At 37.5% G+C, this 60,948-nt stretch overlaps 3 protein-coding genes across 3 annotated transcripts; 1 reads left to right on the forward strand and 2 right to left on the reverse strand.

The window, feature by feature from the left end:
• The first annotated feature begins 10,685 nt into the window (after window positions 1–10,685).
• Window positions 10,686–18,088, forward strand: LOC124409033. Its single transcript, XM_046886424.1, has 7 exons — window positions 10,686–10,731; window positions 12,748–12,889; window positions 14,377–14,572; window positions 14,645–14,994; window positions 15,280–15,448; window positions 17,531–17,695; window positions 17,959–18,088. Exons 1-7 carry the CDS (start codon window positions 10,686–10,688, stop codon window positions 18,058–18,060), a joined length of 1,170 nt encoding a protein of 389 aa, XP_046742380.1. The 3' UTR covers window positions 18,061–18,088.
• Window positions 18,089–19,838: 1,750 nt separating this feature from the next.
• Window positions 19,839–23,950, reverse strand: LOC124408731. Its single transcript, XM_046885876.1, has 3 exons — window positions 23,901–23,950; window positions 21,078–21,418; window positions 19,839–20,995 (listed from the first exon to the last, which is right to left on the reverse strand). Exons 1-3 carry the CDS (start codon window positions 23,903–23,905, stop codon window positions 19,950–19,952), a joined length of 1,392 nt encoding a protein of 463 aa, XP_046741832.1. The 5' UTR covers window positions 23,906–23,950; the 3' UTR covers window positions 19,839–19,949.
• Window positions 23,951–28,075: 4,125 nt separating this feature from the next.
• LOC124409416 (lachesin-like) lies at window positions 28,076–52,513 on the reverse strand. Its single transcript, XM_046887012.1, has 9 exons — window positions 52,123–52,513; window positions 43,155–43,273; window positions 37,737–38,004; window positions 34,469–34,639; window positions 33,811–33,960; window positions 31,759–31,897; window positions 29,603–29,751; window positions 29,090–29,149; window positions 28,076–28,770 (listed from the first exon to the last, which is right to left on the reverse strand). The coding sequence occupies exons 1-9, from the start codon at window positions 52,190–52,192 to the stop codon at window positions 28,649–28,651; spliced, it is 1,248 nt and encodes a 415-aa protein (XP_046742968.1). The 5' UTR covers window positions 52,193–52,513; the 3' UTR covers window positions 28,076–28,648.
• Between the last annotated feature and the right edge of the window lie 8,435 nt (window positions 52,514–60,948).

Consider the following 60,948-nt stretch of genomic DNA (forward strand, 5'->3'; position numbering starts at 1 on the left):
TTGGTTTAGAAATTTTAATAACGTGACCACCGATAGGCCGAAGATCTACGCATGTGCGGAGAAATGTCATCAGCATAGCGCGACACGCACTCTGGTGACACTCTCGCCCTCCTCTCGAACGGTAGGGTGGACTTGCCCTGTCGTCTGACGCATGCGTCCTGCGGAGAGAAACTGAGGAGACGACGTCCGAGGGTCAGTTTGCACTTGCAGATGTTGAGAAGAAGGCTTAAGACTGCTGAACTGCATTTCCATCAGGAAGCAGACACCGCTAAGAGAATACAAAATGCAGCCTTTTCATAGCTTGAATAAATCTTGCAGACAGGATTTAGAAGACAGCGAGAAAACTAAGAGAGGGACCCGCGGGTGACCCGGGAGCTCCTCTGTTCCCAGGATCGATACGAACGGCGCGCGCTGTGTTCTCTTCTGCCATTGGTCATTCCACAAAGCTAGACCTGCCCGGTTCCTATTTATGCTTCTGTTCACCTGGAAGTTGCTTGCTCTATACGTGCACACCTTGCACCTTGTGTCGAAAGTGAACTTAGAGACTTTCAGAGATCTTAAGATCTCGCTGTTGTCGAGATCAGACGCCCCAATCAACGCACGAGAGCTGACTTCGGGAACTGTCAAGAACTTTTGCTGATGGTAGTATGGATGGATGGATGTTTATAAAACGAGAGACTATGTCGCTTGATAGATGAGTTTTATGGCTTGGCTAATCGCGTTCTTAATCAGTGTTGTACGACCGTTGCATTGTCCTCAATCTCTCGAAAAGTCACGCGGTACAAAAGATCCCACGATGACTGTCAACGCACAGACGACGACGAGGCTCAGGTCTTGTAGTAACGTGGACGGAAATGACTACTGAATATGGATGAGTCGAGCATCGGACACACTCTCATGCTCACGTCGGGGACATAATTGCCTTAATTAACGCTAATATGTTAAATCGCGGATGGTTTCCTTCTTCCATCACCTCACTAACGCTCGCTCAAGGTATCCGGACCTCTTATTCTAATATAGAATGTAAGTGAACAAGAGCGGCAACTCCTGCCATGATTATTAATAATCGCAGGAATATTGGTGATAGAACTACTTTTGTCTTGAGCTTTTCGAATGTGGTATAAATTTTTTAATCATGATTAGGTATTGATTGAGTACTCTTTTCAACGATTGAGACTTCAGATATAAGGAGATTCATTTCTTGGTCTATAATGTGTCTTCGAAATGATTATTTAAAAAATTGGTGCATAAAAATTTCGAGGTCATTTTCTGGAATATGAGGTCTGAAAAAAACCATTACCTATCACATTATTTTGAGATAGAAGAAGATATTTTGAGTAAAAACTTCTAAACAGCGATATTTTGATAATGAAGAATAAAGGTCAGCGTTCGAGAGCGAGCACCCAAATGGTCTGGTAATAATATTGCATGTGCGCAGTATTTTAGAAATTAGTAATTTACATGTATGTCCAGCGATTACGAAATATTAAATAGCATTATTCACCTCAATATTTGACGAAGAAATCCTATAAACTTTTCTTCGTGCACCTTGCAAAATGGAGATACATAAATTCATGAGCAAGCAACAACCAGTGACGCCATGCTAGCTTCCGTGCAGTGGAGAACGGCAATCGTATTCATGAACCGACACGGTAATTAGGGACACTAGCTCACCTTACAACCGGAAGTCGCCTTCAGAATCCTCCCTCGGTAAGAATATTGCCGGAAATACTTATGAATTTCATTTGTTTGGTATAAAGGAATAATATCAAATGTTTCAGTCCAAAAGTCGTTTATGACGCTTCGTTACTTCGTATGCCTGTAACGGCAGATTTCTCCTAAGCCGGATCCAACGTAAATTAATTGGTCAGTGATTCCCCGGATTTAATTTTAGCCGTTCATTCGTCGTTCTTTGATGTTGATGACAAATAATCTATATACCAGAAGTCCAATCTATTGGAGCCGATTAAAAACTCAATTTGCTCTCAATATTGAGATTGATGATAAATTTTTGAACAGTGAATGAAACTTGGGTGACTATTTTAGGATACGAAATTGTGTTATTATGACTGGGGCGTTGATACGTTTTTGATCATTGGAACATTTATTGATCAAGCTTGATGTACCGAAACTCCAGGTACATGAAAAACAGATAAATGGAAGTGAATATAGGATTCATCTCTAACCCCTCCATCGGCAAACACTCAAGAGAAGGTATGCGATCAGAAGCGAGGTGAATAACAAGTCCTCACACAAAAGTACTTCTCAAGTTTAATGATCAGTTCGTAACTTTGCCGTGGTACGAAGATGTAACCGAATCAATTCTACCGAAACATCTTGAAATTCGCAGTGTCTGCTCGTTGCTCATCTTAACGGCCAGCCAGTTGGTCTCTTGGTGCCGTCGTTGATAAAAGACTGCTTGTGGCACAATGACGTTGGTCGCTCTTTGAAAATCCCGAGTCGACGCTGCCAACCATTTGGAAAGAGCCAGAAACTCAAACCAGTATCGATGCAAATCCATTAAATTTTATTATTTTTATATTTAACGGACACGTATTTACTTAATTTTATTGTATTCGTTTTCATCTCAATTCCGTGACTTCAATTCATTTGCTCTTTTAATTATTTGAATTTTAAATTTATCTTCAACTATTGAGTGATGACTTTTTCAGAGCTAATGAAGCCAATGAATCAAAATTGTGTTATGTTAGGTTCTTCCTTAACTAGTGAATGGATTTTCTAAATTTTGTTCAAGCTTCACACGACGTGGTTTTGTCACGTTAATTAATGATGTTGGTTCACATAATTGAAGTAGAAAGACTGTAGCAATCTTCTCCTAAGACTCGACGTTTGCTCAGATAAAAGAACGATACATGCGGAAATATTATGTGATCAAGCAAAGGTTTATATTGATAGTGAAACACCCATTCACTTTATATCGTGAACATTTTACTGTAATGAAGTATGAAATCCTAAGCAAGAAAAATATGTGTATTTAGTAATTCAGATGTGTCAATTATGCGTTAATCATAATAAATCGATTCACCTGCAAATAGTACGATATAAAAATAAAGCATAATTGAAAAAAAAAAAAACTTTCCAACAATCATGCAAATTGATTGTAATGGAATTTCTTGGTCTATATGGTCTCGTGGGTTGGTTGCCTCTGGAGATCGGCGCACATTTCTCACATGGCACGCTGGTTGCCGTATACTAGGCGTTTTATAATTGCCTGCTCTCGATTGGATTTCTCTATCGACAGTATAGTCTTTGCTTAATAGTACTTCCAATAATTGAATTAATTTTTGTATCGATCAAAAGTGCTGTGAAAAAATATTTTTTTTACAGCATGGGCATTGAAAAGTCCACTTTTTGTGGCAGTTTTCATTCTGTAGAGTGAAGCTTTATACGGCAGCGAACAAACTTGCGGAATAAAGACTTTATTCCGCAGTTTTGATGCGCAAGTTCGAAGTGCGCATCCCAAACTACCGAATAAAGTAGCTTCGTCGAACAAATCGCGACATAACCTCACTCTTCGTGTTGCTTTTCAATGCCCATACCATAAAAAATATTGCACGTGGCATGCCCGTAAACCGTTTTTTGGCTCGGATAATTTCAGTACTCGCTTCCGGCTCGCTTCCGGCTCGCCTTCAGCTCGTCCTGAAATCTTTATCTTTGCCAAAGAAACAGGCGGTTTACGGGCAAGCCACATAAATAGCTATTATACGGATTGTTTTGTTTGAAGTGCTGAAATACCTCTCGACTACGTTTGTGAATCCGTGACAACGGTGGAATGGTATACCTATAATATGTGAAAAGCCTCATTGATGCTTCCACGAATTTAGTATTGGTACAGACTGGGCCGTGCCGAAATCAGGTAAAGCCATGGGAATTAGTCGAGGGTGGAATCAGTGCATCGGCTGATATATCATCGGCGTTCATTCCAACTCGACGCTAATTGAACGGTGTTTAATATTGACCAGAAGAGTAATTGTGTTCACATGGTACGACTGGAGCTTACAGTAATTGCTATCACCGAAAAATATATGCAGACAAATCACCTGGCGTGCAACTCGCTACATAACTCAGTTGTTATCGTAGCGATCCGACTCGTTGACTGTGAAGTCAACGGAGTACATAACATAGTCGTGAAAGTTTTCTTTCACTCCAAGCAGATACTCAATCATTTTGACTCGAGGTGCTTTCCAGGCCAGGAGCACGATTTGGGGTGATCGTAAAGCTCTTACAGAGATGACAACTTCACACGGTGCAAGAAGTCTTTGACGCTTACCATTCCACAGCAAATTGGTTTCCAGGTAATGAATAACAGTTACAGGTGGAGCTTGTATACTCGTGAATATGAATGTTGATCGCAATTTTGAAGACCACGTGGTAATACTCCATGCCCGCTACTTCGCTACCCTCGATTACAATGCTGGTACATGTGGCATCGGGAGAAATTTGCAGATTTCCGCGGTGTTTAGTCTGTTTTGTGAAGCTTAGAATCACCGCAGAGTGAACTCGTCAGAAACAGCTTTACGAGAAAGACTTTCTACTCTGAATTCTCACTCAGTCTTGCTGTAACGATAGATCCAGCGGCACTGCTGTGATCAAAAGAGGCTAATTTGCCGTGATTTATCAGACTTTGAGAGGAGCGTTTTCATTTGAAACTGATTCACTGCTACATCTTTGCTTCACAGCAGAATAAAGAACGTTTTTTTATTTTTTTGTTTGCACTGATAGTGCCTTTATCTCTCAGGGTAGCTCACCACCGACTACAATGTAGTTGTACTTGCGATCTAGCGTCTTACGATCGATGGACTTAACTCACTTCCATGTTTGAGGTACTTTTAACTTCTTTATACGAAGGTGTCAAGGAGCAACATTGAAACTTAGTAGTACGCGGAGACTGCCAAGTTTGTGTCTGCAAAGTTCGGTCCGAGAAGGTCATGTTTCACATCAGGTTCAACTTTTTACTGGGTGAACTGTATTTTCAATGAATTATTATCCCGCGTGTTTATAAGAAGATGAAAAAAGTTGTCACGATAAATATTTACCACTTACATATAAAATGCCCGGTGATAGGGGATACTTTGCTAAAAGAACTGAAAATTTGATTGGCTTTTGCACCCAAAGTGAAATTACTCTTACAACGATGTATTTTCGGAGTGGCTTCGTTCGTTTTTTTTTTCACACTTGGTACCGCTACGGGCAAGTTTCCTAATAAGAATAGTTTTCAGTTTTCCAATCTTTTATGATGAAATCGGTGGCACACTCTCCAATCATGATACAAGGTGATACAGTAATCGCGGTGGTCACCTGTAAAAACATGTATATCATGCACTGTTACCCCTGCGTATATCAATGATCTTCTCACGACACGTGCGTTGTAAACTCGATTCCATACCATATAAAGCACCGCGCACCGCTACGCACGCGCACTTGGGTGCGTTATATTCAACGCCAACTGCCTTTCCATTTTCGATTATGAGTCTCGTGCGGGTGGAGTTCAAAGTGATGTGAAGATTACTACGATGTCTGATTGGCTGCAGCGCTGCTACGTCTGCCACCGTTGTGACATGACTTGTTGTTCAAACTACAGCGTAGCCCCAAGCTATAGGTGATTCTACCAAAAAAAAATTCTCTGGAATTTTTTGAAATTTTTCTCAGACAAACAGGATTTCTATATTTTCTCGTACACCTAAGGAGCATTGTGTTATGAGCATATAATGTATTAGCAAGTAATGTAAAAGATTCAAGCTAGTACTTGACTTGTTGTAATAATAATGACTGATTGGAAGAATTTATTTTAAAATACTAACATTTACAATTAGTTGTGATGTTAAGAATTTGAAAAGTATAGCACAGTGTTCCTAGGCGACAATGACTAACCATTATTTTGTAGAATTTTGTTTATCGATTGTTGCTGTCTCGATCTGTGCAGAGCTGATGTAAAATCAGGAATATGAAGTATGTCCGAACATATTTGCACTTCGAGTTTTACTTTTGAAAAGTGAATTCAAACCAGAGCGAACATAAAATGTGACGTAAGTGATTTGGATCAATATTTTTTTTTTATCACACTGTGTTTTTGGTGGTAATTTTTTATATCTGGATAGAAAATACAGTGCACGCTCTCAATAGGGCCGTTTCCCCGCTTCGATACTCTACACCGCATTCACAACAGTATACTGTATTCTGCGTGAATTCAAATCGTTTGAATATTGTGACGCTTCCCCCATCACTGTATTCCATTCAAGATGAACTAATGAATGTAAGACGATATATTAGCTATATTTTCAGGAATAATCTTGGCCTCATCTGCTGCCATTGAGTATACATCCCGAGGCTGCAAAGACGTAGTTCACAGGAGAGGCTCTTAGTTTTGATTAAGGCCGTACCATTGTAGCATCATAGCTGCTACAATAGGGTTGTAAATTACTAAGTGCGAATGTCGTTAGGTTAATACCCGCTTCGTAAGAATTAGCTTTTTTAATATCACAGTGGCTCACTAACAAGAAAGAGTCCATGCGAGTCGGCGAAAACGGCGACGAAAAAATCCGTAGCCAGGCACACCCCATTCAAGGCTAAAAGGATTTGGCAATAAACAACGGTGAGTCTCAAAATTACGCGCAGGCCGTCCCAATCTACATAAAAATCCCCTTGCCCTAGACGCTGGGTTAGGCTTGGGGGTCTCATTCCCCGAACTAGGAGGTGAGAAGGGTGGCAAATGGTTAACGATGTACCAGCAAAAAGCAAAAAGGAAATAAGATGAAAGAGTGGAAGGAAGGACAAAAATAAAAACAGTAAATTCTGACCACAATCTTTGCTTTTTTCTGTCCAGAATTGGAACGGCAATGGAATCGGGGTGGTTTTCCAGGGTGAAGAATCAAAACTAGGTCCAACTTCTTATTCTGGTAAGTGTATCTAGTTTCTGTACCGTTTGCATCAGCGTTAACATTGATTTACGGTAAGATCCTGGCAGCGACCTTCGACCAAGAAGGGCCCGTGAAGAGCAGGTAAACGGTTCGCGGTTAAAAACTCTAAAAGATTCGGTCATTTATCATCAGGGCGTCCTGCGGCGCCTCGGGGGAGAGTTACTATAATCCAACGAACAGACGGCTAGGCTAATCGTTGGTTAACTATCGTGTATTATCTACAATAATTTTACGTCACGAAGGATTCGGTTAGATTTTCCTTTTTTTCTTCCTTTTCTTCTCTATATTCTTTATTGTATATTGCATTTTTCGGGAGACAAGTGTATCATGTGCACTTTCACCGTCATTGTCCCAGAAACGGATTATTGATCAACGATGAATCATTATAAGAGTGAGAGAAACATATCGTAAGGCGATAAGTTTTCATATCACTAAACGTCAGTTGCTCCAACAATTATCGTTACACTATTTTTCATTGTCCGCTTGCCCGGAAAGCTTATTTCAATTTTATTACACTTGTGTAAAACTTGTAGTTCGTTTGTTAATTTGTCAATATTATTACGAAAATAGTATATTGTGCAACGAGTTGGAAAAAGTGACGATTCTGAGTGAGTGCGGATATCACAAGAGCTCGGAATCGTTATTGCCCACGAATTACACATTATATTTTTCTACATAAAAATGCAAAATTAGGCGAATGACCGCGTTTCTTAATTAATTAACGCTTATGGTAAAAAATGACAAGATGCACGACCAGTTCGTGGTGATAGAAAAAGGGGAGTCAAGGGGTGAAGGGGTGGAGTCCCCCGACGAAAACAAAAATTCAAATAGATTCAAAAAGAAACAAACTTGAGTATCATTTCAAAATTAAATTTTACATGGATTCTAACTCTTGTAGGTATAGAAGAATAACAGATTTGTCTTTTATATTCTTCTTCACTCTCTGTACTTGTATAATTCATTTTTACTTTCGATATTTTATTTATTTGTTTTTTTTTTTTCTTTGTATCGAATCGTTTTTAGCTGCAAGTTATACAGAACTTTTTTTCAATTTTACTTAATTTCTATACATTATTTATTTTAGTACATAACCAGAGATATTTTTGTTCCTTCCACGCCAAGGAATGATTGTACGCTGCCTCATATTTTCCTCAAGATTTTTCCGGAAGTAAATTGTTTTTGATCTTAACTGTCACTGTCACTTAGCACGTCATTTTCTTGAAAATTCAAAGAAAAAAACCTATTTCAACCTATTCAAAACGTAAGCAAGTTTCTTGCTAGTCTTTATAGACAATCGCAAAAAGTACCAATGGATGCGGGATTGTAACGGTGCACTTCAATCATATTACAATATCTTGCGATAAATTGAAGCCACGTCTTCTCGAGTTAATTCAAGTTTAATCTTTGAATCAGCGCGTCAAAACAAACGTGACGAATACCATTTTACACCAATCCCTGCTGCTGACAAGATGTTGGTTCGTGTCCAACCGAGTATTGATTCTCGCTTACTTCACTGCTTAGCGTACCAACAATATGACATCAGGAGCGACGTGAAGTTGAGCAACATTTATCTGAATCGTTAAAAATTTGTCCAACATCAACAGCAATTATTGGTCCAATCTTACTCAAGTTCACGAAATTGTTAATTAATGTAATAAAATTTCAGAAGATAAAGGTCGCATTCATGCGGTAAGCTACATAACTTTCAATTGTTGAGAATAACACGTGTGCATTGTTGAAACTAGAGTCGTAAATAACAAAAGCGTCTATCTAACTACTTAATCATCGTTTATTTCCATATATTCATTTCTGATAGCAGTATCGGAGCGACGAAATATTTCATTAAGAAATATGCCGAACACTTTGATTTACTTTTACCAGAATAACACTGGACAGTAATATCATTGATTAGATTCGATTTTATAAGTTACACCGTGTATGAGAAAACCTCATTTGTATTGATCATGACTGTTCTTGCAGATTTTCCCTACCTTATTATTTACGGAAAAAGGACTAATAATCATAGAAAAATTCCGAATTTTCCGGAAAAAATTACGTCATTGTTAAGAAATAAGGTCACGCCATTAAATGAAGGTTTTTACGCTTAAGAATTAAATTTCGTAGTTTTTTCGGCATGGAAATTGTTTTCAGTATTTTTATCAAACAACAATAAACGTGACGTGAAAGTGTCGATACCAAACAGACGAGAAGTAGTATACTTTTAATAAAATGACAAGTAACTCTTCCAATTGTAAGAGTAAACAACAAAAGGTCATATGACATGTAACTTTTCGCGGTCAAGTTAGGTGTCTCTGAGATTTGGATACGGACTTTTAACCAATAAGATTGGTTATCAGCAGATGGTCTGAACAATATTCAAAATGCGCACCAAGGCTTGAGGTGATCGAGCTGGATCCACTTGTGGACAAACAGGCTGGCTTATGCCAAAGGTTATAGTACCAAAGTACACTGCCCATGTCCGTGTTAGTGGTCCGCTTATAACGCTCCAAATTACAGAGTGGCGTCCAAGAGCGAGGTCCATCAATCACTGGGATCATAGGACCCGGACCTGGTAACGCCTCAACGTTTAAGTCGTTAGCAATTTCCTGCACGGGACCCATTTTCGAACCAAAATTCCATATGGTCGTATAATAATATCCTATAGTGTATCACGAATTGGATTCAAATAATATTCACTTAAGAATTGAACAACTTGCAACATGAATGAACATTAATTACGTTAGATTCATCATCGATGAAAATCTCCCTCTCTGATAAGCTTGGAAATCATTTCAGAATAAAACTGCGCTTCTTATTTTTGATTACCCATTTACCTTCAGTCGATTTGGATGATTCCGGGCTCCGTGGGTCGCTCTGCGTGTTTGATGGCGAGAAGGTATCGAAACGAATTTTGAAGTGATTTCTATTTCCTCCAACACCACTTTCTTCGAAAAGCGAATGACCTTATGGACATATGTTTGGTCTACTGATGGCAAATTAATTTTAATCTCAAGCCTGATAGAATAACTCGTACTTCAAAATTCTTCGTTGCTACTCGCATTTTGAAATTGTTCGCTTCTACTTGCATTTTCTATTGACGGTAAACGTCGTGGTAACTCCGAGTCAAAATTATTTTCTTCAATATTCGTTTTCATGTCGTTTTCGATAGGAGCTTGCTTGGGTAGTTTATTCTAGATTTGACTAACAAGGCTTCTTGATTAGAAGATTTCACTCTTTTCTGCCTGCTTTCGAGATTTTATTTCTTGGCGTCCATCAGAAGGTTTTAGAAAGAATAAATGCTTCTCTGCAGTTCTGATGATATGCTAATATAGGTTTGATAATTCGTTGAATAACGTATACAATAAAGAAATCGACAATCTTGCAAGTGTTGCAGCAAAAATTTAACAGCGACGCGTTAGGTGTTCGGTAATCGTAGCTTTAAATAACTTCAAAGAATCAAGTTCTCATGGAAAATGTTGAATACCAAAGTTGTCAGATTTAAGAAGACGGTTTTGACCATGACACTGAACTTCGCCTTCAGGTATATAAAATTGTGGATGAGTTTGATAATCGTACAGTTCAAGTTTATTTGTACTTTCGCATAGAAAATGAAATATATATTTCAACCCTCCAAATTCTCTCTTCTTTTTCTACCCCATGGCTCTGATGCCATTGAAAAGAATGTACTAATTTCGGGATTTCGTATGCTGAGGTACAGTAGCACTACCGATTGAAGGCACAGCCGCTATGTGGCAGCAGCTCACAGAAGGTAACAACCAGAAATATCTACCGAGTAAGTGTCGATATGCAAGGATACTGTAGTCTGCGAAACCCAATTCTGATCATATGAAATTTGCTTTTTATCTTATATCATACCAGTTTTTCTTTATTGAATAATCTGCTATGTTGATAAAATAATTCAACTTAAACCAATGCTAACTTTCTGCTATGGCAGAAACATTTTCTAATCAAGTATTTCACTGTTCCTAATGTCTATAGTTATTAGAAATGTAGTTGAAATGGAAAGAGTTGTAATAATAAACCTCATTCAATTCTTCTATTTTCGAATTCAAAACTTATGGTTTCAAAATGTTCAACGTTCATGGAAAATGAGATACCTGTGTACATATATATATATATATATATATATATATATTGAGATACTTCAACCAGGGAAATATCTGTCAATACAGTCTTTTTTAATTCTATGCAGACCATTACAATTCTTTAATGTTTTTTGTACTTGAAATATAGGGTCAGAAGTTACTCGTACCATCATTTTTATGCAGCTTCATTATCTGTAAGATCACAGGATATTGAATGTAGTGTCTCTCATTATTGTTGGTATTTTTACTACCAATCGTGATATGTACAGATTCACGAACGATATCATATCACGTGTGAAAATCAAAATCGTTTTACCACCCCTATCACGAAGCTCGGTAATTCTTCAGATCACCACGCTGCCCTATCGAAAAATCACGTAATCACAAACACCGCTCCACTCAAAATCAACAAGTACCAGCAGTCGGGATGTTTATCAGACACCAATATCTTCGTGGGGAAATTCGAGGGTAGAAAATTCTCCAAGCATTGGAGCACCAATGAAAAACAGACATCGCAATGGTTTGAAGAAGAGGTCTTCAACCGCGGATGCGAGGTAAGCTTAGCTGAGAGATAATTTGATTAATATCGACTAGCATATGTTGCCAAACTATTTCAATTTTGAAACACTTCTATGCTTCATTTCTGTGAAGTATTATGAACGCGGGTGTTTCTATTGAACATCTTAAGACGGCTGACTACGTGAGATGATAGTTACTAACACATCCCTCCTTTACCCTGTACAAGTTCACTGTTTATAGGAACATATCCGCGAGTGTATGACAGGCTTAAATGTGATTATTATCATTATTATTCGGCTTCCCTGTGACGAACTGCGAAAAATAGCTATTTATGTGGCATTCCCGTAAACCGCCTTTTTTTTTTGGCAAGGATAAAGATTTCAGGACGAGCTGAAGGCGAGCCGAAAGCGAGCCGGAAGCGAGTACTGAAATTATCCGAGTCAAAAAACGGTTTACGGGCATGCCACGTACAATATTTTTTACGGTATGGGCATTGAAAAGCAAAACGAAGAGTGAGGTTATGTCGCGATCTGTTCGACGAAGCTACTTTATTCGGCAGTTTGGGATGCGCACTTCGAACTGCGCATCAAAACTGCGGAATAAAGACTTTATTCCGCAACTTTGTTCGCTGCCGTATAAAGCGTCACTTTACGGAACGAAAACTGCCACAAAAAGTGGACTTTTCAATGCCCATGCCGTAAAAACACATTTTTCAACCGGAAGCTGGGCTTTTTGTATCCTGAACAGTGACGACTCTTGAAACCTGGATCACTAACGTCAGTTTTTCATTTCCCGAGTAGAAGTTTTATTAGGCAAGTTTCGTCTATTGTATTGTGAGACTATTCATTTTTTCAATCTCATCAACTGCGACTTGGCGTTGCCACAAACCATACAGTCGATACTGCGACTGTTGTTAACATTATTGTACGAGAGCGGTCATGAAAGTGAGTTAATTATCGATCGAGATAACTCGAAAAGTGGAAAGTATGTGGTCCTCGCAAGGGGTGAACGCAAAGTTCAACTGGCGGTTCTAATCGTAAGAGACAGAACGCAAAGAAGTCCATGTCACTCAAGTATTCGCGTTCAAAGCTCGGGTTGCCTTCATGGATATGCCGGAAGATTAAACTCGCGTACACACATTATCCAGATGTGATAAACGCGCGATAAATTTATTTCTCGCGCAGAGGGCGCCACCAGCGTTCGAAAGATCGAGCTGAAAACCGGTGCGCAAGAGATCAGTTCACGACTGACATCCGAAGTGACAAGTTGCCCGGAACACAAGCATGATGTTGATGTTTCACTCGGTCCTGATCAGGCGAACATCAGGTACACCTGATTTAAGGTCTAAACTGGTGCAAGTCTGAAAAACTGTAAAGTGTCGGATGACTTCTGATAACCTGTGGCTATCGATTTACCGCTAAAATCGTATAAACTACTATTTAGCCGTACATTGTTTTTATGGATATTTGCCTACAAATATCAGCTACTCACTTGCGGTAGTTTTCGTTTTGCATCTATGTAAAACAAGATAATTCGTTACGTAATTCAAAAAATTACTCAACCGATAGATCGTTTCCCAAAGTCTGATCAGGTAGTTTATCTTTTGATTCAGTTCTGATAAACGCTTGATCAGGATAGTCTACTATAGTTTACTGTGGGACATTTGCATCAAATGATTCCTCAAATGATACGTGTTACAATAGTATAATTATCAAAAAAGAAAAGTCAAACAATACCTAATCGGTTTGAACGTGTACAGATGAACATGATGAATCGGCGGGACCATATGGAACATTGTTGTATGGAAACTACGAAAGATGTGACTCCGTTAAAGAAAAAATACGATGAAATGATCCGGAATCTTGAGGAAAAGTTAAGTCATCTGAAGATAGAACTTGAAATGGCTCAGAAAGAGAAAAATGATCTTCATAATCAATTTGAAAGGTTCAATTTCAATTTTTTATACTTAGGGGAAAAAATCAGCATTTTTCTAAACTTTGTCCAAGTATGACAAGTAAATAACCATTACTAATTATAATCTGCAATTAGTATTTAAACGGCGTTTAAATTATCACGAGACCAGGAAGAAAAATGCTAATCGGGGTTCGAAACTCCGATTGGTTGCTTACAGTGGCAGTGAAATATGTACTTCCGGTAACGTTTATAAGTTGTTTGTCAAACTTCCATTGCACACCTTTTTTGAAACCATGGTCCATCGACAAGGATCCCGTTACTGACGTACACAGTACAGGTCTCTCTACAATATTGATTAGACCTGAAAAAATCTGTGTTCATCAGTGTTACGTGCTCGTTCCCATTTCACACTTCTCAACATTCAAGCTTTCACTTCTATCTCTTCTTTCTCAAAGCACCCTTATTTTATCAGACAAAGCAATCTTTTGAAAATCTTGTACACACTTTACTATCTTCTCTCATTCGCAGAACCTTGATTCTGCACTTTGCTTTCTGGACTAATCACTCACTTTTTTTCTACTCGTCAATCCAAACACCTCGTTACCAAGTACAAAGTAGTATGCAATAAACGTCAAACTCATATTCTAATTGAACATAAACCTTATTTAAATCCTACTTCACAATTTCTCGGTTATTTCTACATGTGAAAGCGGAGAACAACCCGTGTGAACGATCCCAAGACTCGTAACAAGCTTTGATAGTTTTTTTAAGCAGTTTTGAAATTTGCAGTTTTCACTTCACTTAATTTAATCTTGATCTAATTTTCATCTGAGATTACGATCAAGTTGTTTTGCTCAACAAACGAACCTACCTCTTTTGATTAATTGACATTTTGCTAGGGCGATACATGATAAGAAGATGGAAGCGATGAGGGAAAATGCTGTCCACGAAAAAATTGTGCAGATTTGTAGTTCTGTCCTCGAGAATTTTAAACCACGTCCCTTAAATGCAAAGCAATCGAGTGGATGCGCTCGGGTCAAGGGTAACAGGTCTTACAAACGTTATGGAAAGCTGTCAAAGAAACTTAATCGAAAAGTAATTCTTTTGGTTCCGATTTATGAAGTATCCAATTTATATTTCATTCGTTGCTTAAGAATGATATTGCAGCTTAGGTCCGTTCTTGCTGTGTCTCATAAACTAAGGGATGAGTTAGAGAAAACCAAGGAAGATCTCAGGAAAAAAATAATACAGCACGACCTCTTAAGCCAGCGTTTTACCATACTCAAGCAACAATTGGAAATAACTGAACTCAATTTGAAAGATCTAAATGATAAAAACTCTTTGTTGCGCAAAAAATTTGAAGACACCAGGGAATGGATGGAGATAAAAATTGGGAAAGACCGTCACCAAAGGAACAATTTCATGGAACTCAAAAATGTACCGAAAAGCAGAGTCATCATCAACTTGAAAAATAAGACCGATGAAGACTCCGCTACGAAACCTCAACTTGGAAGCAAGTTAGTCAAATTTGTAATTGTTACGACTCGATGGTTTAAAAGTAACGTGAAAATTTTGTTTTACCTTACAAATGTCACCAAGTTGTTTCATATTTACGGTTAATTCAATAGAAATAGTTCATTAGGTCACCTTTTTTTATTTTTGTAAAAAATATTAATTTTGAAAGTGTATGAGCAATTGAATTTCGATGTTTTTGATGCACCTGTAAGTATATATAGATATATTTTAGCATGAGTGACGTCACACAGTACATTTTCTCGACTTATTGTAATTGAATGTTTTAGATTATCACGCTCTGAGTCAACTAACACTCATGAAGGATCTTCACTGAACACTTATAAAGCCCAAGTTGCAGATTTAGTGAAAGAAAAAGAGCAAGCTATATCTAAAAATAAAGAACTTGAGATTGACCTGACTCAGCTAAGGAATGCTAACGCTCATTTGAAAGCTAAGGTACATGCTCTTACATACAAAAGTATGTAGCAGCAAATAATTTGTACCAATATACGTCTGGTTTTACATATATGGGTGATTCCACACAAGTTTTGCAGAAGAGAATCTAAATTTTAAACTTGAAACCACTGTTTCTACTGCAAAATATTAAAGCATATTTTTATCCATCATGACTCTCGGCCCCATGTGTCCACGTACTATCAGAAGATTAAGAATTTTTCTCACAGTTATAACTAATTAATGAAGGGATTGGGTTGTTGGTATTTCATCAAGTGTATATTAAACTTGTTGTTGTATGTATTATAAAAGACATTAAGTCCAGTGAAGCGGGAGGCTAACGTGGACTCTTTGCCATTACTAAAGAACTAAGACACTTACAAGGAACATGAATTTGATGTCCCCCTTTGATTTTATTGAGACTCATGTATGTTGTAGAACATTGAAAACTAAGTGACACGTATTTTTCTTATCTACGGAAAAACTGTTTAGAGGGGTGAAAACGACCCCCAAAGATGGCCACCGAACGGGATGATTTCTTGATGCGCTTGATGTATTTAATTGAAACCAACACTGAAATATTTTATTAATGAATAAGACATATACAGTCATATGACAGTAAATCATGTATAAATAAAATTAGGTAAATAATAACAGTAAGAACTACCAACACCCATCCATACCCTATAGGGTATGTCCCTGTAAGCCGTTTGGCTTGTGCGAACCAAGGGAGGGAATGGATTATATAGTGACCATCATAATGTATCTGCAGCCGTCTGGGGATGCCAGTATAAACGCTAACATTTACACCATAGACAAGGAAAAGTCTAGAAACCCTCACTCAGGTGTAGCCGGGCCGCGGGTGACAATTTTTTATTCATATTCACAACTTGGCAGATTTAGAAAATAGAACACTTAAATGAGAAACTTATCTGAGGTCTCGTGATTCCAAGGATTTGGGGTTATGTGATGTGAGCTTTCACATCGATGAATGACATTCTTAATATATTTGTTGAGGCTATCCCGGGGAACCCACAGTGCTAGACCATTGCTTATTATAGGAATATCTACAACAATTCGTCGGGCCTTGGCTAGATAAACTTGTGCTGGATCGGTGTCATATAGTGTCACAATGGCCTACAAGCGGACCACTGAAGGTTTGCTATTTTAAAGGATCTGTAGTGGGTTCGTGGATGACAAATATAGTATATTGTGTAACAAGGAGGCAAACTGGTCTTTTGGCCTGATCGTAAGATCGTAAGAACCTCAGGTTCGGGTTCGTAAAGCTAGCAATCGTCGATGAGATGGAGTTTTCGGTAGAATAGATTGGATTATTTGTCAAACGTTGCGGATTGATGGTGAAATCGTACGAATCGTCTCAAAATTATCACTCTTTTCAGTCTGGAAATCGATATTGTAGCACTAAATTTTGGTGTGACAAACCAAAACGTCCATTATGTCAACTCCAGTGACATTATTGATGCAAATAATGTTACTGATGAATATTCCAGAGAAGAGATTACGTTTTGAACAAAATTTCGGTAAGTGTCGGTAACAGGAATCTGTATCTACAGTCGGTCGAGTATACGTATCAACTGATTACCGACATGTCACTTATTTTCAAGAAGACTAGGAATTAAACTTTTTCTCACCTTAATAAAAAAGTAATATTTCCTCGCAAACCATTTTCTATTATCTGAGGCATTAGTCGATTCTGAATGCAGATATTTGTAAAAAAAAATCACTACAACCGACCTCCGGATTCCTGACATTTCGTGACAGAAAAGTTTCTTCTTCAAGTCAGCTGTAAGAAATTTCACTTCGTGGTGTTATGTAACAAAGTAAATCTTGTTCCACAAAGTTTATTGCACCTTGGTATATATATATGTAACTATATACTCGAAATAATCACCTGATAGCAGGGGACATTATGGAATATTCGTATTTGCAGTTATTAATCACACCTATGTTAGTTTTATTTACGAAATTGGTGAAAAATGAGTGCACCAAACATAATTCGCGAGAGTAAATTTACTTAACGTTAATTATAAGGTTAAAATAATTTAAGATAATTTGTGTATCTAGGGGCTTCTAAAACAATTGAATAATCACGAAGAAGACTTGGAAGTTCCTGCTCAGTTTGATGATGACGAGGCCAGTCGTAGTGAGGCCCATAAGACTGCGTGTTCAATTTTAAAAATGACGCCTGAAGAATTATCTGGATTCATGAAAGGTCGACCTGTCAAAAAGGTGATTAAGCGTACTGTTAATTTTGAACCTTTGACACACGACGTCACTATGTACATGATTGAAGTATTCTGTAAAACTCACTGCTCAGTACCAGCAAATAGGCTACTGAACTTACATTTGAGGTCTGGACTACCATTTCTGAAAAAATCTGAACGGGCAACTAACCATTTATTTAATTATCAAGATTAATAATAGCGATTCTATTGAAACAAATTCATGATTAATATTACAGAATAAATACTAGTGTACTGATTTCTTTTCAGATCAACACCTGGCTCGCAGAATTTAACAAAATAACGTCGAAAGGTGAGTTTTCAGAAGATTTGGCCGAGTATTTATTTGAAGAAGTTTTCGGTAGTGCATGATCGATACATAGATATAAAATAACAAATTTGGAAAATCATTTGTCTAGTGCACTTTCGTAAAGATTAAAAAAATTGATCAAATGAAATTTTTAGACCAACTGATACAAAGAAATGAACAAGATCCATTTTTTCGTACTTGTATTGTGTAAATTGCGCAGGTTTCAAATGAAATCATCACTCTTACCTCTATACTGTTTGTGAATAAAATTGTATAACGAATATTAACATGTCTTTGGACTAATATTGTTGCCAAATTCCATTTCTGTGATCCCACATGATACTACGAAAAAGCTCCCAGATGAGTTTTAGAGATTGTGGCGATAGGAAAGAAAAATGGAAATGGGACAATACAATTTTCATTAAAATCCTAATCTAGTTGAATCATGAGAGTTGTAGGCGAGCAGCTACTGATTCCTTACGTTGGAGAGTTTAAAAGACTATAATTTAAAAACTTTACCAAACTTGCTTTTTCAGTGATTTCGTAATGAATTCATTAGTTCTACATCAACATCAAACTTGGTGAGATATGATATGGGTAGTTTTGAAAACTACACCCCATAGATCTTGTCCTACAATTAGACTCAGAATAATCCTATTTATGCTATTCAAATTTTCAAATCACTTCTGTTATGAATTGTAATCGAAAGCTGGGATGATCAATATTTAAAATCGCCTTTGAAATAAACAATATTATTATTTACTCAAAAATCAAAACACAATAGAGAGCGATACACAATGAAGTAACATATAATTCTTTTCTCTCACACATTCAAAACACTTCTCATATAAAGCATATTGATTTTACACTTCGTTATTTTTTCCCAATCTTTATTAATACACCTTGCACAGCAAGAGCTGCAATTCTCAATTGATTGAGGATATTTCGAAATCTACACCAGCTACGACAGAAGTTTAAATCACTCGAAGAATTGTATATATTAGAATTGTTTTTCGTAACAATTTCTAAACATTTGTCAAGAGATTTTAGGATTGCAGACAATCGTGCGAAACCGTGGAAAAACGTCTCAACATCTTTGAAGATCTTATAATATATTCTGTACTTCACACATATCTCTTTAACTGTGAGTCATCAGCTACACTCGTTGATATACAACTATTTTTTTACTCATTCACATGTATCCCATAATTTGTTAATTCTTCTGACCCTGGCGACTCTTCTTAAGTTCGCAATATTTGAGTAATTATGTTGTTAGCTAATTGTTGTTGACTTTTTATGGATAGAAAATTATAGAAACCATTCAACCATTTCTATTGTAGACGCATTGCAGTATTGAGGCCCATAGAAGCAGCCATATTTATTTTACTTCCACCAAGAGAACTTGATTAACTGATCATTTAAGGTGACTTGAAAATAAAAACACACGGAATAAAGACCAAGTGCGGTGTTTAACAAGTTGAAACAACATCCGCAAATGTAATTCCAATTGTAACCGTTTCATGATCAAGTTTAACCAGTGTTGATGTCATGAAAGAACAGGGTATAAAACAATAGCAAACACGATTAAGTTATACTGTTATAAGAAACTAAATAAATTATTTAACTTATCACCCGGCATCTTTGCAAAACAAAAACAAACAAAAGAGGCTGCAGTCAGCATGGTTGTAATAAAGCTTGAGCTGTACTTGTACATAAGTTCGAGGCGCGGTTCTTATGACTAATTAGACGTACAGAGTGAATACTCAACGACTGTACACTCCATTGTCTGCTAGAGTTCAATGCACATGTGCTAGAATCCGAGAGCGACTAATAGAGGTATTTTCTCCATATTATAGGTTTTGGAATTCCCTAATCACCTTTTTCACCCGTTTATCAAGTGATCTATTTTTTGATGAAAATGGTTATCGTGAAATATCTGAAACTCTTACACCTATTTGCTGTTTTCGTGATGCTCGGTATTTGTGATTTCCGGATTCAAAGCAGCCTGAATCTTAGCGTTCACCTGATACTCATGGTCATCATTATTCTGACCAAAGATCCGACGCCCTGGAATCCTTTTGTCATCCTTGATATGGACTTTGGTCCCAATTTCCACCGGCCACGGCAATGTAGACTCGGATCTATCAAAAACCCTGGTATAAACTTTTCGGTCTAGGCTCCCACCTTCAAGCTCCGGATATCGGAGCTCTTCTCTCAGCGATGCATGATCCATATACTGGTCATCGTTAATCTCCGATCGGTATAGACCATCGTACGGTCGTCTGTAAGCAAATCTTTGGTACGGCCGGTAGGCTTCGTAAGGGTAGGACATCCTGTAACGATAATTATTATTATCCACATGTCCTGGTGTTCGACTGTAAGACGTAGAGCTAGCAACAGCTTCGGGTGGCGAACGCACGACATCGTCATAAGGATGGCGATTGTTTCTAACGTCAACGGGCTTTCTAGCCACTTCAGGAAGGTGTGCATAGTAAACGATTCTCTTGGGCTTCGATTGGATGTGAGCTCTTCCGTATGGATTGACATCATCTTCGTTGTATCTGTTATAGTAGTGGGTACTAGTGGCCGGTCTGCGATCATCAATGCTTCGGTCAGCCCCAAAACGGTCCGGGTAATACCATCGTGGGATCGTTACGTCGAAATCACGCTGCCTGACCTTTTCCCGAAACAATGGTACGTAGCCCTGATATGATCTCGCCATTTCTGGCATTGCTCTCGATTCTCGGCTTTCAGAGAAGTCACGACGGTGTCCGGTAACAAAGTCAGCTTTAGGTACATGGTGACTGGATGACTCGTGAATGTCTTTTCCGAAGGGTGTTTGATCAGCGTTAGAATGACGATGAAGCTCGATGGATATAGGCTGCTTTGACCATGTTTCAGGGGAGTTAAGTCGAGCTTCTCGAACACTTTTTGAACTTGACACCTTCTCCAAATTTGATTCAGCCTCTCTGCGGACCCTTGGTTCATTCGTGTGACCTAAGTGCAGAGTAATGGAATAGTGTCTTAGCGGTTCTTTAATAGCTCTCTTTGCTCGTGCGTAGCAGAACCATTAACCTACCTTCAAAGCGAATAAATTCCTCGACGTCTTTCATTCCGCGACGGTTTCGTTGAAAATCTTCAAAGGATAGATCCTCGATATACTTTTCTGGATCTACCTCGAACTCTTCTAACCCACGTGTTTGTCGACGGTGATCGATTGTCTCATGTGGATTCACGGGTCCTGCAAGGTGGCCAACTCCACTCACGCTGCGAACTTCAAGAGCCGAGCCAGACCACGCTGGACGATCTGACAACTGAGACGTAGAAGTGGGCGATATATCATAAGCCGTGCCCACTGCTGCAGCACTCACGTGCAATGCGAGTACGTTTCCAACCCAAAAGGTGAGCAGCATTTTCATCCTATTTAAAAATGTAGATATTAGTATTCACTCGTTTGTATGTCCAGGAATAGAAAGGAATCAGTTTCATTCAACGATGTCAATAAATCTGTGATTAGGATGCTTAAATGCTGTGAGTATCATCTAGTCTACACAATACTTGAAGATAAAATCATTTGCATATGGCTAACCGAACACAACTATATTTATTTTGAAGATGGAAGTGATCGATTTTTATGAAATTAAGAAATTTCAAAAATTACATTCCATTAAATAGATAATATAATATCATCCGCAAATTCAGCGTGGGGTGTGGACAACCCCAAATGTGCGCAAAGGGTTGAGTAGCTGACTTCTGTGAGTACAATGAGCATCAATCCGATACTGTATAAATTCTATGTGAAATTTTTACCGAAACAAACAATGGATGGGACGACAAGTATGGCGTATCCATGGTGCTTGCACATGACACTGTGCCTCCCCCCCCCCTCCTCCTCCCCTATGCTTTGAATAGTAACGGAATTACTGATTTTCCCTGACAAGTATAATTCTTGCGCGTTTCCGCGGTATTATACAAATATCCGGTTCTGTGAATCTGTCCAGAACGACATTGTGTAGGCATTTATATCAGTTAGATCAGTGGATATTTTCTGAAGCTCGTGTCCTCTCTCCATTTCACCTCTCTCTTTCTCTCTCACTCACTCTGCTGTATCTACGTCTAAACGCATAATGTGTGTCTGTCTGTCTTTCTTTCCTTTCGTTTTCTCTCATTTTCACGCTGACAATCCACGTCTGAAAGTTTTTAAACTTTGGACACTTGATTTTGATAGAACCTAAAATTTATTGGGCTCGGTACTATCTAATTTGGTACTTTGATGGAAGAAGAAAATAATCATTACACACCTAGAATCGTGGGCTCAGTGCTTGCGAGCCGTGAGTAGCGTGAGAATATTAAAAAGTTGAGCTTCGTGACTGTGTTTGCACCGTGAAAACACAGAAATCTGTTGGATTAGGTATCATCAAAACTAAATTTTTCACATCGGCTTACATGACACCTCAAACAGTAATGAATCCAACGATTTTTCCTAAAGAATATTTACTAGTATTGTTACCATGACTGTTGAAAAATTTGTTGAAATTTTTGATTTGATTTGTCGCGTGTGTGCGTAACTTTCTTTAAACTTCTCAAGATCTAATTTTCTGACACGCTGTATGTTAGTCTTCGAATGGTTCACTCGCAGAAGCTCTTTATCTTGGCGTTATTTGCATCGTATATTTAATTTCAAGTCATGTTTATGAGCGTAATGAATCTACGGATAAGGACGGAATATAATCTAAGGATGCTTATCCCTCCTTATTGCCACTTCGGAGTTGACATCCTGGTTAGCAGGAAGAGAAAAAAAAAGGCTATGCTTCTGGTTTGCAGTTACTCGGGGTTCAACGTACGACTAGAATTTCCTGTTACATTATATTCGCGTCGGTGACCTGATAGCGAGGCGGAAAATTATCAAAATTGAAGAAGAACCGTAAGTGAGATAATTATAATAAATTTTACCAAAATCGTTCTTTCATGAACGTTGAGTATGAATGTACCGGAAATTTGTACACGTGAATATGAATCGCGGCATTGAGAAAGTCTTAGGAATATTCTGGTAAAAGTCATTACTAATTATTTTGAATGTGATGAAATTCTAAAACAATTTCCAATGAATGGGGATTTACTGAAAAAATTGAATTTTTGTTACAGTAGTCAGTATTTGGCAAGGATAGTAACAAACTTTTTAACAACTATGCGACGGCTGGGTGAACTAAGCTACCAAAATTTTTGCTACTTGAATAGAAATAGAAATAATTCCTTTTACATCATGTCATATAACTCCGGTGATTCTGTATCGATATAGACAAGTTTGGAATTATCTGAAAGAAAAAAAATCGACAACAGCCCACTTGTTCAAGAGTTATAGCCGATTCAAAAAAAAGAACAAATCCAAAATTTATAAGAACCAGTATTTGCTTAAAAAAATTAAAAATCCGCTGAAGGCTTAGCAATTTTTCCAAAAAAATCCTGAAATACGGGTCCCCTTAAATTGCTCAAAGAATGATTTATCAAATCACCGAGTGATTTGAATTTTTGGTCTCGACCTGATTGAGTGATTTGAGATGGAATCAGCCGATAGTCTTACGTTCACCTTCTCACAGGACAAGCTTGAGGTTGTCAGTTCAATTTCCGTCTTTCTTGAAAATGTTAGAATGACAATTACGTCTAATGTGGTTTTTTATCAACCACTTTGATAAGTTATTTTGCAATATAGTGCAAAAAATTATAAACTTGACTATTTGCACACAAAGTAAATTTTGAATTAAACGAAATCTGACAAAATGAACTTTCTCGAAGAAAAAAAATACTGCTTCACGATAGATGGGAAAATTGTAGTATAATTTTGAATCTTATTCATTACTAGACTGTGCAATAAATTTATTTGAGTACATTGATTATATTATACCTCATTACGATTCCCTGCTATTCACGTACGATGTTGTCAGCACGGTGCGATGATTTTGACTGAGGCAGACGACATGACCTGCTTACGTTCTGGTCGAAGTGTTTCAGGTGCAGTGCACTGAACCCCGTTACCACGAAGGACATAAAAACGTTTTTCATCAGCTTGCGATACTTTAATATTATGTTGAGTAATTTTTTTATAAGTTAAATTACGAATCACTCATTATTACAATTGGAATTTGTAATAAAACCAAACTGGTTGATAGTTACAAATGAAAATTGTAATTAGCACCGAAATTTCGTCTACTTAATAATCTATTATCTTCTCATAACAAATTAAATTTGCAATTAGCATTATATTTCTTTCTAATTATTACAAACAAGAATTGTAATTTGTAAATATTTATTTTCCGCCTAATTACAATTTTCCAGTGTAATTGACGCACATTTTCGAGCTCATTTCAATTCTCAAATGTGATCAGGGATTTATTATCGAGTTATGTGTAATCGCCAACTATACATGCAGATACTCACACACTTGTAGTTAGAGACTTTTTTGGACATAATTACCATTTCCAAAAGGCATGAATGACTACTGATGAGTTGATTAGACTACCCACCGGCTGATTCAATTACTCACGTCACATTCAGTGGAAAAAAATTGGATTTACCGAAGCAAATACGTTCAGTGAAATGTTACTTTCTTGGAATAAATAAGTATTATTCTAATCCAATAAGTATTTCTTCTTGCGTCGTAGTACATTATGTCCCAAGGGAATAAAGTCAACTTTTAGCCCTGTGTTATATATCTATAAGACGTTATTTATAATAATAACTAAATACTTACCTGTGACCACATTATTAGTTTGGAAATAGAGACTCGATATATCTTTTGCAATATTGGGTGTACGATTGAGAACGTATAATAATGAAAAAATTCATTCTCAAAAATGCATAAAATTGGTACATGGATATGGGTCGGCGAGAGCTGGGCTGAGGGAGATGGTCCAGGGCTGCAGGTGGCAAAGCGCTTGGCAAAAAAATGCATATATCTTATACGTTATTAAACCTAATAGGTCACGCTTTAGTAGAATCATGTAGTGGTTACACGGGTTGAAATCCACCCCAAACGTGATATTTCGTTTCAAAAATGAGTTCTAAGAATCTGAAAAAAAAAATCTAGGTTTGTTTAAGGTGCGCAAAAAAGGCTGTCACACTTTTCCTAACCAAAATTGATTGTTCAAATATTATAAAACATCGTCGAAGTTAAAGAAAGTGTTAAAAATTTCGAAAACAAGGACTTATACTATACGAGGACTTTGAAAAATGTTCGTGGTGAAATTCACCCCAGTGATCGATTACGGTTGAATATATTACAAGAATGTGTTATTGAATATTGCACAAACTTGTAATATCAATATTTATTCTCATAGAAAATAGAGTACCTACTTTGAAAATGCGTGACTAAAAATTCTTATAATTCTTTCATTCGCGCATAAGTGTGATCGTTTTATTAGATTGAAGGCTAGAATATTATTGAAAGTTTATAACCATATATATAGTTGGTCCTCCCCCCCGCCCCCGCCCCCCCGTAAATGCTTGAGAAAAGTTAGAGAGAATAATATGCTACTTTCGTCTAGTTTTTCCGGTCAAAAAGCTTAAATTTTAGTTTAGTCGTGAATAAAAATAATCACATCTATATCTATAATAATTTCTGCGTTATAAGCGCCATCTTTTTGCCCGTGAGTGAGTGTGGACGGCGTCGTTTATAAAATTGTCTATTTCTCGATTATCTTCTAATTCATCAATCGTGTACTGTGTCGTCCTTGTGGATATTTCGGACTTATTGTGTGCGTTTTACCTGTTTCAATTAATTATTGCTGAGTTTTTTTTTTCTGCCCAGAGGTGTCATCTCGACACGTGTTTCGGTATAAATCCACTACTTTCGCCTCTATTTAAACGTATCCTATCATGTAAGTATTGTTTTCTATTTTTATATCTCGAGTAAAATACTAACGACTGATGGCCGAGTATATCTTCTGGTCGAAGTAAAGTCGTTTATCTAATTTCAGCTTGGCACTTTACATTTGTTGCATGTATTTTCTTCTGTATTCTCTTATTTAAAAAAAATTATTTTATTCATTTTATTTGATTCTCTCCTAGGGTTTGTGCAGCCCGTCTAATATATTATTTTTCTAAGTGGGACCAAGACGTTATGTTTTATGGTTGAAAAGAAATTTGTAAATTGAAAAGAAAACGCACCTCATTAGTCATTAGCGTAAAATCAGTTGGTAAAACAGAGAGGTGAAAATTTTTTACTTTCTCTGGCAACTGAAATCCGTATGAAATGAAAATGAACTTCATTTCTCCGTTGTTAACAGGTATCTGATACTTCCCCTGTCAGTAAGCGGTCGACATGGCTTTCTCTTGTGATTGTAAGTAACCTACAACGAATATATAGTCGTTGCTAACGGTTCAAATCTGAAACTAACAGTAATGCAATTCGACTATTCATCGATCATAGGTAAGATCCTTGAACTAATGATAAGGTAGTTTTGACTATCTATGGCTAAGAGGTCAACGTGGATCTCACTAGAGGTTAAACTCTGAAAGAAAAGGTGAGGCTATTCAAATTCTCGTAAGTAAGAACCAGCTATCGGTAAGTGCAGGTTGACCACCGTGGGTCCCTTAATATGGGTAAGGTAGGAAACGTTAGTACAAAAAAGCTGACTCGATCGGTGACGTATGCATCCGATCATAGAATCACCCCTACACACCTACTAAACGTGTATTATTATAATACAATCGAGAATTCATTACATTGTGTTCATTAATTTTTGTAGGCTGTCATTTGTGATAATGACATGCAGTCTAAGCCCCCCCCCCCCCCCCCCCTTTCCAGCGGTCTATTTTGTCGTCTTTCATTATAAACAATTGATAATAAGTAACACGTATCAAACAAAAAAAATTACGATACCGTTAACTGGTATTATTTTAGTATCCATTTTTTCACCACAATGTTGATGGGTAGTATTGGAATGGCAACAGACGTGCACATATACATATGCATGATATAAAGTATAATTTTCTTTCACTGTATTTGATAATTCTTAATAACATATGATTAAAATTACGAGGGAGTGAGATTTGGGTGGTATAAACATGCAGATCAAGTGTCGACTTCATACGACGGAAAATTTTGATCTATGGAAGATTACTGCGAACTAGTACATGAATTATTTTATTCGCACAATTCGGTCGGGTAGTATTCTCATCGTCACTCATTTAATAAATTAGTGAACTACGAACTTGTAACCACTATCAAGAAAGACTTATCATCTCCAGAGTGACAATATGAAAAAAAAAATTTATTTCTATCTTTAACTGGCATATCTATGCGCATAATCACCGGAACAAGTCTTTTTATATTATCACTTTGGAAATGAATAATCCTGAACAGTAGCCATCGGAACTCATAGCTCAGATTAACGTAAAAGAAGAAGAATATTTCGAATATGAATATAAATATAAAATTTATACATAAAAATATTATCAATTATAACCTCAAACCGATGCGGCAGGGATAACGCAAAGACATTTTTTTTTTTTTTTGATAGTTTGATGAGTTTGGATAGTAAGGGGACTGAGAAGGTTGTCTTGACGCAACCTAGTCGTTGTCGCTTTTCAAAAAGCAAGTAATCTGCCCTGCCAATGAGTACCTCGGTGGAAATCCATTCTGTGGTCCTGTACCAGGCCAGTAAACAACAGATCCTTGTCTATTTTCATGACCAGGTTCGAACGAACCGAAGTGCAGACCTTTTGCTGATTGTGAAAATATTTCTCATTGTCAGCTGCTTTTCTGATCTGGACTGGATTTCGCTGAATTTTTTTGGCTAAGAGGTACGTGAGGAGGGAGGGCTGGGGGGGAGGGCATTTGACAATAGCATTCTGTTCTGTTTTTCAAACGAGGCCGGTGGTATGTTATAGCCAATTTGCTTCTTATTTTTAGTAAAAAAGATATTAGTCAAGATTTTGACAGGTGTGCAACCGGATGAAATTTATATGACACAACCACTGATCAAGTCGTAAAAGAACGTCCTCTCTTCGTTTATTTGTTACAGAAATGAATTTTCAAAAAAGTCAATTTTTTAGACTTCAGGAGTTGAATAGCTTCTTCTCGAAAACATACATAGGTACTTTAAAATAAATTCTTAAAATAATACCTCTCATTTGTTTTTTTGTTTTTTTTTTCTTGCAAAATTACAATATGATTCATAGTCTGTATTGTACGACTACAATAACGTAATAGTTTGGCTAACCGATCTGTGCGTAATTGGTTTATTGAAGCCACTGTTCAACAAGAATATTTGTACAATCGGAAGTTATGAATCATATTGCCGTTACGGCGGGTTCTTGTGCATATTTAGTAAGTCATCATTCACATGCTCAGTTATCATTTTTTCACATAAGTCCGCTGAACGTCGATGTTCACATAAATTTCTGTACACAATATTTGGATGATCTAGTGATCCACGTTAACGTTAATCTTGTTCGTTCCACTTCACGCTGTACGGTTAAATTTGACGTTGTAAAACTACGTCTTTTATTTGGCATGATAATTCATTTGTCCGTGTATCTTCATATTACTATATTAACAATTGTCGTTTTGGCACTTGTCAATCGGGTGATTTATTGTTCACCATTGATTCACTATATTGATTTCCGGTTTCCCATATGCCACGTACACATTTAATAGCGCCTGAACATTTGTAACATGAACCATAATACAAAGCTGAGTCTACGCGAAAAGTCTGTGCTCAAACACAATCCACTTTGAAGTGCACCCGAGCCACGCGCAGCTTCCGCTGAACCTGAAACATGTGAAACAAATTATGAGAAATTGCTCAATTATCTGGATCTAGGTAATACACATTCAGACGAATTTGGTCGTATTTTACTATTAGTTGTTGAAAATCGTTATCCTATAAATCTGTTGATCTTTAATTTATTTTATTCAATTTTCGCGCTCTCGATCCCAGATTATAATGAAAAACAAAGTTACAGATAAGATCTTTGAATTTCTACCTCAACAAAGGCACAGGTTTGTAACTCGGAACACACGGAGCTGAGGTTAAAATTATGAATAAATTGCGTTACTTGAAATAGGTTCGTTTATAAATAAGTACTAACCTCCATAGATCGCAATCTCATCGTTGCCCCGTCTACCGATATCAACGAATATCTTGATTTCTGAAACAAACAATAAAAATATGTAAGTACGTAACATATAGTCCCTAATATGAAACAATAGTTCTATCAAACAATCTTATGGCCTATCAGTTTTTCCAAGAATTTGTTATAAGGGACCAGTAAGAAATGTTGCTAATTTGTAGAACGGTATTAGTTGGATACGATAAAAAGTAAATTATTGGTGTTAATAATTAGATAAAAAGAAGTTAAAAAATGGATTATATCAGAAAATAAACGACTTGCAAAAATTTCTATTGTTATCGAATCTGAAACAATTGAACAAGAAACTCACTCATACCAGTACAAGATGGATGGTGTACGTAAGTATTCTACATAATGATGGACTGAATTAATACTAACAGAGAATATTTTACAATGCTAGTCAAGTGTTGGAAACATTTCATTTTTGGGTTACTAGAAATAGAATTCTAGAAGGTTATTTGCAAAGCTTACCATAAAGTCTCAAAGTGCCTTCGGCTTTACCAAGGCTATTGGTTGATACACAATTGTAAGTGCCAACATCTTCCTGAGTGAACCCTCTAATGAGTAACCACATTAGTACTCTGTAACCGGATCGATCTTCTCTTATATTGTACTTCGGCCTGTAGAATGACAAAATAATAATAGTCGAAATTAGTACGGTTTCACATTGATAGTCAAGTAACGGTGTGACGTGACAGAGTTGTATTTGAAAATTTCATGGGCTTGTATCTTAACGTTGGACGTTAGTCTTTCTCCATTTTATTTTCTCTGCGATACACGGTAGCATAATTTACATTGCAAAATTATATCGGAGTACTAGCTATTGGGGGTTAGAAAAAGCATCTGCTTTTCTACTCGTCAAAAGGGTAGAATAAATATAAAAAAGGGTTTGCAGATACGCAACTTTGCAGTTCAGATAAAAATGGTACCTGTAGTAATAGACTATTAACCATGTCTCTTAATACATCTAAAGTGTCTTAGTTGGGCTGAGAAAGTTATAAAAAATAAATACCACAGAGCAAAGCTGATAATCCAAGAACCTTAAAGAGCCAAATGATTTTATAAACTATTTTGCTATCTGGGATACTTCAGTTTTGCATAGCGTATTTTGGGAAGGGTATTCTAACTTCAGTTCAACCATTTCAGACCTAATCAACTTCACAAAAAGGGTAACTATCCAAATAAAATCATTTGAAACGTAAAAAATATCGCCATGATAGAAAATAATTTCCGGATAAAAGGACATGAAAAACTTATTAACAAATTTTGTGGTGAAATTAGCAAGGAACGATACGCGCTGCGATTCCTCAGCAAGGATACATCGTCAAGTAACACCTCGCGGTTACGTATGCTGACATGAAAAAATTCCAAGAGCAACGTACTTGGCGAACATATTCAATAGTTATGTTTTGATGTGATGGCACTCGTTTATGTCCTACTTCTTACATCTCAAATAAGCATCACCAGCAAACAACCGAATTTAATATGACAGAACTTTCGTGCAAAAGTTATTCAATTTTGATACCAAAGTTCGACCAGTAATAAATTCACATCCCATCAAAAAAGTCTACAAAAATCTCACGTCAAATATACGAAAGTTGTGAATACCTATAAAAATTTCTCATCTATCTCGACAGCTACGAAAATTTTTTAATCACAAAAATTCCCTTTTGCCTCAGTTGGAATATATTCTAGGACCTTTTAAGGAGCGGAAACAAGGGAAGAGATAGCGTGAAGGACCCAAGATGGATGTTTTTACGGGAAAGGAGTAACGAGGTCCGGAAGCACGAACTCGCGACGAAACTACGACCAAGGTAGTTAGCGGGGACCACGATGGTAAGTCAGGCCCAGCGTTCCGCTAAAAGTTTTATTCCCAACTTCTCCCGGTATCTCAAACCACATCCACATATACTTTCGTCTGAAATGTTCTGCTATGGGCAGTGAAGTGGACTAACGCGAGTTTTTTGTGGAGAACCATCGTGACGTACGTTTTTTTTTTCATTTTTAAAGGCCCTGTACGTGGGTGTAACCCCTGGGGCCTTGCGCTCCTGCTCTCAAAGGTCACATAACATTGGGACTAGTCGACTGGACGACTAAGGACGCGAAAAATGAAGACACTCATTACTGTACTCACGAAGCAGAAAATCTGTATTTTTAAAGAATTAAGCTGTCTTAGTCCCCTTAATAATTGGCCAGTTCAGTTGGTCGAATAAGCTTGACGTCAGTCCATGCTACCAACTCATTAACCGCGTAAACCACTGAAACCAGGTGAGTCAGCTAACGTAAGTCTGTAGCTGATTAACCAAGTAAACAATTTTGACCGATTTGGTATAAACTGAGATCTGCAAGTAATCAATTGACAATGAGTAAGCCATTTCCATTGGTTACGCTGGTCAAATTATGCACTAATAGTCTGTTCTGTTCGGTTATTTCTAACTTGTTAGACAATATTTTTACCTATACAATATGGAATAACAGAAACAAGAGATGGTGACATGATGCATTTATTTTTCGAGGATCGTGTTCATTTCACTCCATCACTTTAAACATGAGGTATTTTTATGTTTATATGGTACGTTGTGTTCCTTGAATTGTGAACTTTTGATATCAAAATTCATCGTACTCACCCATCCAGTAACATTTCTCCGCGGTGCTTCAGCCAATAATTTATCGTGTTGGGAAACGCTTCCACGTAGCATTCCAGCTGAACGTCAGTTCCCAATGGTGCTCCAAGCAGTTGATTTGGGACTTTAACTGCTGGTGCGACTGTACGATATACGAATTTGAAAAAAGAAACAGAAGACACAACAGTTTTAATGATTCGTCATATTTTGGTAAAAAAAAAAAAACTAAATAAATTTGCGTTATAGAAAAATTTTAAAAGTTGATGTCGCTTTCTGGCAACGCTTGTGACAACGGAAATCGATGTTCAATACAAAAATATATCACAGGTTCTATTTATTATGACATTTCACTCATAGAACTGTTGATATAATCATTTCAATTCGATCCAAGAGAAGTCATATTATAAGCCGAGGAAAAGACCTTAGAAGCTTGAGTAGAACCCATGATCCACAAGTCTGATACCCTCTTTGTAAGCAGTAATAGTGGACTTCGCAAACTGAGACTAGTGAACACTGTTGTCCGAAATTAGGTTCGAAATCTCATAATTTTCTCTTAAACCTTATAATTATGTGAAATCGGTAATGATAAATACGAATATGCACCCGAAAGATGTATACGTTTAGGGAACTAAATCCTACTAACCAGGAAGAAAAAAATGAACCATACACGAATCTGCTAGATTTTTATTTGCTGCGTACCTGGATAAATCATTCACTTGGAATTACTTTGTTGTAACGAAATGTGTGTGTGTGTGTGTGTCAGGAACCAGTAAGGAATGTTGGCGGCGCTGGAATGATCTACACTCACAATGAGAGGAGTAGAACAGCAAAGGTTTATTAACTTTTACTTCCTTAGCTGCATGGTTTACACTGGCTAATTGTAAGCTATTCGTACGCGGATTTAACGAGTTACCCTTATTTTGTATCAACAGCATCAGGAGTGAGACATCTTCTGTAAGGTTTTTTAAGCATGGGATGAGGTGACTAATTCAAGAGTATTTACGAGATTAGATTTGGAGTTTCTTGTGGTATGATTATTTAGATGTTAGAAAGTGCTTTCAGTCAGCCAGGCAAGATGAATCATCACATAAATTAATAATTGAATAATTTGCTAAATTTAATCTCAAAGCCCGTATCGCAGAGAGTTAAAAGATGTAAAGTCTGCACGATACTCATTTAGCCCTTTTTTAGATCATTTTACAAAAAATTCCGAATCGATTCGAAGTTTCGAGAAAAAACTTGAGCGACTTTCGCGAGTGGTAATAAATAAGCAACGTAACTCTGTACTCAAAATACCTCGATGGCAAAGTGAAGTAACTAAATGTGTCCGACAAGTAGGTGGCTCTTGGAATGATGCGACTACACAATACAACACATCTGAAATTTTTTTATACCTACTGTAGAAGTGGTGATGAATTATTTATTCACGTATATTGTCAGGTGATTTTGGTACTTAAAGTCTGAGAAGACCATGTTGACAATTTTATACAGTCGACTCTCTCAATATGGTCGGTCATGGGAATATAGTGGAGGATATTTCTCAGAATTAGAATACCTCTACCAACGATCTCGGCGTGCGTCTATAGTACTTTGAACTGATACTCTCACAATAGGGTCACACAAAGTCCATAACAGCTACGCTATTTTTGTTCAACATTTCACTTTTGTTGCCGGCCCTATTGCGAGAGTATACAGTTTACCTCGAGAATTGGAATAAGCTGCTGCACTCTCTTGAGGACATGCGAATTTATTGAGAGAATCGACTGTATATCAAATGATTATTTGGCGGATTGCATCTTCGTTGTTCGGAATTTTAGATAACATATCAAGCCATTGAAGACGCAAGCTGAATTTGGCAGCGTACGATTTGAAAGATGATCTGAATCTTTTAAATCAAATTAACATTTCATCAAAACAATACAGTGCATCGATTTAATTAAAATTAAATGCTGCTATGCCAAATGTGAAAATCACAGTAATTCATTACTTCGAATATCTCTCAGAGTTTGTTATGTGATAACGTGGATTGTATCTACGGAGAGTGTATATACTCACAATTAACTGCCAAAGTAACGCGTTTGCTTACTGCTGGGGGAACGTCGTTACTCGCTATACAGAGATACGCTCCCATTTGTTTTCTTTCGACTCGGTGCAATTGCAAAACTGATCCGTTGAATGTATCGTGTCTTATTAGATTTGCCACCCCTGTAACATAGAATGGTGTGGTTTCAAACAAATTTCCTGAATAATCTTGTAACTGAAAAATTTATTTCTCAATCTTATCACCTTTGTTTGCCCATTACTTAATACGTAGACCTGCGGGGATTAATTCTGGCAGTAAAAACTGATCTAGAAAACTGTCAACTTTAAGGGTATACTATACAACATGCCCGTAAACTTGGTGTTTTTCGGCAAAGATAATAATTTCACATAGGAGCTGAAGGCGAGGTAAAACCGAGTACTGAAATTTTTCTTAGGTGTCAATTTTTTTTTTTAATAAAAAATCACTGTATACAATTGAATCGATGCATTTTTATTTACAAATAATGCAAGTTTTATTGTAAAGTGGTTTACCGACCGATTGAACTGAAATTTTGTACAAATATTCATACGAAATGCTATCTTTCTATCTATTCTTCATTGCGCAGGCCAATCAGCTGCAAAATAAACGTGAGAACAGAATAATTGTTTCACAAGATGAATTGTCATATACCTGAAGATGTTGAGGATGACGACCTCGTTAGAACAGGTTCGCCATCTTCTCGCCTCCATGACACCCTGGGAGTTGGACGACCAGTTGCGCGACATGTCAATGTAGCATTATCACCCTCTGAGACAGCTAGATCTGCACTTGTTTCACCACCATAAACAATATCAGGTGGAACTACATTGAACACAAAAAGAAAGAAGTCAATCATATATTTTAATGCGATCGAGCTCACCTTAAACCCAAAGCTAATAATTTCGACCACATTTACATTATAGTTTTTGTAAGTTTCTAATGCATGCATTAGACATATTGTATTTATTTGATGCGGTAGGTCAGAGAAAAATCGTTAAGCTTTCTATGTTCACCTGTACGACATGCTTGCCTAAAACCGGGGGCAGTCGTGACGGCATTTTTAATACAAGACAACGGGAAAATTCTATTAAGGAAAATAATCATATCTGATCGTACTAGAGATACCTCGACCCCGGTAGCAACTTACCCAAAGACAACTTAACCCGTTAATAGAACCTTGAGCATAGAGATCTGTCCGATGACACTTACACTCAAATACTCATAAGCATAACCCTAATTTTGACATCAACGTCACAATGCGCAGTCAGGGTTAGCGTTAGAAACTTCCAAAAAGGGTTCCCCGACCTATGAGTAACATTTCATCGAAGAAAAATTAGCGGAGAAAAATTTGGTAAAATGAAATAGATTCAGGATACGTGGTCTCCTGTTGGAGTGTGAAGGATGACTGTTTGAGCAACAGTGCAACACAAAACAGTAGGTAAAAGAACTAATAAGAGGGTGTACAACCGTTTCCTCCGTGTCGTCGTATCAAATATGTTCACGCTTTTGCCAATCTGTGTGGTTTAAGACGCAGTGCATAGTTCACGGTGTAAGAATAATCGTGGCGTAGTTAGAATATAGTTTCAGTGCCAACAACCAGAGGGCAGGCGGGTGCCGCTTGATGCCCCGATAATCGCGAGCGCGCAAATTTCGGCAGATAAGTTTTGGCAGTGGACGAGTGCGGATCAGGTCTCCCCATATCCGGTCCACTCTCTATTATGGTATTCCATGTGTCGTTGCATTAGCACAAGGGCTCGCCTCTTAAAGCCACAAGTCAATTGTTCTACTAGCTCATCAAGCTAGTCAGGGGGCATCACCTGAACGAGTCACATGATGTACTCGCAAGGGGTGATCTCAGGATCACCTCCGGTTTACACCCCTAATGCGACCTTGTGTCCACATCCTGCAATATGATGGAGGCCCCGAGACGTCGGGATGGGGTTTGCAGGATTAGGTGAGTTGTGCTTTCCACAATACTATACAGATTGATCAAAGTCGCATTCGTTTCCCTTACTATTAAAACCGTCCCTTCTAAGTTACTTAGACTAAAGTAAGACGTAAGAGAGTTCTTTTAGGTAGCAACAATTGATCTAGAAATTAAGATTGACCTCAGGTGGTTCTCGCCTTGATGTAATCACGTCTGATGCGCTTTTCGTTCAATAAACTTGTGGAACCACTACCTAGTTTGCTCGGGCTTTTCTCTCTACTCCGTGAAGTTTTTTAACGCCTGAACTAGTTATAGTTCACTAAATGACCGGCGAAATGACTATGTTCTTGTTTGAAATCTTGTACACTCGATCCTCCTCGAATTCTTATCCTTTGAGATATAATTCAATAACAAAAAATATATTACTGACTTCACGGACTACCGGGCAGTTTTGGTTTCCTGTGATTTAAGTATTCCATACGTGGTTGTCATGGCAGTTCTTTTTATTCTAGTCTATACGTTCGTAAACTTAGACTTCTGGGATGCTATCCCAAGAGCCATAATAAAAACATTGATAGTTGTCCTACTTTCCGTTTACAACCGCGGAAGCGTGATGGTTCCACTGGTACATCAGCTGTTATACATACTATCTGAATTCGGAAAATTTTATTAATCTGCTTTAGTGATTGCGTTGCTAACTTGACCAGTTATCAAATGCATTCAGATTTATATACGCTCGAAGGCTGAAATGCGTTAGTAAGAATATTATTCAGTGAACTGTTGAATTTTGCTGCCTCAAAGGGTAGGTATATTCTAGCTATTTTCCATTTTGTAGCTTTCGAAGTCCGGTGATATTTTATTTCCTTTTTATTGTATGTGGTTAGATTTTTACAGCACTTTGATACTCGATAGACCTAGAATCTATAATTTCTTTGTCTGGTCAATATATGCTGCGAGGAATTGTTGTAATGTGTTGATATTGATTGTTTGTCAACCTAGAAGAGGTCTGAAACAAATTTTACCAGACAACTCTGTTTCTAGTTATAGCAACTCTGGTCTGATCAAGTTGTGGATAAACGTTGTTTTTCTTTTCTTTATTTCCTTTCTGAATGTCTAAATCATTACTGGTTCATGATTTATTTTATTCATCCACTACTTTCCATATTTCATCCACTTGCAGTTATATAAAATTAATTTTTCTCATCACCACTGTAGAGCTTAGGATTCTAATAAAATAATACATAAGTACATGAAAATCAAAGTAAAACTACACAAGTAAAGGTCAAATTAGGTCAAATAAAATAATAATTGAATTGACAAGTAATTATATAGGGACTCGAAAAAAATAAAAACAGAAGACACAGAGCATACAGGGATAGAAAAAACAGTCAGGACAGATCGGACCTCGACGCACATACTCAGAATATTGGTGCAGAATATTGTTCAGTTTCTGGATTTTGTTACGTGCAGCAAATTTTTGTGCGAAATCAATAGGGGTCGAGATTACAATCACAGAAACGCGTTTTCGGTTTTTAAATTTCATGTTCAATCGTTCATTGGGATTCAGAATCGTCACTTTTTCAAAAAAAAAAAATCAAAACTATCAAAAACTTATTTTCCGCTGTTGAATTTCTGTCTCGATCATTAGGAGTTGAGATTACAATAGCAGTATTCCCGTTTGCAAAGTTACGGCGTAGGTTCGTAACGATTAGTACTTTTGATCATGCAAATTGAGTCATGTTTATATACATATAAAACATATTCATGAGTTTGGCCTGGTAAATGAATCTTGGGTAACATGCAACTGACATCAGATACTTTGCGATTTTTTTCCGAATTTCCATGAATTTCAAAGCCAAAACAAGTTTTGAATATTAGCCAAAAGCTGCATGTTATTAATGTATGCAACTTTGCCCCAATCGATGATTTTAGATTGATCGTTGATTCCTAATTTTTCTGTGCTTACAGTATGCAATAATGAAGATTACTTACCCAGGATATCCAAACAACCTTCTTCTGATATCATCGGACTTGTGTTAATTTGGCACATGTAACAATCTCGATCAGATTCCTTAAGGTGACGTATGTGGAGTCGCCAAGTACCAATATTTGTATCTTCTAATGATTGGTTGGTCACAAAATTGGTTGTACCGCTATTGCCGCTACCGCTTTCGTAGGAAACGGATATCCGCGCATTGTGCGTAACTGTTCGTGTATGAACAGAAAGTATCGTACGATCTGAAGTACGTAGCCAGCCCACCTGAAACATTTCATTGCTTGAAAGGTACTTTATAGCTACTAACTCGACTGATGGCCAACCATCTCATTCATCTATTTATTTGCTTATTTATTAACAAATCTACGATCTTAAGATCGTGTATTTAGGTTCATTTCCTGCTTTTATATGAAGGAAGAATCAAGAAGACAAGTAATAAAGTTCAGATAATAAGCTTTTTTGAATGATAGATCTGTTTGAAAATTTTTATTCACGTTTTCTGTGCTCCTGAGAGGAACGCGTTTATACAAGGGCCAACGTAGCTGATTGACATGAATTATAAGATTTCTATGAACTTTCTTTAATGGCTAATATATTCACTCAATTTTAATGATCCTGTTACTGCATTGAGCAATAATTATCAAATACTCAACAGCGAAAATCAGTAAGAAGTGTTATGCATGTAATGAATAATACTTAAAGGCCAGAATATTGAATAACAAATTCGAAAATTTTGGACTACTTATACACATTTGATATTACTGTACACAAAAAGTAAATACGTAATCGAGCTCCATAAGTGTAGGCACGATAGGTTCTAGCCGTCTTCTATACAAACGTGGTCAGCGAAGAAAAGGTTATAAAAATTGCTACGATACCGGATATGAAAATGTGTGTTTGGTGCTAGATTTGAGGTTGGGTGACAGGTATTCATGTGCAATTATATGGCCAGCACCAGGTTCTATAAATACGGTACCTATACGGGCAAGGAGAGTGTCAAGTCTCGGGATCACGGAATCTGCTTAAACTTTTAGGTGAGCTTCTGAGGTGTGGTTCCATGTTCACAACCTTAGTAATGTTACAAAGGGTGAAATCACCTGTTTTATCCCCTTTTATAATGATCTAGTAGTCGGCATGTGACGCAAGAAAACTAAGCTTTCTAATGTCATAAAATGAAGAGGGTTGCTGAGCCAACCAGTATTATTGTAAAAACAGTCCTGTTTCAGACTTTAAACTAGAAACACGCATTGCCATTAAAAGCATTTTTCTCCAAACATTTTTTTTAGCGCCTTTCATTGATTCCGTTAATCAAGCTCACGAACTCACTTTTATTTAGAACGCGAGTCCGTTTCAGTAATTTACTTTGTGCTGTGACGTACGACGCGTACCCAAAATCATTTTTTACGGCATGGGCATTGAAAAGTTCACTTTCTGTGGCAGTTTTCGTTCCGTAAAGTGAAGTTTTATACGGCAGCGAACAAAGTCGCGGAATAAAGTCTTTATTCCGCAGTTTTGATGCGCAGTTCGAAGTGCGCATCCCAAACTGCCGAATAAAGTAGCTTCGTCGAACAGATCGCGACATAACCTCACTCTTCGTTTTTCTTTTCAATGCCCATACTGTAAAAAATATTGTACGTGGCATGCCCGTAAACCGTTTTTTGGCTCGGATAATTTCAGTATTCGCTTCCAGCTCGCCTTCAGCTCGTCCTGAAATCTTGATCCTTGCCAAAAAAAACAGGCGGTTTACGGGAATGCTACATAAATAGCTATTTAATCTCTCTGCGCGTCCCTGATGCTATCGGTTACTGTAACGCCGACGGGCCTCAAGCTTTTGCAAAGTGAATGTCTCGTTGCGGTGAACTAGTTCACGTGGTGACGGTTCCACTGAATGGTACAATCTGGATGCTACACCCACTGATAAGTATTGGTTCTGTCTGGGCTTCTCTGAACTAAAGAGACTCTGGATCACCCGCTGAATGTTATTTACTGGCCAGTAAAGCCTGTGTCCCTCGTGTGGTGACTTTTAGTCGCATTGGTGGATCGGTTTGGATACCCTGTTGGAAGTTCGACAAACTCAATGTCCTTGTGGTCCATGACAGGAGCAGGTGCAATAGGCATGGGTTGTGTAGTAACCTGAATGTCAACTTCATCAGCGTTACGGTAGTGTTTCAGGTAACCTGTATGAGTTTTTCCCATTAATCTTTCACTACGGACGTCACACGATTCTACTACTACTAGCAGTAATACGAAACGGTCCATGAAACTTCGTGGTCAGTTTGGCATCAAATTGTTGTGCGGCCGAATATAGAATATATTGCCATTTGAGGCCTAACGATAAGTCTTCTGCAGCAAAGGGATGGACCCATTGGTGACGGTTATAATAGCCAGCTTGGCGATTACTTACATCCCCTGAATTTTCAGTTACCCACTCGCGCGCTTATTGTAGCCGTTCCATTTGTTCGTTCCAAAGTCTTGCAGGTATAGGAAGTACCTATGCTGTGCGTTGTTATTTGCAAAGCGAAATTTATTAAAATATAAGTCTAATCTAATCTTGATGGTCTTGTTAGATTACCGAGGATGTTTTTCTTTTCGGCACACGGTCAATTCTTTCGACTGGATTAGCCTGTGGGAGGTTCAGCAGGGGGGGGGGGGTCTTCAATATTATACGCTGTGGTAAGTTACTTAATCGTTTTATCATCAAATTCGTTATCATTTCACGTTTGATAACAGCACTCGGGGTGCTTCCCATCGCGGGGTGATGAATTCAGTTATCGCTTCTCTCAAATTAGTGTCGGTAGCTTACCGTAGAGAACCCATTTTGCAAAAAGACCTTGAAATTAGGTATGTCTGGAACGATTCGGGGGAAACTGACCCATGATATCCACTGCGATAACTATCTAAGGCTGTTCCACTACTCTCCAACCTCCCATAAGACTGGAAAGCAGGCGTTGATTAACTTTACATCTCTGCCAATTTTCATAACGATTGACGCCGTGGCTTACGTCACGGCAAGTCTTAGGCCAATAGTACGTCGTAGTTTATCTGCGGTTTTCTTGTTTTTCCAGTTGACATCAAAACGTGGTCCCCTTCGAGACATTCTGTTGTTATAGTAGGACCGCAGCTTTAGATAGCTTATTTTTGGGTATTTCGTCGTCGAGAAAGTGGATTGAAGTGTGGCTCGGCACCAGGCCGATGAGTCGTTGTTAACGGGGAGGATGGGTTCGTACATCACGGACGGCCCTTTATACCATCACTTGGGCATCTGGTGGAGAAGACATGTGTTGCGATTATCCGGTCCCTGGCCGAGAGGACTGCTCTTTCCGAAAATTGGTTTTTGCTGGATACACGACCTCTTGGACAGAGTGTTGCTACGTATTCTCTCGATATACCTACAAGAGCCCACATTATGCTTCTACGCAATTGTATCATGTGTTCGGAATTAATAGATGTGAATTTGTTTACTCATTAAAAAGACTTGATCGAATTTAAATATGCATGTTTCTCTAAAAATAACTCGACTCGAGTTAAGCCATTATTGCATCCCGAAGCTAATCTACCTTGTTATCGATCGGGTCGGTTACTGTTTGACTTCTTTTAGTTTATTTACGCCATAGTCGCTCCGAATAATAATCGACCCATTCTCTATCATCTTTCTGCTGTGAATATTTGATTCAACAGTAAACACGCTAATTCTTTATGGAGTAATTTTAGATGAAATGTCGTTTTGATGAAGAAATGGAAGAATAGAATTGCCTTAGAGCTTACCCCTCAAAAATCTGTACATGCGACGTGCTTCCTTTTACTTTTTCTACTACCCAAAGTAGGTTACTGAAAAAAAAGTCATAGTCTCGTAATTGTCACAAAATTGAATTGCGATAGATTCATTGTATTTATAATTCCTAACACACTTGCTACATTTGTCTTACTATGATATCACACTTCAATTATTCTGGCACATGTTACTGTTCGTGTAAACGTTATGTAACACTGGTGCATCGACGTTTCTTTATATTCTATAGATACGTATGAACTGTGACACTGAAAATTCAAGATGAAAGTACAGTAATAAGTGAAATGTACTACAGAATTCTATTCTTGTGCATTCAATGAGTTCAATTGACAACCCACAGATGTCATTATACCATATCATCAGAAGAGATATATAGCGTCTACATCACACTTAATTACTTTTGAGCTGTTTACAAGATTCAATAACCGTAACATAACGCAAACGATACAGTATGATGTCACTAAAAAATCCCACTTAGTACATCAAATTTACATCCCAGCACTGTTTGACAGCTTTTGATGAAAGTCGGCTATCTGAAAGATGCTAGGAAGGCGTCAACTTATACGTTTCGATGGTATTTGAGCTTATATAGGCACGTACGACCTGTTGCATTGCATCAACATTCCGCAACGTGTTTCACATGAGAAGGACAATGTCGAATATACATATACTAAAAATCAGCTGAAATTGTGAAAATAGTGAGGCGAATGTGAAACATGATCTACGCTTTCGCTCGTGATGGCTGACTTCGTTTTTATAGTAAATTTTGTTGATATACCGTCTTCAATTCTCAATAATCTTTGGCAATCATCACCTAGGTGTGAACGTGTGTACAGCATTGATCGAACCATGTTTAATTTTTTCTTTGACATGTTTTTTAATCCGAGCAATCCTGCTCAGAGCATCAATATATTGATACTGGAAATATTTCTTCACGAGGTAACTTAATAACGACGCGATTGTTGAGTAACTGCGGATCATGTTTATAAGGACTGTAAGTTCGACAGCAATTTTCAATATTTTATCTGTTATTGGATTAATTTATATTTTGGTTTGAAACAGTCAAGTCGATGCTGATGTAATTATAAATAATCGCATAATCATAAATTTCTTGCATACCCAAAATTATAGTTAAATAATAAGTGAAACAACAAATGAGCATTCTAGAAGCGGTCACACACGTGTGTTTTACTTTCTAGTTAGTTCCAACAGTTTATTTATCAGTATAGAACAAGCGTTCCTGAGTTAAAAGAAAAGTGCCCTCTCTTGAAAATCGACGGTTAACGGTTATAATTTACACTTGATATGCACGACCTTCTTTGATTTATATTTTTTTCGTCCCCTTTCGGGCAAAATCTGCTTAGTATCAAACAATAGTTCATTAAGATGACCTCAGTGTTTGAAAAATTTTTCTGATATTTTCGAACAATCATCAACTTTTGCATGTATTTCAGGGAATGAGTGGCATTTGCTTCAGAATACGATGTTTCTAGAACTGTCTTTTTTCGGTTATTGGCATTGTTGTCACACTAGTGACTATAATCTTGAGTACCACTCACGCCATCTCTTCTTCTTCACCAACAATAACTTCGGATCGCCGATCATTATGCTTATTTGTACTTACCTTATATTTGTCAATGTTGCGTATACTGCAAGTGAAGATCGCTTCACGACCAGTCGCTGCAGTTTGGTTGCCGACTGGAGCAACAAACATGGGTCCAACGTTGGATGGCGGAAGTGTAACTGCAATTGGACGAAAAGTTCTGCTAAGTAAATCAAGGTTTTTATCAGGGGATCATCATGTCAATTCCTCGACTCTCAAAATTTCTGCTTTAAGTCGATACAAAGTCAAATCATCAACCCTTTTGTGCATTGGACGTAACAATAGGCAAAATAACATATTCAGATCTAACTGATAGTTGAGAATGATGGTTGCCATGTGTCAGAGACGTGGATATTTTTTCCAATACCTGCTTGGAAAGTTTTATTTTCAAAACTTGTGAAGTGTGCGTAAAGTGCGTCATTTCCATGAAGTGCAGTAAAACTACATTTGCGCACATGCGTACAACTGAAGTGCTCGATTTGACACACTAGGCTCGAGTTTTTTTGTGAGTCAGTGTGGTTCACACTGCAAACATCACACTCATCGGAAATCGCTCACTTACCGCACTTGTAACACAATATACTATTCCTGATACTGGACTTGATGAACAATTGCAAAAAAAAAAATACCAGCCCAGAAATACGAACTAAATAAAAGTTAAGGTCAATCTCGTGGCTCCGGGAAACTGCCCGTGTGACGTCAGAAGAAAAGCTGGGGTTGTTGTCAAACGTGGGTAGCACTGGTCCCAAGCATTCAGCGGGACGGAGGGGGAGGACCCCAGACCCCTTTGCCGACTACACTGAGTATCCATAAACCAACCCCACGATTCACCCGGTCTAACCGGAACATTATAAAGTCATGACTTAAAGAATGTACTCATATTTCGTGGGACGATGGAAGACGCATACGATTTGCCCCAATCAACACATAATGGTGGAGAACGCGTTTAACACATGTAAAAGCAGTGAAAAAAGATTATATATCTTTCGCCCCTTTGAGTCATAGTGATAAGTATTTCTACCCACTATTTTATATCCATTTTTTGTATATTTAGAGAACTTTCCGAGATATTTTTTGCGGTATTTTGCTATTTCTGATAGTGTACTAATATGTTTTTAATACTCGAGAGTAATCATTGCGATATAAAAGTAAATTTTTATTGTTGAAAACAAATTTATTATTATTGTTAAATCAAATTTTGAAAATTCAGTATGGTGAATCCAATCAGTGACCCCAAAACCCCTGCACAGACTTTTTTGACTGGATTCAATTAAATTTTACATATTCGTCCGTCATATTGGATCCATCATCTCGAATTTTTCAAATTTGTTTTCCCATCATAACTTGTATCCATTAAATGATTTTCCTCATTTTATATACATACCTATTTCATAAATCTATTTTACGTTTTATGCACCTATATGTTTTCTAATGAGACATAAAGGACAACCGAATGAAATGAAACACACATTTTGTTAACCACGATATTTATTAGGTATTTTTAACCAAGCCAGCAATCACAACAATTACATCGCAGGCATATCAAAATATCCGCTTCAATTCAACAATGTCTTCAGTACGTAACAGCGGTATTTTATGCTAATTCGACTGTTATTATTAAGGCAAACATTTTGATACACCTGCTATGTGAATGTTGCGAAAGCTGCCTGGTATTTAATATTTGCACACAGTCTTTTACACATACGTATACTTCCGTCACATACATACACTCTCAAGATTATAGAAGTACAATTAATAGTAAACTTTAGAAAATATGAACAAACGAAAACTCGGACTATATACTAGTGTTAAGATAACAAATAAAACATAAAATAAATGTGTTATATAACAATTATTTTATGTGAATGAGTAAAATCGTTATCTTTTATCTTCTCGGGACTTGGTGCGAAATCTCAATTTTTGCAAAAAGCAAAATTGACGCATTATTTTCTGATATGACTCTTTGTACCCTGAGACGCGTCGCACATCAGATACTTTTTCAAGATTTAAAAATTCTTTCATTCAATTGATTAGGATCGTTAGAAAAACCACTGGCTTTTGTGTGATGTGTCGTTAGTTTCTTTCTGCCTTAGTACGATTTTCCTTACCATACTAAAATAGTTCTGTCAGAATTAATGATATGAAAAAGTAAAATTATGTTACGTATTCATGATCTAACAATTCTGCCATCACAGACTTATTGAACAGGTTTAATATATTGTTGTGAACAGATTCTTGTAATTCGATTTTACCGTGTATAGCCGTAAGAAAATTCTGCGTTTATGTTGACATGCAAATCTCACTACTAATATTATTTGTTGTAATATCGGAATACCAGCAGAGCTATTTCTAAATGGTGAACAAATGCACGATCTAATGAGTTTTTTTTATTAGGATCCCGCTTATATTTGAAAGAGTACCCGCAATATTATATTCTCTCTCAACATTAACGATCAATTTTATAGCAACTATTTCTTTACCATCGACCACCACGTATACTGACTGTTTCATTGATACTTGGAATCTGGTAGTTTCCAATGGATGACATTCCTGCGAATTGTTTATATTTGAATTTGGGAATGAATTTTACTTTAATTTTAAACTAGTGATACGTTCACAATTCACTTCTGCAAATCGGTTACCTAATTGCTGCAATGAAGATCGTTTCATCTGAATAAGACGCTTCAAATAGCTCGAATAATTAAAAAGGCCAAAAAACGATCAAAAGATGTTTGCACCACGATGGTTTCAACAGCGTTAAAACTTGTATGAAACCCGCTACAGTATTTATGCAGCCGGTAATTGATCTTCCGTTAATACCCTGAGTCTGAGACAGGAAACTGTAAAAATCTTAATGAAAAATTTCTTCTCTATTTTTGGGAACATATCAATTTCAACTAACAAAAAATTTAAACTTCTCACTTTGCCAACTGTTGAATAATAACAGAATATTGAAAAAAGTCTTAGGTCAACAAATTGGACTTGAAAAAAAAGTGAAAACTAAAGGTAGGATTGGCTAAAAGGTTTAAGACAAAATGGACGGTCACTATCATGGTTATCATTTAAATTCCTTTCCTGACCATCTCAATTTTTTTTTATCATTATTTTCATTTGTATCTTCATTTTTATTCTGACTATCAATTTTGTTCCCATTGCAGTTATCGTAATACGAATTTTATTATATCATTATCAAAAATATTAATCGAATAATTTCAAAAATTTACAAAAAAATTTATATTGTCAAAAATGTTCGTGTCAATTTCGTGCAGTTTCAAATCCATATCGGCACGTGAAATTTTACGCGAATTTTAGCAAATTTTACTCGAACTCATAAAAATTCACTCCAATTTTACTTATCGTTAGAATAACAACATTTGCGCGAACACGTCTCGGTGCGAATTTTTTCACAAATGCGTATGGACTTAATTTGAATCCGAAAATTATACACGGGAAGTACTGCAAATTTTTAACAGTCTACAGTCACAAATTAGGAACAGTATTAAAGTATGTACAATACTCGCACGTTATATCATAAGTCTGCTTTGAGGCCGCAGGGGTGTCATTACTAAGAATTGAGGTTTCCCTCAATTTGTGGCGCGCTCATTTTCTCTCTACATGGTAACCACGGTAAGGGAAAACCGGGAAATGTCAGGGGGAAAATTTTTCCTGGAAATCATGGAAATGTTGGGGAATTTCGAATTTGGTTAGGGAAAAAGAGATGAACAAGCATCTGATGAATGGCTGCAAGGGAAATTAAAAAATTCTCACATTATAATTGAAGAAAAAAAAAGAAAATTGGGATAATCACACACGACGGAAGTGAAGCGTGCATAATACATATACAATATATATATGTGCATTAGGGTGGTCCTTATTGAAGGCTCTGGCAAATTTTTTCATCAAACACCCCTCAAAATGGGCTCCGAAAAATTCAACAAAAATTCTCCAATTTCTTTAGATTTTTATCCCAACTCTAACCCCTCGCTCTGAAGGGTGGATTCCCGCATTTAAATTACACGTGTTTTGGCTATATTCTCACAATCAGTATATATTTTACTGTAAGAGTAAAAATGTTCAAAAAAATCTGTAACTGCAAGATCTTAGGCGTTAGTGCTACTACTGAAAAAAACATTCACATCGTCATACCAGGTAATCTATGAGAATTGCTCACCCACTAAATGAAAAATAAAGTCAGAATTACAGAGTGTGCAATTTTTCTAGATTTCCTGGTACGATAATGTGACTTTTTTATCAGGCAGTAGCACCGATGATCACGAAAACCTTCCAGTTACAGATTTTTTAAAAAACTATCACTCTAGCAATAAAATACACGATGATAATATGGCCGTATATTTCAAACGGGGAAATCTACTTTCTTGGTAGGTGGGGTTAGAATTGAGATAAGAATCTGAAAAATGTTCAAAACTGTTTTTAAATTATGTGGAGCCGATTTGGAAGGCTTCTGATAAAAAATTAAGTCTAAGCCCTAAATAAGGACCCCTCTAATATATGTATTTGGTTGTGTTTTCATGTAGTTTTTTCTTAACATTATTGAATTTTCTAATGAATTTACGTTGTAATGAATTTAAGGGGTATTTCAATTGGGGAGTCGTAGCGCTAATGAAGACAATTAAAGGTTTGGTCAGGGAAAATTGGATTTTTTTCCGAGAAAATTGGCCACCATATCTACCTTTACGCGCAATAGTTTGCAAAAGAAGAAGCTCATAACTCACGAGTACTGTACAACAAATTCACAAAAAACAACGCATTCTACTCTATACGAATTTTGAGATAAATCATGTAGATAACGTTCACACTTTTGTAATAAATTTTCTATCAGTGTAGGTATTTTTAGGTAGACTCCAGTCGACCTTCTCGCATTATTCTTCTGACGGTGGGAAGAAAGAGAAAAGATTTTAATTGGTTGTGAATTAATTCTGCAACAGTTTTACGATGAGTTTGACCACTTTCCCATCTCATAGTAAACGACACAGGCGCAATATGGATAAGGTATTGGCTGCCAGTAACGTTCCTGTTATCCAGACAGCCCATATCCTCTGAACGGAGTCTCATACAGGATGTGAAGTGTGGACAAACTCACCTTAAGCTTACGATGCCTGAATTCATGGTCTGAATAAAGTCCCCCTATATCTAAATCACTTACGGACTTGACGTGTCAAGTCGCAATGCTTGATATGAATGGCATATTTTTCATAGCAAATATCGATATTTTTTCAAACTGAAAACGGAAGGGTGAATAGAACGGAGGATGAAATATAATGATGCAAATAGGATTAATGATAACTCGATGATAACGATTCGGATATTGACTGCTATTAAATGGTTATCATTTGTTGGAACGAAAATTTATCTTACCTAATTAAAATTGTCTAAACTTTGTATTACTCTTTTGTCTCATTTATTGACGCGGAAATCACAGTAACCTGACATTCCATTTGTTAATACAGTAACCACTTTATGTCAACATCATTTCGGTAATATAATAATATGTCATTTGAGGTGCTACTTAAAAACCAAAGTTATAAATAATAGTTCAAAGGGCGGTTACTCAAAGTGTAAAAAACCGCAGGAATGTTTAAGTATCTGTTTGTTTCTCGGGTTTTTCGAATTTATTTTTTCCCTTCAAAGTTCGAAGATGCTTTCTCGCTTTCAGAGCTTTCGGTACCTTTTACATCTTTTGCAACCTTAGATGGTATCGACTTCTCTCACAACCTACGGCAGAGTATCACTGCATGGGTCGTTGCTCAAGGTCCTGAATTTACATTTCATTCGATTTCGAGCAGCTTCAAATCGATTGCATTCCTGATTTGGTTTCTGCATTTTTCGTTTTCAGTGTCTCTCGACTCGACATCAATGGTTTTCACATATAATATTTGAAAACAAATAATTGTAGGTGCAACTCAACCCGATCACAGTAAAAACTTAACACAAAACTTTGTAGAATTTTTCGTCATTCGGTGCTAAAAAAAGTCGATGTTAAAAAAAATGTATCCTGATGCGTGTTTTCGAAACTAAATAAAAGCGGTGAGGGATTGAAACTTTTCGGATGTTTTTTCTTCATATAATCTATGTATATCGCTTTGAATAAACATCAAGAAACTTCCTGAGGTATTTTGGTCTACGTTTCCGGCTAGACCATTTGCAATGGTAACAAAAATGTATTTTTCATACTGTCTAAGAAATCGAATTAGATTTTGTGAAATAAAAACGTTTTCTTATTTTCACAATGCAGACCACTTTCCAAGTTTTCTTGAGAGTGTGATCTCCTCAAGACCTTAGCGTCTTTTTCCACAATCTTACAGGTACTTTATACCCTCCAATATCTTCTTATCATCATATCACTGCCTCGATTTCCATACCGTATCAGCAGAATGTTTCCTCTACTCCAAAATTGCAACTAGCCAGTCCTTTGCATCCTTTCCGCCCATACATTCACACTCTCAAGTCATCTTTTGGAATAAACTATGGGTTGTCTGAGGCTAAGTGAATTTTTAAGGAAAATTAGTGTTTGTTTATTGAGAAAGTTAGCGAGATGAAAAAAAGGTATAATTATATTGGTGGGAGTAATGGTGTTGGGTGTTTAGGAGTTGAACAATATTAAATGTATCTAGGAAAAGAGAGTACGTAGAGTAACGTCACTTCCGCTATCGGCTAGTTATACACAAGGATAATCAATAAATTTCCGCTATCGAATGGTTACATAAGGATTAATAATTGGAACCTACACTTCCGAATGGTTACACGCATACATTCTAGGATAAAGAATAAACCTCCGCTGTCGGATGGTTATTGAGAGGATAATTAATTGTAAACCCACACTATCGATGGTGTCCTTGTATCGGTGCTTACACGCATAAATACAAGGATAAATAATAAACCTCTACTGTCGAATGGTTACTAAAAATGAACCTCCACTATCGGCTGGTTGCAAAAACATGTTACGGTAGCAAACCTCCGCTATTGGATGGTTCCTATTATATTTCACAAGGACCTCCTAACGAAGGGTAAAAGTTATATTCAAGGTACAAAGGGAAAATGACGTTTATATGGACTCTCGATTGACCTGAAAGTTGTCGGGCTATTCCCGGATATTGTGTGACGACTTGACTAAGCAAATGGCATGAATATGAATCTTAATACTAAAATGTAGTTATTAATGAAAATACGTTAATTTATTAACGAGACTATAGCGATAGAGTCGGTACCACGCGGCAGATCGAGTAAAGTTCATTCATTTCTTTGATGATCGGCAGAATAAATCGATGCAATTATGCGAATAAAGTAGACGAATTCTGACACGTTACAATATCTTCTCATCGTACTTCCCACGTCTTTTTACAATAAATCAATTATGCAGTCAAACATTCAACTCCTCGGTAAAAGTTCTTCTCATTTCCAATTATTCTTCGTACGTGCGTGTAGTCAACGGGCTACGAACCCGAAATAGGCCGCAATAACATCACGGCCGGGTGTGGATGCGGTCATCGATAGCCCCTCGTCGTGATCCAATCATCGACCTCGTTACAAGAGAGTTAAATAAAACGTTTCACCAAAATCTGCATCTCATCTCACAATAGCTAGGTGGTAGAGTGCTCTAAAAAAAAATATCACCTCTGTACACTCGATTGCTTTTTTTCGCCATAGCAACTCTTCAAGGAAGTACTGGAAAGAAAAACTTCTAAAGAAGAAAAAGAAAATGTTCTCCATAACTGGAGAAGCAGAGCGTGCCACTTGTCTTAAAATTTGGTTTGTACGTTGACTGGATATCAGGATTGAAATATGATCAACGCATTTTATTCAATTGTGAATGCAAATACACCCATCCTGACCTGTACAAGTATTCAATGGCACCCATGAGAGCTGGGGTTTTACTTGTATTCATTCTGCAACAATTTAAAGTTGTGTAAAGGATGTTGTGAAGAAGAATCAATTTAACACTTCAATCAGTTTATTTAAATCAAGGTTGTTTTAACCCTGTAGGACCCTATACATGTGTACCCCTAACCTCATATAGTTCTTACGACCCTCTGAAATCACTTTTCTTACTTTGTTCAATCGAATTTTTCACGGTAAAAAATTCATGTCAGGTTTTTCTTGCGTATACTATTCTATTCTTCTTTAGTCTTTCAGCTTTCGAATGAAAAAACCCTGCTACGAGAAACGGTTAACGGACAGCGTTGATTTGAAATTCTGGGGTGCGCGTAACCCCTGCTTAGGTTATTTTTTCCGTATAGATAGCGTAGGGTCCTGGGGTTAATTTTCAGGAGTTTGCCGAATAAGCGAGCTACAATAGTCATGGAAAATGTATTGAGGATATTCATTCGTAAATGAGTGCACCCCTAAATAACTCTCATTAAATATCCTAAAGTCATTTCTGCTACCATCGCCAACTGTACTTCAAGTTCGATAAAATTTCATTTTAATAGAACCAGTGAGAGTCAAACCCACCTTAAAACCACGTGGAAACTCCCATATTCACGAGCTGATCCCAGATACGCTTCATCTGCCATCTACCACCCCCGGAACAAAATAACGGTCCGAAAAGCGTAAACTTTCAGATACGCTACAACGAATCCGATACGTGAAAATTGATGTGAATGTTTAGAGTCGTATTTTAGGTTTCTGGCGTAATATGAATATGAAATAGACAATTTTCAAACACCAGGTTCACATGATTCATCTCCCGATACCACTGCTATGTTGAGTGAAATTTATTGAAGGAATTCCTGATTCACGTGAGCCATCGACAAGTAACAATCCAATCGCTAAAATGTAGATTAATTGTCATGGACTCAATTTCAGATCCAACTAACTCTTTCATAACTTGAGTTGAAAAATTACGCAATTGTTTGATTGTCCAAGTGAGGATATAGAGTCTGTACAGTAAAAAATAACCTTCCAAGCCCATGACATCTAGATAGTCAATTTCAATTAATAATATGCTAAAGGTTTCAGACCGAAATACTACCTTTATATCCAACAGCAGTGACAGTTGTAACGACACACAGAACCAAAAACATGCGCAGCTTAGAATTCATCACTGTATTTTCCCTCCCGTAAATTCCAATCACCAAGTTTGCATTCGTTATTAGACTGTCAGTGATTGCCGTTTTTTGTTGCCTGTCAACCACGACTCACCACCCGATTTTCACTTAAAGTCTCGCGTTCGAAAGTTTTTTATACACCAATAAAACACCGTGACACAAGGTTTGATATGGACAGCACTGAACAACGATGGCATGAATCAGTTCTTCTTAAAAAATGTTGTGGCTTCGTGTTTCTAATTCACGTTCTCAGTTGCGTGGTACTGCATAAGATACATTATGTATGTCTTTTAACAACTCATCCCGCAGAGTCCCGGGTCGCTACTACCGCTGCCTGGGATCTTTCACTATACCTCGAATATCCCGTATAGAAAAGCCTCCCCCAGAGGCATGTGAACCACGGCGCAGGCGTCCCGGGCGTTCTTGGCTGTTGCCCGGGCACTGCTTCGCATTCACAAATCTCTCCTGCGCTGTAACAAGTTTCGCCACATGCACATGAATTTTCACATGTACAATTCCACGTTAGGAGGATATACTGAACGCTCAGGGTTGTCCATCCAATTACAAGACCAAACTAAAAGACGACGAAACGGGGGGAAGAAGTAGGGTGTTGCTGTGATCGCATGGGTTTCACATTTTCCTGAACCTTAACTGCCTTCGTAAGATTATGCAATGCTCGTAAAGAAGGAAATAATTTTGAATTCAGATATATAAAACCGTTTGCCACCGAGTGCCATATTCTTTGTGGACGACATTTTCAAACACCGGTACTTTACGTGAAAGATGCACTTCCAAGTATCAAAATTTCGTATCAGTGACGTTGAATTAATACCCCCTAACTTCTTCATAAAGTGACACTTTTATCACACGGACTGTTGATGACCTGTACAGGACATGTATGTCACACACAGAGATTTAAGTTACAGAGTACAGATGTAACAGATACAACACACATGCATGTACTGAGAGAAAAATATGGTAAAAATGATCCTCAACCGTTAATTTAGGGTCAAAATAAGCCGTTAAAAAGCCATCGTCACCATGAATTGGTAGACGTGGTCACAACAATATCGGATATGTACCACTGATATAACAACGACATATGACAGTTATAGCCAAGAATGCTTAAGAGTAAATAAAAACATAGTTTCCACATATTTCTGGTTTTCTGAAGCGGTGTATCGTTGATGACGAACAACGCAATTCCATTTTCATCATACATTTGCATTTACTGACTTGTGAGGTACATACATATTTCCAAGATAACCCACTTACGCTGGGGGCCCGAACACATGACCGTCACATTACCTAGCCATTCAATACAGACACGTTCCAGAAATGTTCCTGAAACGTTACCAATAACCTGTGGAAATACCATTTGATTATCGTTGAGTCTCACGTCCTAGTTTCTCAATTAAATACGGATTGATATCAATTAAACTTCTTTTATATACGATTTTAAATGTTATTGGTATGTTTTTGTGTCGCGTCTGAAACCCTTTTTATTTAGTTACTAAACTCTGTTTACAATCATATTATATATTTGAAACTATTAGTTCTTCTTACGCGCTTTTGAAAAATCTAATGCTCGGCAATGTCATTTTATAGTTATGTTTAATGTCTCATTGACAAGAGCGGGGGTCGGTGTAACCTACCATAGGCTGAGGTGTAAAGCCGAATAAAAAAGCCCAAGATAATAGTTACGCACATAAATTTTTCCTATTGGTCTAAGTCCCACCAATTTTGGGAAAAATCAGTTTGGAAGCCCGATAGAAGGTGCAGCAAAAAATCTGACTTTATAAAAGAATAGTCCGTCAGTCAATCAGTCAATCAGTGAAATGGTTAAATAGTCAATCAGTCTAAAACGTCGTGAAGCTGAGTTTCTGAGTTCTGAACAAATTTCAGTAAAAAATAGATTTCTTGCAGTTTATTATCATTTTTTTATGAGGAATAGAGCTCCAAGTTCAGTTCGTCTTCTACTTCACTCAGAGAATTGATCTCTGTTAACTGTGAACAAAGTGAGCTCCGAACGTTTCTTAATTTTCTTTTCGTAATTGATTTTTGGTAGCCCATAAAAACTGGTCATGGAATTGAAAAATAAGTCACATTTTATGCAATGAGCACAGTTATGCACTAGAGAGAATTCGTTTTCAGGGAATGTGTGGTGTTATATAAATTGCAAGCTTATTCTAAAAATCATTCTGTTCTTTCATCGAAGGTAATGAACCTCAACTACGTCAACCTTGTCGGCTGCCTGGAGAGTTAACCAACCAAGAGGATGTCAGAATTGGAAATTGAAGGGGTATATTACATGACGAGACTAAGCCTGTCAACACTGAAGAATCCAAGCAGGTTAGCCCTACTATTTTGTGCGAACATTTTTTTGTCCCAGAATCAATTTGTATGACTTTTTCCAGACTAATTGGACCTGAAAGATTGCAAGTAAAGCGTTTAGGTGATCGTGGGATCAACAGTTGAAGAAATACGGGAATAATATGAGGATATTCAATCATTTATTATTTTAAAGTCTTTATAATCAATCATTCATTATTTTAAATAAGTGACAATTAACGGATACAATACAATATCAAACATAATATATACGTTGCGCCTGTACTCAGGCGGGATCTAAAGCTATACTTATACTAATTACATCAGTGACTATCGGCTATAATATATTTCTTATTCTACTTCAGATAATGTATGTTGCACTCTCTTTTCCTGTTATGAGAATCAAAGTTATTATGTTATGGAGAATCATACTTTTGCATTTTTTTTTGTCTAATTCAGTATTATGCAACAACATGTTGTATAAGTACACACTGACTCCTGAACACTTGTACTAGATTTATGGCATATTGAATAAACTGCTTAAGTTTATGGCTGTGAGTTTATAAATTTTTTTCCTCACCTTTCGTGTAACCGACCGAGTAGTAATTAATATGTTTTGACCGTACCTGTTGTTACGGTGTTAAGAAGGGTTGGACATTGCTTATTGAGAGATTATTGCGCCCGAAAAGATTGAGAAATGCGATCAATTTTTACAGATTTGAGCAGTTTGATTGAACGTTGAGAATTCGGAGGAGAAATCTGGAACAGCGTTGGACCAGCCGCTGGAAAAATACTGAAGTATTTGTCCGGTTTTCAGCGGACACTCACGATCCGTTGCTCGCAGAGTATTTGGACTGCGTTTAATCAATTTCTCTGGCAAAATCACGTCAGGATTATGCATAACAGATGGCCTAGGAGCAATATTCAGAGTATTAGTGCAACCTTTAGGTTAGCCTTACTTTTTCGTTGGTCAAAAATGTGTTGTCTCGGAATAAATTTGAACGGCCCTTTCTAGACTAATTGAACCGCCAAAAACTCAAAGAATACAAAGAAAATAGCCTGAAAGAAACAGGCGAGGACTTACGAAAATAGCCAGCAGTAGCAAATCTGACAGAACAGATCTTTCACTTTTTACTGAAACTTTTGATGCATTGCTCGCAGCGTATCGATACTGCGGTGAATCGATTTCTCTCGCAAAATGGCGTCGGAATAGTGTGTCCAAGAATGGTTTTTCGCACTTTTCGGAATCGACGACATTTTCACCAAAAATCCGAAGGGGTTAAGCTTACTTTTTTTACGACTTTTCGCGTCGAAAATTTCTGATCTCCGAATTGATTCGAATAACCGTTTCTTGGCTAATTGGAACCCCAGAAACTCGAAAAACACATATAAAACAGCGTAGGACCAACACCAAAGAAATGACGATGAAAATCTGCAGTTTTTTGGCTGTAACTTTTGATCCGTTGCTCGCAGCGTATTGGGACTGCGCTCAATCGATTTCTCTCGCAATATTACGTCGAAATAGTGCCCTAAAGGATTAATTGCAGCACTTTTCAAAGTCGTCGAAATTTTCACCAAAAATCCAAAGGGGTTAACCTTACTTTTTTTGCGATTTTTGGAGTCGAAAATTTCTGATCTCTGAATTGATTCGTATGACCGTTTCTTGGCTAATTGGAACCCCAGGAACGCGAAAACCACATTCGAAACAGCGTAGGACCAACACCAGAGAAATGACGATAAAAATCTGCAGTTTTTTGGCTGTAACTTTTGATCCGTTCCTCGCAGCGTATTGGGACTGCGCTCAATCGATTTCTCTCGCAGAATTACGTCGAAATAGAGCCCTAAAGGATCAATTGCAGCACTTTTCAAAGTCGTCGAAATTTTCACCAAAAATCCAAAGGGGTTAACCTTACTTTTTTTGCGATTTTTGAAGTCGAAAATTTCTGATCACCGAATTAATTTGTATGACCGTTTCTAGGCTAATTAGAACCCCAGAAACTCGAAAAACACATGCAAAACAGCGTAGGACCAACACCAGAGAAATGACGATGAAAATCTGCAGTTTTTTGGCTGTAACTTTTGATCCGTTGCTCGCAGCGTATTGGGACTGCGCTCAATCGATTTCTCTCGCAAAATTACGTCGAAATAGTGCCCTAAAGGATTAATTGCAGCACTTTTCAAAGTCGTCGAAATTTCCACCCAAAATCCGAAGGGGTTAACCTTACTTTTTTTGCGATTTTTGAAGTCGGAAATTTCTGATCTCCGAATTAATTTGTATGACCGTTTCTTGGCTAATTGGAACCCCAGAAACTCGAAAAACACATGCAAAACAGAGTAGGACCAACACCAGAGAAATGACGATGAAAATCTGCAGTTTTTTGGCTGTAACTTTTGATCCGTTGCTCGCAGCGTATTGGGACTGCGCTCAATCGATTTCTCTCGCAAAATTACGTCGGAATAGTGCCCTAAAGAATTAATTGCAGTACCTTTCAAAGTCGTCCATATTTTCACCAAAAATCCAAAGGGGTTAACCTTACTTTTTTTGCGATTTTTGAAGTCGAAAATTTCTGATCTCCGAATCAATTTGTATGACCGTTTCTTGGCTAATTGGAACCCCAGAAACTCGAAAAACACATGCAAAACAGCGTAGGACCAACACCAGAGAAATGATGATGAAAATCTGCAGTTTTTTGGCTGTAACTTTTGATCCGTTGCTCGTAGCGTATTGGGACTGCGCTCAATCGATTTCCCTCGCAAAATTACGTCGGAATAGTGCCCTGAAGGATTAATCTCAGTACTTTTCAAAGTCGTCGAAATTTTCACCAAAAATCCAAAGGGGTTAACCTTACTTTTTTTGCGATTTTTGGAGTCGAAAATTTTTGATCTCTGAATTAATTCGTATGACCGTTTCTTGGCTAATTGGAACCCCAGGAACTCGGAAAACACATTCAAAACAGCGTAGGACCAACACCAGAGAAATGACGATGAAAATCTGCAGTTTTTTGGCTGTAACTTTTGATCCGTTGCTCGCAGCGTATTGGGACTGCGCTCAATCGATTTCTCTCGCAAAATTACGTCGGAATAGTGCCCTAGAGGATTAATTGCAGCACTTTTCAAAGTCGTCGAAATTTCCACCAAAAATCCAAAGGGGTTAACCTTACTTTTTTTGCGATTTTTGGAGTCAAAAATTTCTGATCTCCGAATTAATTTGTATGACCGTTTCTTGGCTAATTGGAACCCCAGAAACTCGAAAAACACATGCAAAACAGCGTAGGACCAACACCAGAGAAATGACGATGGAAATCTGCAGTTTTTTGGCTGTAACTTTTGATCCGTTGCTCGCAGCGTATTAGGACTGCGCTCAATCGATTTCTCTCGCAAAATTACGTCGGAATAGTGCCCTAAAGAATTAATTGCAGTACTTTTCAAAGTCACCGAAATTTTCACCAAAAATCCAAAGGGGTTAACCTTACTTTTTTTGCGATTTTTGGAGTCAAAAACTTCTGATCTCCGAATTAATTTGTATGACCGTTTCTTGGCTAATTGGAACCCCAGAAACTCGAAAAACACATGCAAAACAGCGTAGGACCAACACCAGAGAAATGACGATGAAAATCTGCAGTTTTTTGGCTGTAACTTTTGATCCGTTGCTCGCAGCGTATTGAAACTGCGCTCAATCGATTTCTCTCGCAAAATTACGTCGAAATAGTGCCCTGAAGGATTAATTGCAGTACTTTTCAAAGTCGTCGAAATTTTCACCGAAAATCCAAAGGGGTTAACCTTACTTTTTTTGCGATTTTTGGAGTCGAAAATTTTGGATCTCTGAATTAATTCGTATCACCGTTCCTTGGCTAATTGGAACCCCAGAAACTCGGAAAACACATTCAAAACAGCGTAGGACCAACACCAGAGAAATGACGATGAAAATCTGCAGTTTTTTGGCTGTAACTTTTGATCCGTTGCTCGCAGCGTATTGGGACTGCGCTTAATCGATTTCTCTCGCAAAATTACGTCGGAATAGTGCCCTGAAGGATTAATTGCAGTACTTTTCAAAGTCGTCGAAATTTTCACCAAAAATCCAAAGGGGTTCACCTTACTTTTTTTGCGATTTTTGGAGTCGAAAATTTCTGATCTCCGAATTAATTTGTATGACCGTTTCTTGGCTAATTGAAACCCTAGAAACTCGGAAAACACATGCAAAACAGCGTAGGACCAACACCTGAAAAATGACGATGAAAATCTGCAGTTTTTTGGCTGTAACTTTTGATCCGTTGCTCGCGGCGTATTGGAACTGCGCTCAATCGATTTCTCTCGCAAAATTACGTCGGAATAGTGCCCTAAAGAATTAATTGCAGTACCTTTCAAAGTCGTCGATATTTTCACCAAAAATCCAAAGGGGTTAACCTTACTTTTTTTGCGATTTTTGGAGTCGAAAATTTCTGATCTCTGAATTGATTCGTATGACCGTTTCTTGGCTAATTGGAACCCCAGGAACGCGAAAACCACATTCGAAACAGCGTAGGACCAACACCAGAGAAATGACGATAAAAATCTGCAGTTTTTTGGCTGTAACTTTTGATCCGTTGCTCGCAGCGTATTGGGACTGCGCTCAATAGATTTCTCTCGCAGAATTACGTCGAAATAGAGCCCTAAAGGATCAATTGCAGCACTTTTCAAAGTCGTCGAAATTTTCACCAAAAATCCAAAGGGGTTAACCTTACTTTTTTTGCGATTTTTGAAGTCGAAAATTTCAGATCACCGAATTAATTTGTATGACCGTTTCTAGGCTAATTAGAACCCCAGAAACTCGAAAAACACATGCAAAACAGCGTAGGACCAACACCAGAGAAATGACGATGAAAATCTGCAGTTTTTTGGCTGTAACTTTTGATCCGTTGCTCGCAGCGTATTGGGACTGCGCTCAATCGATTTCTCTCGCAAAATTACGTCGAAATAGTGCCCTAAAGGATTAATTGCAGCACTTTTCAAAGTCGTCGAAATTTCCACCCAAAATCCGAAGGGGTTAACCTTACTTTTTTTGCGATTTTTGAAGTCGGAAATTTCTGATCTCCGAATTAATTTGTATGACCGTTTCTTGGCTAATTGGAACCCCAGAAACTCGGAAAACACATGCAAAACAGCGTAGGACCAACACCAGAGAAATGACGATGAAAATCTGCAGTTTTTTGGCTGTAACTTTTGATCCGTTGCTCGCAGCGTATTGGGACTGCGCTCAATCGATTTCTCTCGCAAAATTACGTCGGAATAGTGCCCTAAAGAATTAATTGCAGTACCTTTCAAAGTCGTCCATATTTTCACCAAAAATCCAAAGGGGTTAACCTTACTTTTTTTGCGATTTTTGAAGTCGAAAATTTCTGATCTCCGAATCAATTTGTATGACCGTTTCTTGGCTAATTGGAACCCCAGAAACTCGAAAAACACATGCAAAACAGCGTAGGACCAACACCAGAGAAATGATGATGAAAATCTGCAGTTTTTTGGCTGTAACTTTTGATCCGTTGCTCGTAGCGTATTGGGACTGCGCTCAATCGATTTCCCTCGCAAAATTACGTCGGAATAGTGCCCTGAAGGATTAATCTCAGTACTTTTCAAAGTCGTCGAAATTTTCACCAAAAATCCAAAGGGGTTAACCTTACTTTTTTTGCGATTTTTGGAGTCGAAAATTTTTGATCTCCGAATTAATTTGTATGACCGTTTCTTGGCTAATTGGAACCCCAGAAACTCGAAAAACACATGCAAAACAGCGTAGGACCAACACCAGAGAAATGACGATGGAAATCTGCAGTTTTTTGGCTGTAACTTTTGATCCGTTGCTCGCAGCGTATTAGGACTGCGCTCAATCGATTTCTCTCGCAAAATTACGTCGGAATAGTGCCCTAAAGAATTAATTGCAGTACTTTTCAAAGTCACCGAAATTTTCACCAAAAATCCAAAGGGGTTAACCTTACTTTTTTTGCGATTTTTGGAGTCAAAAACTTCTGATCTCCGAATTAATTTGTATGACCGTTTCTTGGCTAATTGGAACCCCAGAAACTCGAAAAACACATGCAAAACAGCGTAGGACCAACACCAGAGAAATGACGATGAAAATCTGCAGTTTTTTGGCTGTAACTTTTGATCCGTTGCTCGCAGCGTATTGGAACTGCGCTCAATCGATTTCCCTCGCAAAATTACGTCGGAATAGTGCCCTGAAGGATTAATTGCAGTACTTTTCAAAGTCGTCGAAATTTTCACCGAAAATCCAAAGGGGTTAACCTTACTTTTTTTGCGATTTTTGGAGTCGAAAAATTTTGATCTCTGAATTAATTCGTATGACCGTTCCTTGGCTAATTGAAACCCCAGGAACTCGAAAAACACATTCAAAACAGCGTAGGACCAACACCAGAGAAATGACGATG

Source organism: Diprion similis, chromosome 8 (genome assembly GCF_021155765.1).
Source record: "Diprion similis isolate iyDipSimi1 chromosome 8, iyDipSimi1.1, whole genome shotgun sequence".
Taxonomy (NCBI): Eukaryota; Metazoa; Arthropoda; class Insecta; order Hymenoptera; family Diprionidae; genus Diprion; species Diprion similis.

Coding starts and splice junctions, on each gene's coding strand:
- LOC124409033 (XM_046886424.1), top strand. CDS start 10,686: ATGTGGCAGCAGCTCACAGAAGGTAACAACCAGAAATATCTACCGA. Junction 10,732..12,747: donor CAACCAGAAATATCTACCGA/GTAAGTGTCGAT, acceptor TTTCTCGCGCAG/AGGGCGCCACCAGCGTTCGA. Junction 17,696..17,958: donor AAGGTCGACCTGTCAAAAAG/GTGATTAAGCGT, acceptor ATTTCTTTTCAG/ATCAACACCTGGCTCGCAGA.
- LOC124408731 (XM_046885876.1), bottom strand. Junction 20,996..21,077: donor GGAATTTATTCGCTTTGAAG/GTAGGTTAATGG, acceptor CTCTGCACTTAG/GTCACACGAATGAACCAAGG.
- LOC124409416 (XM_046887012.1), bottom strand. CDS start 52,192: ATGAATTCTAAGCTGCGCATGTTTTTGGTTCTGTGTGTCGTTACAACT. Junction 31,898..33,810: donor CGTTACTTTGGCAGTTAATT/GTGAGTATATAC, acceptor TATATCGTACAG/TCGCACCAGCAGTTAAAGTC. Junction 29,150..29,602: donor AGGCACTTTGAGACTTTATG/GTAAGCTTTGCA, acceptor TGTTTGTTTCAG/AAATCAAGATATTCGTTGAT.